A 72,089-nucleotide genomic window follows, 5' to 3' on the forward strand; every position below is an offset into this window, starting at 1 on the left:
TATATTGGATCATTTTGATGTTTCATGGATCGATTCTCCTTAACTGGAGACTAAATCAGGGTATTCATTCACCGATAAAACAGTTTATTTTATTACACCAATCGGGGATATTTTTAGAAGATGATTTTACCAGAGACCAAAATGTTAGTATAATGTGTGTGTGTGTGTGTGTGTGTGTGTGTGTTAATTTCATATCGCTTCAGACAGTAAATGAGAAACAAATGTTTTACCTCAATTTCTTTGTAAAGTTTATAATGCATAAAATTTGAAATAAGAATTAAGCCATAGAACAAGATAAAAATAATCTCATAAAATTAAACCTGGTTATAAAACACTACTCATTCTATACATGTTTATAAAAGCACTACTTTAAAAGTGATAGCACATGTGTTAAATGTGATAGACAGTGAGGTATGATAAACAGTATGTTAAACACAGCTTTCAGATGCTTACAAGAATAGCTATGCTATGGGCAAATAAGGCATAATAATTTTTGATATGTTGAAATATAAATTTTAGAATCCTAAAATATTAAAGTTGGCAAATGTCTCAAAGTCCTTTTCACCAAATCCCATTACCTGTAGAAATGTCTCCTAATATACCTGGCCACTCTTCATCTTACTTCTTAGAACACGCACTGTCGAGGAGTCCTACCTTAGCCTACTGCTGTCAAGAAAGAAAAGTGTTTTAGAGGTTTCCCTAAAACCTAACATCCTTCCCCTTCTATTAGTTTTATCTCTTGTTCTTGTTTTACTTTTGAAGCTAGAAAGATTACTTAATCCCTTTTCAGAAAGTAATAGAATTTAAACAACTTACACATCGGCAGGTCTCTTTGTAGTTCTCTCTGTTCAAAGTTATAACCTCCACTGTCTCATATTTTCACTCATGTAGTTAAATCTTTTATTATGTCTTACCTTCAAACATGCAAAGAACTGAAGAAATACTTTATCCATTTTTAAATAATCTTATTTATTTTAACTGAATCAAATATAACATACAAAAACTGCCCAAATGTTAAGTATTCAATTTGATGAATTTTGACTGGCGTGCATCAAGTAACTGTCAACTAAAACAAGAAGTAGAGTATTTGCTTTGCTTCAGGAAGTTTCTTCATACCACTTTCATTTGATTCCCATCCATTTGATGCAACCACTACTCCGCTTTCTGCACTATGAATAACTAAAGAGATAACAGGTTCCCATCTGCAGGAAGGGAGAAAACTTCAGAATTTCTGACAGTCTTTAGGGTAGATAAATAACGGAAAAACAATCCTATATAAGATATCAGAAAAGTAATTTAGAAAAAAAAGGAAGCAAACACAAATCACCTCCTCTGCATATTTTTACAATGAGAAAGAGATATCCATGCAACAAGTGATTTTTCCTAACAGAGATTTGTAATTGTAAATTACTGCATAGTCATTTAAAACAAAAGGGAGTTTGACAGGAGTGCCTGATTTAGCTTTCCTTTCAACACTAATCAGTCCTCCGAGTCACCTCTTCTTCATAAGGTGGTGGGTGCCTCTGTCACTGTTTTTAAGCAGTGTCTTTATTTATAACCATATATATATGAATGAATTTACCCTACTGAGTAACAAAATTTAGTGCAGCTTTCACTCTGTGCATTTCACTGCCAAGAGGAAATGCTTGTGATACCTTTTTAGATGGTTAAGTGGAGAGGCTCAATCATCATGACAGTACAAGGGCAATGGAATTGAGTCTTTTAATAAATGGTTGCCTCAAAACTGCATCTCTGGCAAACCAGAAAGTCTGGTTTATTTTAGTCCCTAAATATCTCTCTAATCTTCCTAACTTTAGTTCATCTGCCTGAACACCACACTCATTCAAACTTTCTCATTTGGAATATTACAATAGTTTCCTAGCAACCACTATCATTTGTGCATGCTGACCTCCTTCCTATCTAAAAATGTAACTTTTCTGGTAAACACCCTCTACTGGCATGCCAGATCCAAAATAGGGATCACTTTAGTAAACACAGTCTGTAAGACCCTGCACTCACTGATCCTGGCTATCTCTCACTGCACTGTCTCCAATTCTCTCTATGTCAACCACTGCATTAAATTTCAATTATCTTATTTATAGAGCCTTCCCACATGCCTGTTGTTCTTATGTCTTTGCCATTTCATCTAATTAATGCCTATGCTTTCCTTATATAAGTGTTTAATGATTAATAATTGCAAAGTATCTTTAAGTTAAATACCTTTATTTTAACCATGGTTTGTAGAACACTCATCATTGTAGCAGTTGCCATATCTGATATTGAATTGTTCTAATTTAATCATTTGATGAATTTATATGTCTCTCAACTGAAAGAACACATATGATTAAGTTATCTCTAAAAGCTGGCACTATATCTACCATGTAGTAGGCAGTAGGGGGTTAATACCTCTATACTGAATTAATTAGTAAATCTGTTTTTAATGAACAAGACACCACAAATAAGCCAGTGGTCACGAGTAGTTTCTGATAAATTGATAAAGAGAAGGTTGACTAGGTAATAAACTTATAAGATTTGATTGCACCAACTGAGAATTTATTTAAAATAGCCAAAGAGTAAAATGTCTTTACATTGCTTTATTTAGTAGTCAGTTTATTGACTATTATGGACACATTAACTTTCACCAACAATGGAAGTTTAAACATTTAATTTTTACTATGCCAAAGATTAATAAAATATAAATGATTGGATTTCATAACATGTACTATTATCTTTACTGAAATAATATATTCAATAAGTGAACCACACAAGGAAGGGTTTTTAAAGAATAATATAAAATGAGTATGGATGAATATTTAGAATCAAAATTATACTATATATATTAATCCCATAATATGTGTATTTCTAGGAAGGAAATGAAATTATATCCATGGTTTCCCTGTTAAGACATTCAAACATGTTGTTTTCCTGGAAAAGAATCCAATCTACATATATTTTCAGAATGTACAAATATTACATGCCCTGGTAAACAGTCCCAATATGGATAGAAAAAATATGTGGAGGAAAAGAGATACTTTAAAAATTGATTTGTAAGAGTCCTCACTGAAAGTTTGAATTTGGTGTTATTCCCAGTTATGTAGATATTGAAATAGACAGGCTAGACAGAGCAAAGATAAGACAGATGTCTTAAAAAGAACCAAGTCTTTCCCACGTACATTCTGCTGCCTCTTTCCTTTTCTCTGCAGCTCCTAAGGACATTCTTTCTCTGCAAACTAAGTTTAAGACAAGGCAAAAGATCTCAGCATTCAGATAATATAAACTAAAACATAAGATGCAACTGTTGGCCAAGAGCTGTATCTCATGACTGTAGTCCCAAAACTTTGGAAGGCAGAAGCGGGGAGGACTGCTTGAGCCCAAGAGTTCCAGACCAGCCTAGGCAACATGGCAAAACCCCACCTTTGCAAAAAAATTTAAAAAATTAGCTGATGTGATGGTGCACACCTGTAATTCCAGCTACTCAGGAGGCTGAGGCGGGAGGATCACTTCAGCCTGGCAGGTCGGGACTGCAAGGCGCCATGATGGTGTCACTGCACTCCAGGCTGAGTGACTGAGTGAGACCCTGTGTCAAAAAAAAAAAAAAAGTGCAACTGTTCTTCCAAGAAGGTGGGGACCTAGAGTACTAAAGCATCACTTTAAGGGGTTGCCATGTCAAATTTCTAAAAATTGGTAGCTCTACCAAAAAAAAAAAAATCAAAACACTTAAGAAAGATTCTGCAAAATCTCAGTCATTTGATGTAGATAACGAACCCTCAGCAGATAAGGGATCTGGTGGCGTAGAAGCTTTCTAGCCTCTTAGAGAATGCATTTAGTTTTGTTGTTGTCCAGAAGGTTCTATTATTTAAACATTTTTATATTGTTCTACCTCATATAGTGTATAGAGGGAATAGTAGTTTTGCCTGATTTTGTAGCGTACAAAGTGTGATCGTTAATTGCATGTGTTAAGTTGACTAGGTTATGGGATGCCCAGATAGATGACAAAATATTATTTCTGTGTATGTCTGTGGGTGTGTTTCCAAAAAAGATTAGCATTTAAAATAATAGACTGAGTTAAAAAATATCCACCCTCATCAGTGTGGGCAGGCATCATCCAATCTGTTGAAGGAGAAATAGAATAAAAAGGCAAAAAAGGACAGGTTATTTCTCACTTCTTGAGATAGAACATCTATCTTTTCCTGCCCTTAGACATCAGAGCTTCTATCTCCCACCTTTGGGTTCAAGTTCTGACATGTACAACATGATGACTACAGTTAATAATCCTGCATTGTTTACTTAAAATTTGCTAACAGAGTAAATCTTAAGTGCTCTTACCATCCCCCCCACACACATATATGCACCAGTGGTAATTACAGGTAGTGATGGATATGTTAATTAATTTGACAGTGGTAATCACTACACAATGTATACATATATCAAAAAATTACATTGTACACCTTGAGTGTATACATTTTTTAGCAATATATGATTTAAACTGAAATTTAAAAAATAATAGAGGAAGAAAATGGCATTGGGATGGGGTGAGGCAGAGGTGGAATAAACAGCTTCTTTTCCCACAAAAAAATTGCATTCAAAAATCATTGTTTATAATATAATATTAAAGTTTATTTCAGTTTATACAGCTCCTCTCCTTTTAGAAATTGCATGCTCCTTTTGCTCCACTGCTACACCTCATTTTCACTAACTTTATTATGCAAAGCATATCACTTTGTACTCCCTGCTTCCTCGTGGTTTTCCTTCCTTTCTTCACTATCCAAGACTAATTAATATGTTTTGCTATGAATCATCCACTCCAGCTTCTACCCTTCAGCTGTAAACAATTAGCAGTGACTTGGGAATTTCTAATTCTTCCTTCTCACGTACACTAATGCTCTGTACTGAAAGGGAAAAGCAATATAGTATTTCTTCCCACTGAGATGAATAATGCCATTCCCTACAACCACCCCCTCCCCAACCACCACCACCATCACATATACGGAAGGTAGAAGTAGCTACTATCAATTTAATGTCATGCAGCAGTTCCCTGTCCCTAACTTCTTCATTAAGGTTGACATTAAAAATGAAATAAACCTAAGAAGGGCTTAAGAGATGGACCTATCCATCAGAGAGATATAAAAATAGATATATTTGTGTAAAATATAGCAACACTTTAGCAGTATGCAGTCTTTAATATCTGTATTGTTTATTTAGGAATAAAAGTATTTATGTGAAATTACATGCCTGCTATATATATATATAGATAATCAGCTGGACAAAAACGTTTCATCTCCCCTCTTGATAAAACTCTTACTAGTTGAAGTCAAATAAGCAAACGTTCCTTCTTTTAGCTTAGTGAAGGTCAGAGAAACAAATAATAATACTAGATTATTTTCCAGCCAATAAACACTTTACTTAGTAAAGACAGTGAAAAGCAGGAACATAGAAATGTGAAGCTGCAGAGAAACTGGTTTTAAAAGGGCTACAGTAAGTAATACGTTGTGTACGTTTTCTGGACTTCATATCACTATTTCCTTATGGCGTTGGTTTGGGTAATGTGAACTGCTAGACAAAATAGATCCAACCACCTATAATGTTCAAACACGAAAAAAATGTATTTTTCACTCACCTGTCTAAATCTTGTTTTCCTGGTTTACAGTGAATTACCTCCACAATCCAGGTAACTAGATTTTTTTCTATCTTCTAATTTTCTATTATTAAGACTCCACTGCCTTTTTTCTTCTATTAGCGTTTTGCTAGTGGAAATAATGAGAAAGGCTTTTCAATGGCAATTGCAAACATAACAGTGATAAAAAATTTCGCCCTACTAGGTGGAGCTCAACCACCACTGTGCCCTTGGTACTCCACTATGGAACACATCTATTTCTTAAAAATCATCACATAATAATAACACATATGACTTCTATCCACATTCCATTGTCTAGAACTAGTCATATAGCCCAACCTAACATCAAGAGAGACTGGGGAAATAAAGGCTAGATATATGCCCAACAAGAGAAAATTGATGTTTACTCAATATCCTTTGTAAACATGTATTTGCAATTTTTGTTTTTCAGATTGAAGTTGGCAGTCGGGCGCGGTGGCTCACGCCTGTAATCCCAGCAGTTTGGGAGGCCAAGGCGGGCGGATCACGAGGTCAGGAGATCGAGACCATCCTGGCTAACATAGTGAAACCCGGTCTCTACTAAAAATACAAAAGAATTAGCCAGGCGTAGTGGCGGGTGCCTGTAGTCCCAGCTACTCGGGAGTCTGAGGCAGGAGAATGGCGTGAACCCGGGAGGCGGAGCTTGCAGTGAGCCGAGATCGCACCACTGCACTCCAGCCTGGGCGACAGAGCGAGACTCCGTCTCACAAAAAAAAAAAAAAAGAAAGAAAGAAAGAAAAAAAAGAAAGAAAGAAAGAAAAAAAAAAGATTGAAGTTTCCTCTGGAGTTAAGACTAAAAGGGTGAGTTCTCATTTTTACATGTGATGATTTCAAATACACATGTTTAATCAGTGTAAATTGGATTCAAGTAACTTGTCTTAAGTTTGTAAATACGGACAATCTCACAGGGACAAAACTTTTTTCCTTGTTTTATTTTCAGACATAATCATCTATTTTGTGTAATACTGTTGAGCTGTAATTACAAAAATGAGTAAGATAACATCTACCTCTTAGGATTCCTTGTTATTGTTATTATTCATAAACTGCTTCTAAGAGCTTCATTTTAACAGTAATGGCTTCTTTGAAAGCCATTTAAAGCAAATACACAATCGATTTAAGTTCTGTTTGTTTTAATACTTATGCAACTTTTTTTTCTGGTTAAATATTTGCTAGATTGATAAATTTTATTAGGAAAATTAGAAATTCCAGTTTATGTAAAGTTTTTCAGATGATGTAATAATGTAGTTTTTAGTTGTACTGGCTCTTGGAAGAAACTGCTGGCTTATTAACTTACCATGTGCATTTGTTAATTTTTAATTTTTTTACAAATACAAATTACAAATATTAATGATGTACAATAGGATGTTTTTATATGATGTTGAACATTGCAGAATGACTAAATCAGCCTAAATAATATATCTATTATCTCACATACTTATCATATTTTTGTGATGACAATGTATATAATTTACTCTTTTAGCAGTGTTTAAGTGTGAAGTTAAATGCATTGTTATGAACAATAATCACCATGTTGTACAGTAGATATCGAACTTATTCCTTCCGTCTAACTGAAATTTTGTATCCCTTGATCAAGATTTTCTTAATTCCTTCAACTCCATCCCTGGCCCCATTCTACTGTCTCCTTTAAGTTCTACTTTTTCAGACATCACATGTGAGATCATACGGTATTTGTCTTTCTGTGCCTAGCTTCATTTACTTAGCATACTGTCCTCCAGGTTCATCTCTGTCGTCCCAAAGGACAGGATGTCCTCCTTTTTAAAGGTTGAATAGTATTCTGTTGTCTATATACTCTATATTTTCTTTAACTATTCATCTGATGATGGACACTTAGGTTGAATCCATAGTTTTGCTATTGTGAATAGTGTTACAATGAACACGACAGTGCACATATATTTTTGACATACAGATTTCATTCCCTTATACTTTATACCCAGAAGTGGAATGGCTGGATCATGTGGTGGTTCTACTTTTAATTTTTTTCCAAAACTCCATACTGTTTTCCGTAATGGCTGTACTAATTTACCTTCCCACCAACAGTATACAAGGATTCCTTTTATTTCCACACCCTCTTCAACACTTGTTCTCTCTTGTCTTTTTGATAGTAGCCATCATAACAACTCCTTAAGTGCAGTTTCCATATGTCTACCGAATGTCAAACATTGTGCTAAATGTTGATAATATTGTGATAAAACACAAAAATTTGTCTTTGCCCCACACAAAGTTTATATTATAGTATGGTAAAACAATAGCTATCAGTTGAACTCTTATTATGTTTTTACTTAATCAGAAAAGAAAATAAGTATTTATTACCTCCATTTTGATTCCAAGAAAAATAACTTGTCTAAGGTCTCATTAATCATAAAAGCAAAGATGGGACACAAACTCCAAAGAGAGATTGCTGGCACCACGCCAGTCTCTTTATATCACCTATGACGGTGATTTTTTTCTTTTTTTCTTTTTTTTATGAATAAATGTAATAATATATTTTAATACACAAAAAGTGGCAAAAGTAAAGGGAGAAAGAGACAAAACAGTCATAGAGATTTTAATCTTAGTGAATAAGAGAACAAGTAGGTAAAAATCAGTAAAAATAAAAAAGATTTGATCAAACAATTTTACCTAATTGACATTAAACAATTTATACCACACTGCAAAATACAAATTCTTATCAAGTATTCATTACATTCATCAATATAAACAATATGCTGAACCATAAAACAAGTCTCAATAAATTAAAAGTATTTGAAATTTTGTTCTATATTTTCTGAAAAAAATAGACTTAAATTAGAAATAAAGTGTGCAAAATCTCCCAAAATGTGAAATCAAGCAGCACATATCTAAATGGTCCATAAGTTAAAGAAGAAATAATAATAGAGATTACTATAATTTACATTTGAATGTTAATGGAAACACAGCATATCAAAATTTGTGGGATATAGCAAAAGAAGTGTTTCTTATATAACAAATATTGCATTATTTTTCTATAATTTCATTGGAAAGTAAGTATATTATTACTGTTTAGTTTTCCATGCTTAATTTTAAATTACTTTCTATCCCAGTATTCAAGTAAATTATGCCTTATGCCATGTAGTCTTACCTCCATTTTCTAATAAACCTGTGTGTTTCCCTTGCAGGTAGCTTTTAAAATTTTATTTTTCACTTAAAGTGGAGAAATTACTTGCTGATATGTACTTTTTTAAACAATGAAGAAATAGTGCCATCTTCTGTCTATGTTTTATTCAACAACTGGGAATAAAGAAACATTGGGTTATTATACATAAGCAAAAAGAAGCAAAGAATTTGGAGACATTATGATTTTAGTATAATATGCTACATCTTTGAACACTTGCAAAGGGGCTAATTATTTGAAAGGCCTCTCAGGACAAAGGCATGTTTAAAACAGTTCTGTGTGATTAATTATTCAAAACCTTTGAATATGCATTCAAACATTGGAGAAAAAAGGAAGGAGGCAGGGGAGACAGCTGAGAGTAACAGAAACAGGTGGCAAGTGTTTTTAACTATTTGGTGTTTACAGTGTTGAAGGATTAAAAAGCATTTTTTCTGTTTTTATAACATCTATGAATTCCCCATTCATTGATATCTTCACAAAACTATGCTTGATACTGAAAAATTCTCCAATCACTTATTTGACAAGTGAAAAGTCGGAAAAATAGGAATACATTTTTAAATGAGCTTTTTAATTTCTACATTAATAAATATACTTTTATCTGCATGTGGTTCATAGATTTCAAACTAAAGTCAGAATAAGTAGCTAACATAAATGAAAATATTTTTAGATTTATGAAGTAGCTCAGAAAACCAATTTCTTAAAAATCATATTTGGAAAAATACATTATTAGGCCGAACTTACTTTCATCCATTGCTGCCCTCTCTAAGGTAAAACACAAAAACAAATAAAATCTATCAAATAATTGTATAACTTTTACTAGTATTGAAAAAGGGTATTTGAGTTGCTTTAAATTTTATTTTTATAATGTATCTTGAGAAGATTGCAGTTTTACCACTAGTCAAACTTTTATAAACACATCAGAAATTACATTTAAAAACCAGATCAGGAATTATTTTTCTAAGAAACTAGAAGAAATCAAAGACAAATTAATAATAACTAATAGTTTGAAGCCCGCTTATCTACAAGACTCTAAAGATATAAAAACAAGAACATAAGTTAAAGGCAGCTTCATTTCACGCTTCAGAAAGCTGGTCTTTGGCACACAAGTTTGCTTGCCTTGTATGATCATTTTGCATATTCAGAGGTGAATCCCTGGCGGGGACAGGAAAACATGTGTGGGTGAAGCTCAGAGTAGCAGCACGTCATCAGCAGCTTGACATTCTTCAAAGAAAAAAAAGGTCCTTGCATTTTGGCTATATCACTTACAGTTCACTTTTTTGTGTAATTCTCTATCGGTAAGATTTATTCTAATGGTTTAAAGTGGATTTGTTACCCATTCTTTCCCATTCTGGTGTGGAATCTCCCCGATGAATCTCCAAATAGCTAAACATATTTAAATTCACGTAAATTGATGATTTTTGTCTGATATCAAAGAAGTCAATGCTAGACAGAGTTTACAGCCACATGAAATTAATGGGGCAACTGAGTATCATAACTTCAAGAATGCTGGTTATCTGAGATCTGAAAGGTCACTGGATTTGAGGGAAAAAATCTCTCATCCATTTCTAAATGCTCAATGTGAGGGGCTGCTGCCTGCTTCTAATGTGTGCTAATATCTATGTCCTATTTACATTATATTGGGGTATTACATGTTGATTACAAATATGAAACACACTATAGAAAACTATGCACTGCATATTTATTTAGTCTATCCAGCTCGAAAACCTTTTGTGTGAATTAATTTCAGATTTTCTGGATTCACATTACTCTCCAAATGCATTAATGTCAGCATTTCTTTATTTTGTTCTCCACATTTTCATTATATAGCATTATATGAATGGTGGGCTAGTAAGTGGACCACTTACACTGATCTGAAAGGTTATGTGTGTATATATATACTCCTTTGAACATATATAAATATAGCTTACATTTCCATTTTATGTGACTAAAATTTGCATAATTACCTTTTAACTGAAGACATTTTCCAAGAATATGTCAATGTAGATATAAATCATTGTGAATAGTTTAACTTTTTTGATTTCTCATGAAACCCATCACTACCATTATTTCTTAAGGGATAGACACAGATGTCAAGCTACTTTCTCAATGTCACAAAATCATAACCAGACATAAGCGTTGAGTCCAGTTTTTTTAGACTGTAACCATTAAGCTATTTTATCTCCATATGATCAATAAGATATTAGTTTGCCTGCCTCATGTCTTTATTCTATGACCTACGTTTCTTTGAAGTACATTTCTCTGAATCAGAATATTTCATCTATGGACATTTACCAACCTTCTACAGAAATCAGTAGTTTGTCCTTGCCATTATTTCCAATATACTAAACAGCCCATGAACTCTATGCTCAGTGGGGTAAATATCTCATTATTTTACACTCTTTTAATTGATCTTTTCATAATTCATTTATACCATTCATAGAATTCTGATATTTGATTTAGTGGAAAGAGTTCATTGGTTCATATATCTCAGTAATGTCCAGATTCGACCTCTTCCCTGTTTTATTTCTACCTTTTCCCTATATTTTAATCTAGTCAGTTGACTGTATGTAATTTTAATTATGTTTTATGTGTTCATGATATATATTAGCAAATACATTTGTCCTATGTACGAGGATGTAATTACAGCACTGTACTATTTCTATTGGTATAAAACGGAGAAGATACCATGTAAATCTCAGTAAATGTAAACCTTAGAAAACAGAAATAAAACATAATTTCCACTTTCAAAGGTTTTTATGACTTGAGTAGACAAAGAGAGGTTGACTTGTGATTTTCTCACGTTGGTGATGAGTTTTTGAGTACATAGGTAATATAAGTGAAACTTTGGTTTTACAATAGTGTACAAAAAGGGTGTGAAAACTAAGAAATTGGGGAGATTGGCAAATAGGCATCTGCAATTGTAGGTGCATGAAGTTATTAAACTTAATGGTATATTCAACTCCATAAAATAGAAAACTTTATCAATCAAAAATATTTAAATATTGGCAATTGCAAATGATTTAAGTAAATTAATGGAAGGAGAAATGACTCTTCTTTTTACCTGAAACAGTTCAATGTATTATAGGTATATTTGTGAAATACAGCCTAAATTAATAAAATAAAACATGATAATTTATAGGAGCCAAGAGTAATCATTTAAAAAGAAAACATTGAACTGAATTAAGATATTTGTTGAGGTCAGTGTTGGGGGATACTTCTAGAGCACTAAAAGGACATTATAATCATCTTCTGCAGGTTGTTCATGTATTTCATTTCCAGTAAAGTGTGGTCAAGACTTTTTTAGTCCTATGATGGTTTTATTGGATCTATACTGGTGAAAAAAAAATCCTTGTCTACAGAAAAAATTCGTAAGCTTAGAATGATTAATATACTGTCTCATTAACATAGATTATGGAGGTTGAAATTTAACTAGTGTTTTCTTTTTTTTTTTTTTGAGGTGGAATCTTGCTCTGTTGCCCAGGCTGGAGTGCAGTGGAGAGACCTCAGCTCACTGCCAGCTCTGCCTCCTGGGTGCACACCATTATCCTGCTCAGCCTCCCAAGTAGCTGGGACTACAGGCGCCCACCACCACGCCTGGCTAAGTTTTTGTGTTTTTAGTACAGACGGGGTTTCACCGTGGTAGCCAGGATGGTCTCAATCTCCTGACTTCATGATCCACCTGCCTCGGCCTCCCTAATAATATTTTTAAACACAGTTAACCAGTTTCACAGTGATATTTGACTAGAAGCATTTGGTGTCATGTTACTGACTAACAGTATGCAGATAATTTTTCTATTTGGGGAAAAGAATCAGTAAGGAAAGGCTGTAGATTTAGTGAGGCTAATGTTTAGGAGTTATTCTTTGAATTTTAAGAAACACATGAATAAAACATAGAAATTTTTTTTCTACACTGGGTATGAAATGATAGTCATCTTAACTAGGATGAAAAAAATGGGAAATAAAAATTATATATATAAAAAAACAGAATGGTGAAAAACATTCAGATTACTTGATAAGTAAAGAGAAACACTCCATTTCAAGTTGCAAAAATAAGATTTACAGGAATGAGCATTTAGGTATCCAAAAGGTTCTCAGAGATTTGAACAATTTTTAGGCAGTATAAGAAATTTTATTATACTTATGGTAAACAAATTTATTTAAAAGCTATATTTGTTGTTAGTTTGTGACCCAGGGACATGCTCTGATCACATTTTAAAACTTTAGAAAATAGCATTGACATTAGCTTGACAGATGGAGTGAGCTATGATCCCAGAAATGACTGCAACAGCCCAGTCAAGGAATGATAAATGATTACACTAATAATGTTGTAGTTAATGGAGTGCAAGTAATGGATACAAGTGATAGGAAAGAATATCCTTTGGATTTGTCCATATGTTATACAAGGTATGTGGGAAAGAAAAGACTTGGAGATGATGCTGAGGTTTGTAACTGGCATGGATAAACAGGTGGTGATACTGTTAACGTAGAAGAAGACAAATAAATAAAAAGCTGTGTGTTTTCTGTTACCGTGAAATTACCACATAATAAGTGTCCTAAAAACAACATGACTTATTATTTTATAGTTGTGGAAGTAAGATGTCCAAAATGAGTCTCACTGGTCTAAAATCAAGGTGTTAGCAGGATTACATTCCTTCTGGACATTCTAAAAATTCTGTTTCCTTGCATTTTCCAAATTCTAGACTCTGTTCATATTCCTTAGCTGAAGTGGCCTAGCTCTGTGTCCCCACCCAAATCGCATCTCGAATTTTAATCCAAATTGTAATTCCCACATTTTGGGGGAGGGAACCTCATGAAAGGAGATTAGATCATTGGGGCTGTCTTCCCATGCTGTTCTCATGACAGTGAGTGCATTCTCAGGAGATCTGACGGTTTTATAAGGGGCCTTTTCCCCACTGCACTTCACTCTCCTGCGGCTGTGTGAAGAAGAACGTATTTGCTTCCCTTTCTGCCATGACTGTAAGTCTCCTGAGGCCTCACCATACATGCATAACTGTGAGTCAATTAAACCTCTTTCCTTTATAAATTACCCAGTCTTGGGCATTTCTTCATTGCAACATGACAATGAACTAATATAGTAAATTGGTACCAGGAGTGGGATGCTGCTATAAAGAGATCCAAAAATGTGGAAGCAACTGTGGAACTGAGTAATAGGCAGAGATTAGAGCAGTTTGGAAGGCTCAGAAGGAGACAGGAAAATGTGGGAAAGTTTGGAACTTCCTAGAGACTTTGTTGAATGTCTTTGACCAAAATGCTGATAGTGATATGGGCAATAAAGTCCAGACTGAACTGGTCTCAGATGGAGATGAAGAACTTGTTGGAAGCTGGAATAAATGTGCCTCTTGTTTTGCTTTAGCAAAGAGACTGGAGGCATTTTGCTCCTGCCCTAGAGATCCACGGAAATTTGAACTTGAGAGATATGATTTAGGGTATTTGGCAGAAGAAATTTCTAAGCAGTAAAGCATTCAAAGGGTGACAGGGCTTAAAAGTTTGGAAAATTTGCAGCCTGATAATGCAGTAGAAAAGAAAAAATATATTCCTTGGGAGAAATTCAAGCTGGCTACAGAAATTTGCATAAGCAACTAGGAGCCAAATGCTAATCACCATGACAATGGGAAAATGTCTCCAGGCATGTCAGATATCTTCAGGGCAGCCCCTCCCATCACAGGCCAGGGGTCTAAGAGGGAAAAATGGTTTTCTGGGCTTGGTGCAGGGCCCCTCTGCTGTGTGCAGCCTCAGGACTTAGTGCCCTGCATCCCAGCCACTCCATCCATGGCTAAAAATGGCCAAGGTACAGCTAAGGCCATTGCTTCAGGGGGTGAAAGCCCCAAGCCTTGGTAGCTTCCACATAGTGTTGGGCCTGCAGTTGCAAAGAAGACAAGAATTGAGATCTGTTACCTCCATCTAGATTTCAGAAGATGTATAGGAATGCTGGATGTCCAGACAGAATTTTGCTACAGAGGCAGAGCCCTCAGGGAGAACCTCTGCTAGGGAAGTGTGAAAGGGAAATGTGGAGTTGGAGCCCCTACACAGAGTTCCCACCAGGGCACTGCCTAATGGGACTGTGAGAAGAAGGCTACCATCCTCCAGACCACAGAATGATAGATCCACTGACAGCTTGCATTGTGTGCCTAAAAATGCCCCAGGCACTCAACACCAGCCTATGAAAGCAGCCAGAACAGGGGCTGTACCCTGCAAAGTAACATCGGCAGAGCTATCCATGGCTGTGGGAGCCCACTTCTTGCATCAGCATGACTTTTATGTGAGGCATGAAGTCAAAGGAGATCATTTTGGAATTTTAAAGTTAATGAATTCCCTATTGGATGTTAGACTTGCATGGGGCCTCTAGCCCCTTTGTTTTGGCCAATTTCTCCCATTTGGAATGGGCATATTTACCCAATGCCTGTACCTCCATTGTATCTAGGAAGTAACTTACTTGCTTTCAATTTTACAGGCTCATAGTTAGAAGGGACTTGCCTTGTCTCAGATAAGACTATGGACTTAGACTTTGAGTTAATGCTGAAATGAGTTAAGACTTTGGGGATCTGTTAGGAAGGCATAAGTGTGTTTTGAAATGTGAGGAAGATGAGATTTGGGAGGGGCAAGGGACAGAATGATATGGTCTGGCTCTGAGTCTCCACCCAAATCTCATCTTGAATTTTAATCCTAATTGTAATTCCCATGTGTCGGGGGAGAGACCGAGTGGGAGGTGATTACATAATGGGGACAGTTCCCCCATGCTGTTCTCATGATAGTGAGTGAGTTCTCACAAGATCTAATGGTTCTATAAGGGACTTTTTCCCCTTCGATCTGCACTTCTCTCTCTCCTGCCTAAGACCTCCGCAGCCATGCAAAACTATGAGTCAATGAAACTCTTTCCTTTATAAATTACCCAATCTTGGATATTTCTTCAAAGCAGCATGAAAACAAACTAATGCATTGGCCCATAACACCCTTCCATCTTCAAAGTCAGAAATGGCAGGTGGCATCTTTCTCACAATGCCATCTCTCTGGTTGGACTCTTATGTGCCCCTCTTCCTCTTTTACAAGTATCACTGGAGTAACACTGCAATGGCATTTCCCTTTAAGATAAATGGGTTAGTAATCTTAATCCCTTTGCAATATTAATTCCCCTTTGCCATAGAACATGACACATCCAGGGGTTCCAGGGCTAAGGATATGAATATCTTTGGGGTCTGTTTTTCTGCCAAAGAGGCACATTATAGTGTAGCCAATAAGGGACAGCAAAAGAATGAAAGTAGCTTTCAAACACACTGATTTTAAGATTCTGGCTCTATAGCCACATAAAAATTTCTAGGAAGGACTTAAAGAGTTAGATACACTCCATAATAGAATTTGCTTTCAACTTTTTAAATCGTGCCATCCTACCTTTGCACAGACACTGCTGCAACTACATAAAAGCCTACTTTTGAGAGTTGGCCATTTTCACTCTCTGGTTTATGTATATTGGTTTTCTATTGCTGCAAAAAATTACCTCAAACTTAGCACCTTAAAAAAATAGCCATTATACCTCATACTTCCAGGTCAGAATTCCAGCACAGTTTGGCTTGTGTGTTCACAGTATCATAAAACTGAAATCAAAGTGTCAGTCCGGCTGAATTCTCATTGTTAGGCTACATGGAAATGTGTGTTGCCAAGCTCGTTCTTGTAGGTAGAATCTAGCTCCTTGCAATTATGAGACCATTCCTCATCCCCATGTTTGCTGTCAATCAAGTGCTGCTCTCAGTCTCTAGAGGTTACCTACATTTCTTGTCCGTGGTCTTGCGGTCTCCATAATCTCCAAGCCAGCAAGAACACATAAATATGTCTGCTTTCGGTCTCCAATTTCCCTTCTGCAATCAGCAGGAGGAAACTCTATGCTTTAAAAGGGCATGTGATTAGGCCTGGATCATCTCCCTATCTCATGGTCAACCTTGCCCTATAGTACAGGCTAAATCAGATTACTCATGCAAGTAAAATCTATTACTTTCAGAGTTCAGAGAATTAAACAAGATGTGTACACCTGAGGAGTGGAAGTCGTGAGGCAATCTTAGAATTCTGCCTATCATACTCAGCATTACTGCTTCCTCATTTCCCATGATACAACTACTTCTAATCTTTGCACCTGAAATCTTGACTTTTGTGTCTACCTTGACCATGGCTCTCTTGCCTGATAATATCAATATCTTTAATCCAACTTTATCAACCATATCTGTGAGCAAGTCATTCTCCTGCCTTCTATCATCCCCCTCCCACTCCATAGCATAGAGAGCTTGGCCAGTCTTCTTTTTTTTTTTCCTGAACATAAGAAAACTGCACATTATTGATGGAATCTTGAGTTATAGCCCTAAGTTTGGAATTGTCAGTGTAGTGTTGACAGAAGATGGAATTAAAAACAAGGGATGCAAAAGATCTGAGATTTTCTCTGGAGCAAGTGTAGAGGTAAAAAGAGAAAAATGTGAAGAGAAAGAAGAGGAGGAGGAGCACGTGTAAAGAAGGGAAAGGCAATAGCTGAGAAAGGAACTTGGAAGAACCCATCACTCACTGGTCAGTAGCTAAAGACGTTGTGCAGACAATGTGCAGATATAACAACCTCAAAATACTTTTAGGTTGAAAGAACTTAAACATTGTTTACAAGTTTGCTTCTTTGAAACTAAAAAATATTTTTAATTAAAAATTGGAACACATATAGATGTAGTCGTTCGTTAGAAAGCATATTCTCAACTTTTCAGACTTAGATTGGTTGGAGAGGTTTCCCTGGGAGCCTCTTCCTAAAAGGTGACAAGGAGGCGTGGGGAAGGGAATAGACATTTGTTCTGAGTACGACGGGAAACATTGCTGTGCAAATGTTTAGAGCTGAATGAAAAACCAAGTCACATACAGGCAAAATGCAGAGGAAAGAGATAATAAATAAATGATTGAGGGTTAGAAACAAATGAATGAGAATTAAAAGTCAGCTTTCTATTCCTCATGCCAGTGACTAGCTAAGATATGAGCATTTTTTGTTTGTTTTTATAGGAATCCAGACAACACATTTTCTTGCTTAACGAGGTTTGTCAGAGTCGGGCTGAATAAGAGTTTTAATTAGCTAGTAGGGTTAATTTTATCTTATGCTTCTTGAAGTGGAAACAAGTAACAAGGAAATGTAAAGAACTTAGATACTGGCCGGGCACCGTGGCTCACGCCTGTAATCTCAGCACTTTGGGAAGTCAAGGCAGATGGATTGCTTGAGGCCAGGAGTTCGAGACAAGCCTGGGCAACATATTGAAACCCCATCTCTACTAAAAATACAAAAATTAGCCTTCTGTGGTGGTGCACACCTGTAGTTCCAGCTACTCTGGAGGCTGAGGCATGAGAATCGCTTGAACTAAGAGGCGGAGTTTCCACTGAGCTGAGATTGTGCCATTGCACTCCAGCCTGGTCAACAAAGAGAGACTCTGTCGCACAAAAAAAAAATAAAGAAAGAAAGAAAAGAGAAAATAATTTAGATACTTAGTATCCTGTTGAGGCAAAAGGGAAGCTTATTTTAACAGTACATTTTTATGTCACAGCTGAACAGCTCTGTCTATAGCTTGGCTGGGCAGCTTCATTATTTAACAGAATTGTGGGAGTGGGGGTAGCGCCTGGGTGGCTTCAGCCTGGGATACGCGAATATGAGGTCATGATGAGAAAGAGAGATTTGATTATGTGGGTCATAAAAGTGGTCATTACCAACCTCCCACATTTGTGGAAATGTATCTCTCTTTCCACAGGGACTGCCTGAAATGAAAAGTGGCTCTTTAGAAACAAGGAGGATTTTATCGCTCAGGCAGAAGCCTCATAAAGGCTGCCATGAGATTTGCCTCGAACAGTTAGGAAGGCACCTTCATCACAGAAGGCCTGCAAAGCTCAGAGTAAAGTGCCCATGAGAAACCGCGGAGACAATTAACCCCTTATAATATTTCTGAAAGGAAATATCCAGAATCCTGGAAGAAGAAAATTATCTTGTTTAAATAGCTTTTAATTAACTGCAAGGAACCATGAAACCGTTTTGAGTGGAGTCAAAAGGGGCCATTTGAGCCGCAGAGGTACTTGGCTGTACACGGCAGCCTCCTGGGGAGATTGCTTTGCTGTCCTATTAGAATTCTTTTCCAGGGTTAAGGGTCATTTTAAAGATCCCCATATGGTATTTCCATACTCACCAAGAAATGACACTAGTTAAAATTACAGGAACTTATTTTGTCCTGTTTATTTGCTATCAAGTGTGTTCAAAATATATATTCGATGCTTTGTGAAGTGTGGCTTGACCAAGCTTCACAGGTCTTTACATTTGCAGCAGTATTTCGAGTAGACAAAAGAGATGAAGACCAGTCATCTTGCCCCATTATATATTATTTCATAGCCTCTAAACCTGATTAAGTTGCTCTCAACTGTAGTAAAGAAAAGGACTGTAACTGCCTACCTCAAAAAGGAAAATGTGTAGCTTTTGATAGATGGGATAAAGAGACATGTACAACCAATAGATATGGTTTTATTGTTAGTATAAGAAACTTGTGACTTCAGCTAATATTGGCTAAAGTCATTAATACTGTTTTTTTTTCTTTCTCAGACACTATCCCAACAACCAAAACATTGAACTTTCGTGGCAAGCTTTGGTAGCACACAGGCCTTCAGCTATTTTACTGTAGTGCATATGTTATGTGTCCACAAAGCTACGAACAATTTTTGCTTAAGGAAATTGACTTTTCATTGTGATGAAAATCCACGAGGACAGGAGAAAAAAAGGAGAAAAGGCCAAGAAGAAGAAAAGAAATGTGTTTCTTACATTCTGAGGAAAATCAGCAGAATATGTGAAGTTTTTTGTTTAGTGTGTAAATTTCATCACACCATTCTGATTGAACATGTCTATGAGGCTAAAATTACAGTGTATGGATGAATGTCAAGTGTTACCAGTTTAAAAAGATAATGTCAATTCTTTATGAACTGCTGCATTCTCATATGAATTACATTTAAGCATATGGCTTTTTAACTTATATATTTATAATGCTTGCTTTAGTCTTAATTGTAAAATTTTCTATAAGTTACAAAAATTCACAGCTGTCAAATCTTTAATAACGAAAGTGTTTTGAAATGCTGGCATTAAGTGTAGACAAAATTTTTGCCAGCATAAGTGCTAACGTGTCTGTAAAACAAAATTAGAACACATGCACTTTTAGTTTTTTAAGGAAAGAAATATACATCCTGACATTCATATTATGAAAAGTAGAGTGATAAATTAGTCTTTAGGTATTAGAACATATAAAATAATGTATTTTGCTTCAAAATAAGGAACAAAACACAATTCACCAAGAATATTAAAGATTAGAAGCCATAATCAAAAAATAAATGACTCTTACTTCAATACTCCAAAACTAAATACATGATGAGGTCTACCCTGTCATTTTTGATCATGGTAAAATCAGGAGCAAATATTTGCTGGGCACCCACTGTATGCATCTATGTTAATCCAGGTTCTCTTAGAAGCAGATGCTAATATGGGATTAAATGTGTGTGGATGGCCAGGGGTATGGTGATTCACTCTGGTAACTCCAGCACTTTGGGAGGCCAAGGCTGGCAGATCACCTGAGGTCAGGAGTTCGAGACCAGCCTGGCCACCATGGCAAAAAACCCTCTCTACTAAAAATACAAAATTAGCCAGGGGCAGTGGCACATACCTGTAGTCTCAGCTACATAGGAGTCTGAGGCAAGAGAATCACTTGAGCCAGGGTGGCAGAGTTTGCAGTGAGCCGAGGTCATGACTCTGTACTTCACCCTGGGTGACAGAGGGAGACTCTGTCTCAAAAAATAAGTAAATAAATAAATGTGTTTGGGTTTTATTAGGGAAATAACTATGGGAAAAATAAATAGGGGGAACCTGGAAGAGCCATAAGAGCCCAAAGCAAATTTGACCCAAAGTGAAAAAGAGAAAATTGGCTGGACCCATCCTGGACTGCCATGCAGCCTAAGAACTATTCATTTGAAATGCCAAAGATTTTTTTGAGCACAAGTCAGCTGACAAAGGGATCCCATGTTTCCTAGGATCTTAGTCTCTCTGTCACACTCAGTCATCCACAGGGATCAGCCTGTCGGGGAAAATGCTTTGGCACAGATGCTGAAATGAATTTAAAAGCAAAGCAGCCAGGGCTCTATGTCAAGAATACTTTCTGTAGCAGAAAGTCTGAGGAGCTTAATCTCAGGGCTTCCAGAAGAATATTCTTGATGTGAGATGGAAAAGTACATGAGAGTCAATGGCAGAATATGTTCCGTTACTACAGGAACCTATAATCAATTTTAAAACCTGCTGAGATGGTTAATTTTATGTGTCAACTTGCCTTGGCTAAGGGATGCTCAGATAGCTGGTAAAAAAAAAAAATGTATCTCTGAGTGTATCTGTGAAGGTGCCTCCATAAGAGAGTCACATTTGAATCTGAAGGCTGAAAAAGGAGATCACCCTCACCAACTCTAGTGGGTATCATCCAATCCTTTGAGGGCAAGCATAGAACAAAAAGGCCAAGAAAGTGCAAATTTGCTCGTTTGAGCTGGGACATCCATGCTCTCCTGTGCTTAGACATCAGTGCTCCTGCTTCTCAGGCCCTCAGACTGAGCTAGGGACTTTTACAGCATTTGATCCCCTGCTTCTCAGGCCCTTGGGTTTGAACTGAAATTACACTGCTGGCTTTTCTGGGCCTCTACCTCTAGAGAACACATGTTGAAACTTCTCAGGTTCCATAATTGCCTGAGCAAATCCCTCAAAAAAGTCACTTCCTATATGTCTTTCTATGTGTCTTATTAGTTTGTTTTTTTGGGGTGAAACATGACTAAAACACCTACTTTGATATTTTCCACTGGAAACTAAGTTAATAAAAAAGCTTTGGGGCATTTTGTTTGCATCCCATTCTCATTCTATTTCTCTGCGCACCTTCCATCATCCTTTCTATGTTTCAATCTTTGATGCCAAGAAATACATCTTCCTCTTTGTGTTATCCGTGAAAGTAAAACATTCTCTAAATTTTGATTTTTGAAGCAGCAGAAAATAAAAACAGATGAGGTAGATACGTTCAGACTCCATTCATCTTGGAAGAACCTATGTCTTCTGAAAAGAAGCTGTTTTTTGGTTATTTTTAATTAAATTTTTAAATTTATTAACAAAGTGCCCTAGGCTCTATGTTGAAAGAACAAGGCTTCATATGAGGATATAACTCTCTATACAATTCCACTGTTTTTAAACTTGTTCAATACCTGTAAATCAAGTGTAAGTTGCACACACAGGATGCCTTATGTTGGCATGAGCTTGCCATTGGTAGGTCTGCATTTTCACCATCCTCTTAGTTCATTCTCGCTTTCTACAGCAGAGGTGATTCTACATAGAACAATGTGTGTGTATGTGTGGGGCAAGTTGTGAAGGGAGGTTGGGGAACATAACAGAATCATGAGTCTTTCCATTGCTGAACAACCAGCATATCAGTGAAAGAGGAGTGGCCTAGAGTTTGAAAAAATTCAGAATAGAAAAGGGGTGACTGAAAGGAAAGGGATATTTAGTATCAAGGAAGAGTCCTAAAACAGGAATTAGGACATCTGAGTTCAAGTCCAACTTCAATATTTATTAGCTGTGTGATTGTTAAAAGATAACTAAATTAGTTAATGTTTGTGTTTAAAAACCCAAATAATAATTATTAAAGAAAATAAAAAATTACCATAAAATTTCTAAGAATATTAAATTTCTGAAAATATTAATTCTGAAATTGCACGTTATGCAAATTAAACAAGTGTATTATAAAGTATCTTAATAAGTATTTACATATACTGTAAACATATCTTAATTATCTATAAATTTACATTCCTACAAATGCTACAGCTTAATTATTTGATTAACAATATAGATGCTTTGGTTTGGGTTAACTCATTCACACATATGCACTACAGAAGCCCAATTCAAACTTAACTCAAAAACACAAAGTAATTATTAGTTCATGTAACAAAGATGTTTGTCTCAGGGAGCAGTAGAATCAAAATGAAAATAATATCATCTTGGCTCTGCCTTTATCAGTTTTGCTTATCTGTGCTTCTCTTTTCTTCCAGGTTTTTTTTTAATTCCTGTTGCAGATAACTTTTTTGCCTCATTGAGAAAGATGACTTCTGTAAATCATAACCCTGTATGCTAACAGCTAGTGATCCAAAATGAAGACAGTTTTCCCCACCATTTCCAGCAGGAGAGTCCATTGGATGATTCTCACCATGTCTGGGTCCTTGTGCCCAGGTTTCAGTCAATTGCTCCTCCCAAAGGGTTGCGGTGTGATCACTGGCCTAGCACAGCTTAAATGCTCGGGCTTGTTGTCATGGAGAACAAAATACAAAGAATGATGATTCCAGCAAGACCACAGGTGAAATATATTCCGACGAAGAATGAGAAATCTATAGCATAATTTGAATTGTTGAAAACAAGGAAAGAAATATCAAAGGATGCCATTTATAGGATAAGAATAGGAGGTAATTGAAAATTCGATTTTATTAGGGCAAAAGCTAACAGTTTGAAACCAGTATAAAGCACTGGGTGTCTGGGAGAAAAGGAAAAGGAAAGGAAGTTGGGAAGGACCTCAGGCCTAAGAATGCACAAATGTCATTTATGTGGAAATTGCACCTTCAATTTTAATACCAACTGATATCTGATGTTTCACAGATATATTATTATTAATTAGAGATGTTACAAAATTCTGCCTAAGCAAACCCATCTCTCCAGATCAGGTGTATATTTCTAGCCAAATTCTACTCCTATGTGAAAGGATACAAAGCAAAATAAAATAAAATCAAGAAATACGAATACCCATGTCAAGTCTCATATTCTTTATCTTTGGCCATTTCGTCTACATTTTCCACAATTTTTTAACCTCTCTGTTCATGATCTATTTTTAAAAGTATAAAATTCTTCAATGCCCAGTTTGTTGACACATGTAAACTGATAAAAATAATAAAAATAAGAAGCAGCTGCTTAAAAAAGAGATCACTCTTTCGTGCTTTCCAAAGTGTGGTGGTGGCTGGAACTGCTTTCTTTTGACAGCCTCTTATATTTTGTCCCCTTGTTCCCCTACGTCGTTCAGTGTTCACTTCTATAGTGATGAATGTATTATGGACTTCAAGGTAGTTTAACTCTAATCAAAGGAATGGGAGTGATCTTAGTAAGAAACTGCAGTAAACCTTAAGTGCATGTTGTTTCTTGCAGCTCATTCACTCACCTATTAAGAGAACTAACTGCTCATTTGTTGTATTTTCCAAATTTGCCCTTTTAAAGCAACTAAATTATAATAATTTTATATACATTTCCTTTCTAATATACTCATTACCTTAGCTGGAAATGAAATACTTATAGGCACCCATATAAGGAGAGTTATACCTTTTAAATGTAAGTAACTATCAAAGTTCAAAATAGAAATACCTCACCTATATACCACTTTGTTTGCTGATTAATTACTGTAGACTTTGAGTTCTGTCAGCCTATAAAGGAAAGTTGCATTTTCTAAACAAAAGAAAATTTTTTTCAGCTTTCAACTTTTTTCTGAGAGCCTGGGTTTTTCCTTGAATTGAAAGTAGTGTTTAATCTTAAGGTGGAGTGGCAGGAGAGTCATTATCTGAATTTATTGTCAAAAACAATCTAAATCCCTAACAAAGGGGAAAATACATTAAGTGGTTTCAGTGAGATGTATGTTGAAGAATAAATGGATGAGTGAATCAATAGATTAATGAGATAAGTGGTCTCTCTTGCTGCCCAGAATCCTTTGGGGTATTCCACAGGATGCTGCCTTTGCCCTGCTAATCAAAAGGGAGACTATGGAGACCCTCTCACTTCAGACCCTTTGTCTCTCAACCACAGGCCCAATTCCAATCCTCCCCAACGTGTGATCTCTGGACATCAATCCCCACCCCTGTCTTAGGAGAATAAAAATAGATGGTGGAGGTTTTCAGTTGGGAGTTTGACAGTCCTTAAGCCCTAGTAACATTTACCTAAAGAAGGTGCAAGATCCATTGGATTCATTTTTGAAATTGTATTGAGCCACTGATGATCAAAGCAAGCTAATGAATCATGATGATATCTGGTTTAACTACCATGGTAGGCATATAAATCTCAGTTGTTTGTCCTATGTGTATGAAACAGCGGTATAATCCAAACAGTCAGTAAAACTAAAATTCTAACTATTTTACAATCTGGTCATTCTCCAGGAGATATACCTGTATTATAGCCTTCCTGGGCTAATTTTCCACATAAAAAGATTCATTTTAATCTGATTTTAAGGAGATGGATGTATTTTGACCCAAAGTGGTATCAGCTAATGAGAGCAAAATAGTCTTTAGCTGTTATTTAATGCTCAGTACACCTTGCATCTAAATTAAAGTGTATAAAGGGCAGTTTTAACTATTTTCAATAAAAATGTTGTAAAATTGTTAAGGGATATGTACTTAAGCATAGACTTACTATTAAAGCCAGTTTAGGCTGAGTGGGGTGGCTCACACCTATAATCCCAGCACCTTGGGAGGCCAAGGATGGAGGATCACTTGAGCCCAGGAGTTCAAGACCAGCCTAAGCAACATAGTAAGATTCTGTCTATAAAATAAAATAAAATAAAATAAAATAAAATAAAATAAAATAAAATACAATAAAATAAAATAAAATAAAATAAAATAAAATAAAATAAAATAAAATAAAATAAAATAAAATGGCTGGGTGTGTTGGTCTGTGCCTGTAGTCCCAGCTACTTGAAAGGCTGAGGTGGGAGGATCACAGGAACCAGGGAGGTTGTGGCTTCATTGAGCCATGATTGCACCACTGCACTGCAGCCTAGGCAACAAAATGAGAGGTATCTAATTTTAAAAAAACAAAACTAAAACCAGAAAACACCATAGTTTATGTTCTATAAATAAAAAAAAAGTAGTCTACAAATATGTCTGATGCCAGAAGAAAGTTACATCAACAGTTGTTATGGATAATGTAAAAAACATCAAACCTAAATAGCTTGACAGCATGTAACTGTTCCTCAGGAATCATCATTATCATCATCACAATTGTCATTATGAGCAGCAGTAACACATCACAGTTATTATGCCCTTACTCAGTATATTTAATTCTATATTTTCTATAACCTTTTGACTTAGGTTTAATAAATCCCATTTAAAAAATAAGAAAACAGGGCTGGGCATGGTGGCTTATACCTGTAATCCCAGCACTTTGGGAGGCCGAGGCAGGCGGGTCATGAGGTCAGGAGATTGAGACCATCCTGGCTAACATGGTGAAACCCCATCTCTACTAAAAATACAAAAAATTAGCCAGGAGTGGTGGTGGGCACCTGTAGTCCCAGCCACTCGGGAGGCTGAGGCAGGAGAATGGCGTGAATCCGGGAGGCCGAGCTTGCAGTGAGCCGAGATCGCACCACTGCACTCCAGCCCAGGCAACAGAGCGAGACTCCATCTCAAAAAACAAAAAATTAATAAAAAATAAATAAAAATAAAAATAAGAAAACAGGAATCATAGAGACTGGGTAACTTTTCTCAGGCCACACAGAAAATAGCAAGAGCCAGATGTGAATCACACATCTTTCTTGTTCTAAATTTCCTGTCGTCAACCACTACCCTGCCTCCCACAGTGTCTCTTAGGCACTCACTTGACATTGTTTTTCCTGATATATCTCACAGGTCCCTGTAGTTTTATTGCATTGATATCCTCCACGGAAATTCTCCAATTTCCCTACTCTACAGTCTGCATTTTTTTTTCAGTTACATATGAAATGCAGCTTTGGAATTCCTCACTCTGTCTACTTAGCTAAAGCTTATGGCAGATTCTTGGCACATATGTTTTACTTTATCAGTTTTCTTCAGAGTGTTGTTCTTGCCACATCACAAATGTTTTTGCTTCCTTACATAATGCAAATTTTCATCACCCAAGCCCATGTATTGGAAAATGTAGAAATAAAATACTGCTTGAGAATTTGAGATATTATAATGAGTTAAATTTGCCCCACATAGAGCCCATTCTCTAGGGACCACACCACTTAGATCTTGTTACTAAAATATATGAACCGAAAGAGAAGCCAAATCAGGAAAAAGCTGGTTCAAGATGTGCAAAGGGCCAACCTCGTTAGAAGGATTTACAACCCAATTACATAAGGTCTAAGAGACTGGGCAAATTATTGAGGCTATTCATATTATTTTACTAGAGCAGAAATTAACTATGTTCAATAATGGAGTTATTAGCTAGACCTTGAAAGGACAATTAGAGATCTTTGTTCCAATACAATTTGATTTGTTTATAAAGCATTTCTTAGTTATAGCTGCCCTGTCTTATTATAAGAATTTTTCTTTTGTTACAAGAATTTAAATTCTTATGTTTAAATTTTGTTATAAGAATTTAAATTCAAATACTAGATATTTTAATAAATATCACTAGCATTAATATTAATATTTTTGCTAAGTGAGAATAACATTCATTTTTAATTTTTTTAATGATAAACATTATCTGAAAAAATGTAACCCTACAGATTATTTTACAGCTAGACATTTTACAAAGTTAAGTACTAAATAATAATGCTTTCAAATTATAGCACTTTTTTTGCACATCATCAACAAACTAAGCTTTTTTTTTTTTATTGCTGTTCTTATAAAACCTGTCTAATTTCGTGTGATAATTAATTTTATGTGTCAACTTGACTGGGTCATGAGGTGCCCAGATATCTGGCCAAGTCTTATTGTGGTGTGTCTCTCAAGATGTTCTTGGATGAGATTAACATTTAAATGGGTAAACTGAAGAAAGCAGTTGTCCTTCCTAATGTGGGTCAGCTTCATGCAATCAGGTGAAAGGCTGAATAGATCAAAAAGCCCAAGTTAAGAGATAATTTCTCCTGCCTCATTACCTCTGAACTGGAACATCAGTTTTTCCCTGCCTCCAGAGACTCTACCTAAAATATTGGCTCTTCCAGTGTCTTGAGCCTGGATCTTGAGCCTGGAAGTACATCATCAGCTCTCCTGGTTCTCAGATCTTTGGACATGGACTGGAACTAAACCTTTGGCTATCTCAAGCCCTAAATTGCTGACTTATCTTGCAAATCTTCAGGAATTGTCAACTTCCACAATCACACGAGCTAATTTCTTATGACAAATCTGATGTGAGTGTGTGTGTAATTATGTATAAGAATTTATATATAAATATATGTAGATTATACATAAGAATATATGTAGATTATATATAAGAACATATATAAGAATATAGGTAGATTATATATAAGAATATATACATATAATCCTATATACATATAATCACATGAGCCAATTTATTATAATAAATCTGATATCTGAAATACATAAATTCACAGATATATGTTTATTTAAAGAATCCTGACTGCCAGAGAGAAATTAAAATAGAAAAAATAGCTTTGGTGATTGGAGATAGTGATTTTAATTTTGTACTTCAGTTTCTCTTGCATCTATACTAATAGATCTTTGGTTTAGCAAAAATAAAGGGGGTGGAGATATTAATGAGGAAGGATAGTTAAGTCTTTTAAGAACCTGTTTAGACATGTCTCCTGAAAAATTAGTGCATATTATGTATGGAAATACTTGACTGCTAATTAGAACTGCTGCATAGTTCTTAAATAAAGACTGGATAAGTAGTCTGGTACTCCAGTTTCTATCCTTCATCAACTTCTAACTCAGTTTGCAAATTTTGAGATTCTCCTTAAAGTTTTCTTGTGCTTCCTATCTCTAATTTTGTTGACATGGAAGAATAAGCTCTTTTGATTATATTTTTTCAGTAGTCATGATGATTAGTTTTGAAATGGGAGAGTTCCCTGATCAGCCTCACAGGACAGGTGATGGGCTGTGTTTCATCTATTTGGTCACTACCATTGCTCAAACCTCTGACAGGAGTGGGGACATGCAGACAGGCAGGTGCAGGAGCCAGCGCACTGGGCTCTGGCCCCACAGCAGTGTGCAGGGGTGGGAGCTTGTGACTCCCATGTTACAATACTCTTTTAGCTCTGCCATCCACAGACCACCTAAGTGGTCTCAGGTGTGTCTTTGTTAGCAGTGTGAAAACAGACTAACGGCCCCTCTGCCTTTCTGCAAGGGCAGAGGGCCAGTGTGACAGCTTTCTATATCCTGAGCTTTTGTCCAGCACCCCGGAAGAATCAGGTCACACACAGATTTGAAGGATAAATACAGAGGTTTTCTTTAGTGGTGGAGGTGGCTTTCAACAGGATGGATGGGGAGCTGGAAGGGGGATTGAGTGGGCAAGTGATCTTCTGCTGGATAGCCAAACTCCTCTCTGACTGCCCCCAGCCAAACGCCTCTCAGCGTTCAGACATTCCTTCTCTTCTCTCTTTCTCTGCCATGCCATTCCCCTGTTCAACTGCTTGTCTTCTCACCTCCTCATCTTCTCATCTGTTTATCTGCTTCTGGAGCCTTTTTATGGGTACAAGATTGCGGGATGTGGAGGGCTAAAGGCAACATTTTGGGCACAAAAACAGGAATGCCTCTCCCAATTTAGGGCCACAGGTCTCCAGGCTTGAGGGTGTGGTCTTTGCTGGGGAACCACCCTCTTCTATCCAGTATTTCCCTGTCTCCTGTCTGTATTAGTTTCATATGCACATTGATTGATTCATTCATTCAAAACAATTTTAACTAAGGGCCCAAGAAACTTCAGTCTTTCTTCTGAGCACTAACACAGGGCAGTGAGAATGAGAGTCAAGACTTCCATTCTCAGGAAGCTTAGAGGGAGTCAAGGAGAAAAACAATAAATGAGTGAAAAAACAAATGTATATGATAATTTCAAATTGTGATAAAATCTGGAAATAAATAAGGGTTATGAAAGAAAATGGGAGTTGTTCTATTTCATTGTTAGGAAAGTTCTTTCTAAGAAGTTCACAATTTAGATGAAACATGAATTGTATAAAGAAACCAGTGAAGTCCTGAATTGAAGACAAAGCCAAACGAACAAGTAAATTAGAGGTGAATTTAGAATGCTGAAGAAACAGATCTCTTCCTCATCAGGCCTGATCAGCAAGAATTCCCATTCATGATCCTCCATGCTCTGTCTACATTCAAGCAATGGCAACCTTGAAAGTTATCTGTGGAAGCTGATGGAGGCTTTACTTAAAATGTCTAGACTACTGATTTACCTTTTGAGGAGGGTTACAAAATAATAAGAAAATAATACTTACTGTATGTGAGCAAGAAATAATCATTTACTGTATTGTATCACTGCAATTCTGAGATGTATCTTTTACATTAGCCAGAATTGCCTATATTAATACAGTCAAAAATTTGGGTTTTTATTAAGTGTCATGAGAATATGTTAACAGACCTCAAGCAGGGTAAGTAATATGATTTGGTCTTTGTTGTTATGCTACCACTCTGCTGAGTGGCAACGGTTTGTAGAGGAACAAGGGCAAGAGATTAATTAGGAATAAGATAATCAAAAGCTGACAATAGCATGGACTAGGGTAGTTGCTACAGAGATAGAAGGAAATACACATGTTCTGTGTTTTTTTCAAGGTAAGTATAAAAGACCTGAAAGATAGACAGGATGTGGAGGTAACTTACAGAGAGTGATAAAGGATGATGTTTTTCTCTAAGTTTCATGTTTTGAGCAATGAGATGAATGTCGGTATTAATTTTTCAATGGGAAGACAGAAGAATACAGTAAAAGTGTATTTTTTGATGGGTTTTTGTGACATCCAGGGTCAATATTAGTGTATCTTTGTGTTGTGACCCATCCATAGACATTTCTGTTAATGCTGGGATTTGGAGGAAGGTGTTAAGGAGAAAATCATTGATAAAGAAACTTCTCAAGTTTAAGTGAAATAAGACCTATTACTTTTCTTACTTCAGTCAATATAATTGAACCTAAAAATACCTGCAAAAAATGTCCTTAATAAAGGCAATAGAAAATTAGCAAGTGTAATTATTAAGGAAATGACTGAAGTAGGCACTAATCAGGACTTAAAGTCAAGACTCGTTGCAAACTTTGCCTATGATCTTCACCAGTTTTCTCACCTTGATTAAGTCTCTTGCCACGTCTGATTAAGTCTCTTTAACAATAAATAGAGCAGACTTATTTCTCTGAATAAGCTTCTTATAATCATTAAAAATAAAAAGTCATGAGAAAACATCTCACAAATTACAAAACACTATAAAATATAAGTAAAAGTTTCTATTACTTTTAAAATAAATACTAGAATTCAAAGTAACTTCCAGTTTTTTAAATTAACATGTTGTGTTTTTTTGTTGCTAAAATGACATTTTTACCATGAATAATTGTGTAGCAAACAGAATACATGAATAATGGGTGGAAAGCATCAATGTAATTTCAGAAAAACAAACAAGCAAACAAATTAACTATAGCATTTCCCAGAAGAATTTCCATGGACATAGTGATTTTCAGAGTTAATATCTTTTGGAAGGGTGGGAAAAGCTTCAAGGTGTAATTAATTCTATACCTAAGTCTCAATTTTGCCAAAGAACAATTCATGAATTAACATGAAGAATGTACATAACTGATATTTTAAAAAAATAGGTAGAAATGCATACAATCTATTTTATAACTACTGGGGAAAAATACCTTTGATTTAATTTTCAAAAATGGCCTAATACTACAGACATAACAAAGCATTGTGAAGAGATCATACAGTGCATGCTTGGTGTGATCAATGCAAGTACTAATGTTGCTTCCTGTCTGATAAAGACAGAGGATACACATAGTAAGTAAATGAATGAATCAATGCAAGTACTAGTGTTGCTTCCTGTCTGATAAAGACAGAGGATACACAGAGTAAGTAAATGAATGTGGTAATTGTGACAATACAACGGCAGTTCAGAATCCAAAATACATTTCAAAATATCAGAAGTTTACAGTTCAATTTTGAGGCATATTTTATATATCTCAAAGTTGAATTGTGGATTTGTGGATTATATACCTAGCAGAGAGTGAAAGAAAACCAACAAAAACAAACATGCAAAACAATGGACCTGTCTTAACATCCAAAATAGCTCCCCAAACCCTTTTCTGGTGTTCACACCCTTGACTATGGACTGAACTTCATGGTGACTCACTGCTAGCAAATAAAGTGATGAATTCAAAAGTAATAAGATGTCACTTCTGAGACTAAGTTACAAAAATAATTGTGTCTTCTATCTTCCTAGCTATTTCTTCCCTCCCCTTGGAACCCTGCCTCTGGAAGAAGCCAGCAATTATTTATGAGTGATTCTATGGAGAAACCAGGCAACAGCCACACGAGTGAGCTCAAAGGGGATCTCACTGGAAATGGTTGCCATCAATACTGGAAATGGCTACCATCTCCACCTATGTACTGATAGCATCCTCAGGACAGATCTTGAATTCGAGCCACCCTGTTAAGCTACACCTGAGTTTTTGACCTATAGATGCTGAGATAAAGAATAATTGGTGTTTTAAGCCACTATGTGTTAGGGTAACAATTTATTACTTACGATAAATAACAAATAATGGCCTTTTTAGCTAAAACCATCTAATTTACTGTAAAATTTTGATTTTAAATTATCTTCACAAAATGCTTAAGAAAGCTATATATATGTGTGTGTGTGTTTATATATGTGTTTATATATTCATATATCTTTATGTATGTATAAACCAATGTTTATATCTTAAGCTTTTTGTGTTCCTCAAAATCTGAAAACAAAATTAACTGTTTTATGAAAGAGAAAAAAGGCATACTTATTATACAGAAGAAAAATTGGTAGGCAACTGTTGACACTATTATGTGAACAACAGTCATCTTTTTAAGACTTTTAAAATTATTTTGAAGAAGATATTTTCCCCTAAACCTTTCAGTTTCAAAAGGTTTTGAATATAAAACAACTGCTGAAATAAAGCATTGACATTTAAACATTAACAGAGCTTCAAAACTCTGTTAATGGGGGAAAAGTTGTGCATATAGGCTAATGTCAGGAGTGCAATATTCTTGCTAAATTCTAAAAGCAGCTTTCTGGTCTAAATTTAGGGCTACTGGCAGTGGATCCAACGTTAGATGGGGATTTGAGAAAACAGTTGTTTCAGCCACACATATAAGCCAGGAGAGTGTTGGCAAGAGTAACTTCCACACAAAACCATGACAGAGAAGGAAACAAAAAGATTCCTGACATTTAGACCAGTTGGAGATAATGTGTCACAAACAAGTAACTACAAATACATGTTTCTAAACAAGGCAGTGATAATTTCTCAACCAGTTGGCTGTTAAAACAAACTCTGCTGTTCCTTTCTATTTTCCTTCACATTCTTTGCGTATTGGTCCTTCCATCTGGCTTACTTTTTTGGACCCAGATCCAGGAGGGCATTTTCCCATAAAGCTTGATAGAGGATAAGCTGCAAAAGCAATCTCTGTACATGGTAATTCCAGTAGTCCAATGTGAAACACGGAAGAACAATTATTCAGCCCACATTTGTTTCCCTGGCAGCTCTCTGAGACCTCTTTTTATAAGGTCACTAATTCCATTCATGAGGGCTCCACCCTCATGATCTAACCAACAACCAAAAGCCCACTTTCAACATGTTGTCACGTTATTGATTAGATTTTAACATATGAATTTTGAAGAGACACGAACATTTGGATCACAGAAGGAAGCTTTATATGGCAGTTCAAATTCAAATTCTGGACTTGGACAACCCAAACACGGCCCCAGCATGACTTGGCAATCACTTTCTTTACAAATTGAGGTGTTCTGATTTTTCAGAACATTCTGATTATTCAGAAATAATGAATGTGCATTACTGACAGCATCAGAAAGTAGTAATTATAAATGTTAAACTGCATATATTTGGAACTTATATCTCTGTAAATAATATGTAACCATGGAACATGATAGCAGTTCCTAAAGTTTAACTAAACTAGCTTACGATTTATAAAAAAACATCACCCTATCGAATATTTTTTATTTAGAGATTGAGCTTTTGAGTAGCACCCCCTTACCTCAGCTTTATAAACATGTTCCTGAATATGTTTTGAAAAGTCTTTCTTTAGGTTTTGTCAATACCTACATTTATTATTCTAATTTATCTACTGGTTCCAGCTCCCAAAATGGACTGAGTTAGTAGTTTGAATTTAAAATTTTAACTTTATCATGATTAAATTATTTAAAATGCAACAATTTCAAGTTTTGGTATGTGCAAAATACAGTAATAGAGGTTCAGTGCAAATCCATACAGAGGAAATGAGGATGTTAGCCAGCTTTGTTAAATCTGTAAATGTGTTTAAGAGCTTTCTTTATGCTATTGTTCCCCCATGCTGTGGAAGTCCATAAGCATTTCATAAACCTTTATCTGGACAAAATAAAAAAGCAGGCCAGTAGTCAGGATCTTGATGTCATGCTCAATAAGGCAAAGTGTGAGGAAAAAGAAAGAAACTAAAAGCTGCAAGAGATTGTGCTGAGTGGGAAAATACGGCTTTTCTTGTTTTGTTACTCTTCATTTCAACAAGGCATACTGTGATATAATTTAAAGTGGAAAATCGATGTGGGTAAATAAAACTTTTTAACTTTTATGTTTGGATTTTATATTTGAGATTTTTCATTTATTTACTCAGTAAAAATAGTTGAATGTCAACTATACAGTCAATCCAATGCAAAGCCCCTGAAGGATAGTGAATTTCTTTTACTTTTAGGTTATAGACAAAAGGGTTGCTTGACTGCAGAGTGTTTTATTCCCCCTAAGAGTACAAGAATTAGAATATGTGTTTTGGAATGTGAACCATGGTGAAGCTAAGATGTGTCTTCAATAAGGAGAATATATGGACCTGGTTTTGTGAACAGAATGATGGGTTGGTTTCTGGGTCTTGAGAGTAAAGAGGAAAGAGAAAAAAACAGTGGTGATATTTCAGGAAACAAGCTACATTCTACTAAAGGCAGAAACTGACTTCCCAGTAATTGCAAGAGCACAGCTTGAGATTCAGAGAGCTTGAACCAAAGTATTAATCTGAGCACCTGGAAGACCATAGAGCCAATTGAGTTGATACCAAAACCTGCAAACAAGAGTACTGTATAGTCCTTCGGTTAGCATATTCAACACAAATTCTTATCCCTATGCCAACTCTTAACCATGGAGGTAGCTATTTAAAATATTTTCCGCCAGGATTTGCAGTTTTAATATCTAATGTACAATTAAATACTTATTAATTTTACTCTAAGTTTCAGTTGAGAGTTTACACAGGTAAGGAGCATTTGGATATTCGATGTATATTTTCTGAGATGTGATTATTGTTACTCTAGCTAAGGAGAGTGTTTCTCCACAACTTACTGGTGTACTAACAAAGCCATGTTTGGTGCTTCCATTCTTAGTGGTGATAATGACTTTGCAGGGTTTCTCCCTCTTTTTCGGTTTCTCCCTCTTTTTCAATTTCTCTGAAATCTGGCTCACTTAAAGTTTCATTATAATTATTAGATAAAAAGCAAGGTAGTCACTTTTCAGGAAATGAAAGATTTCTGGTATTCATAAAATTTAAGTGTCTTGGCAGATATTAAGGTAACATTTCCCTAATTATTATTAAATTGAATTTTTCTAAGCCAAAATGACCTTAAAATAAGGAAAACATTTATTTGCTCCAAGTAAACTTTCTATGCCTTATCACAACACTCTTCTCCCTTTAATTATCTCTTGACATGCCCAGTAAGGTCAAGTTTGTCAGAAAACTTGCACGGATCTTTTTTACATTTACTGATGAAGGCATTGCAAACATTATCCTAGCAGGAATAACAGAAACTCAGGATATTTTTATTTACAGGGCCCCCTGTCTTGAATTCCTCCTTCTACGCTGTGCTAAACTGCTAATTTCTCACTTCATTCCATGACTTTATCAAGCCTTAAACTGAGTAAATTGTGTTCATTGTTTTAGATTCACCTTGATGTGCACAGTTATTCGTGCTGGCTCTGGATCCAATAGACCAGCAACTGTGCTCATTTAATCTTGGCTTAACCATTTCTGGCATCTCGCTTCTGTCACTGGCCAGTATCTCTTACTGGAAAGTCTCCCAGCTAGACATGATCTGCCGACCAGTCTAAAGCTATCATCTGATATGTTTCCCAAGTCCTGAAATTTTTGCCTTCTGACTCTGTTGGGCTTTCTTTCAATACTATGCTATGCTTTACTTGTAACAGCCTTTGCTATGAGCAAATCAAATTATCCTGTTTCTATTTCTCTGTGGTCCTGATGTTACCTAAGAGGTAAAATTTGTAAAGTGCTAATTACTTCATACAGGATCAGAGAGTTAGAGAGTCCTATGGGAATTTAGAATTCCCCAAGTTCCGTTGTTTCCAGAAAACTGGAGCTATTACTTGTTCCCAGTCACATAATTTATTATGACTAAAGGTATGTCTCAAAAACAGGATGCAAGGTTTCAGTCTATTTTTTTCTATAATACTACACTGAAGTAATATAATCACATTAATAGTCATGCCTGTAATCCCAGCACTTTAGGAGACCAAGGTGGGCGATCACAAGGTCAAGAGATTGAGACCATTCTGGCCAACATGGTGAATCCCCGTCTCTACTAAAAATACAAAAATTAGCTGGGTGTGGTGGCACGCACCTATAGTCCCAGATACTCGGGAGGCTGAGGCAGGAGAATAACTTTAACCCAGGAGGCAGAGGTTGCAGTGAGCCTAGATCGCACCACTGCACTCCAACCTGGCAACAGAGCAAGACTCCATCTCAAAAAAAAAAAAAAAAAAAAAAAAAAAGAAAGAAAGAAAAGAAAAGAAAAGACTATCCAGTATATTTTAGTCTACATACGGAAATTGAGCCACTATTAGAAGGGGTTTCCTGGAGGAGGTTCAGGAAAAGCCAAGAATCTCTTGACAACTTATTTGGTGTCATTTATTCAACTGTCAGTAAGCTTGGAAAAATAAAACAAGTATTGCAAAAGAAAAAAAAAGATAATATTGAGAAATGATAAGAAATGCCAAAAACAAGTTGCTAAATTAATGTACAAATAAATGTCAAGTATGACATTTGTTTTACTTCTTTCTTCAATAAGTACTACTGTAAGTTGCTGCAATGTCTTCATCCTTCTCAGTAGAGCTGCCAAAAGTCTGATAGGTCTCCACTCACTTTTACTTATTTCAAGACAGCAGTCATTTGTTTGCTAATTCCTTAATCCCATTGTGATTGAGTATCTCTGAAATGTACAGGCAATCTTTATTTTGTTTAGTTGCCTCAGAATTAAATTGCCCCAGGTATGAAAATCCATGACACAAATAATCAAAAGTAAGAGAGCAGAGTGTCCTCAGATGTCACCAATGCAAAAATAGGCAAGTAAAATCTGTGATGGGATTTTAACATTCACAAAGCACTAGAAAACTATATATCAGAATTTGTGTAACTATCTCAATGACCTGTCACTAGCTTTTTTTCTGGAGATTTCATTATTCATTCATCCAATTATGGCAAAGGAAGATATTCTACTCTCTCTTAATTAAAACTGAAAATGATACATTATATGCAAATATCATTCTACACACAAATATACACATAGACACTCATATATACTCATGCTCACACATACAGTCATCACAAATATTGTGCTTACAGATGGTGAGAGTACGATTATAAACTAATTGCTTTAGAAAGGAAAAGAAGAATATCAAAGTGTGTGCTGGAGGTTGTGTGATCCAAGAGAGAAGAGAAATGGAAAGGAAGCTGGGGTGGTAGGAACGTATTTAATGAGTTCTGATGGGGTGGTGGGGATGGGTGATATTGTGCTTGTCACTATATATGAGTTATTTCATTCAATTATCAAACGTGTTTATTAAGTAGATGTTATTATTTTTGCTTTAAAAGCTAAATATCAAAGATGTTAAGCAACACAGAGCCAAGGTACCACAAATACAAATTACCTGATTCCCAAAAATATTTTTTGTCACCATGTTGGTTCTAAAGCCTACTAGAGTTATATGCTACCTAACTGCCTGAACTTTAACTTTACATTTTCTTTATTTCTTTTCTTTTCCTTTTTTTTTTTTCTTTCTGAGACAGAATCTCGCTCTGTCACCCAGGCTGAAGTGCAGTGGCATGATCTCGGCTCACTACAACCTCTGCCTCCCAGGTTCAAGCTATTCTCCTGCCTCAGCCTCCCAAGTAGCTGGGACTACAGGCACCCGCCACCACGCCCAGCTAATTTTTCTATTTTTAGTAGAGACCGGGTTTCACCATGTTGGCCAGGCTGTTTTCGAACTCCTGACCTTGTGATCCGCTCGCCTCGGCCTCCCAAAGTGCTGGATTACTGGCATGAGCCACTGCGCCTGGCCTAATTTTAAATTTTCAAATTTGCAGTTTGTTAAAAGATCTATTGATAGTATCTCACCCCTACATTAGCTCAATTTCGTCTTCTTATGTGTGGCAACTTTCTCTGACCTTCCCTTAAAAACCTTCCCTAGAAGTTTTGACTGTAACCCTCTTCTATTTGCTTTTATTCACTCTCCTTCAAAGCGTTCATATCCATGTAGCTAGTTGTCTCTTAAATCATGAATTCAAATTCTTTCAAAATTATTACTCTGAGTTACTGTCTAACATGTTTCTTGCAAATAACTCAAATTTTATTTGTCCAGGTTTTGCTCACAAACACTCCAATGAAGCCTAATTATATCTTTAGACAGTTGATCTTAAAAATGCATTTAAAATATTATTTAGATTTTTCCCTTTATTTTCATTTCTGCAAGCATCATCAAGGTCAAGCCGTTATCATAGCTTGAGTTGATTGAAATAAATCTCTTTTTTCTAGTCATTCTTTAGCTAATTTCTTCTACTCAACATGATTCAGTTGGTCTGTCAAAATATATCACACATAAGTACAATATTTCTTTTCCAAACTTTCTGGGATTCCTTCTTGCTTAATGTTAATTCCAAATCTCCTATCCTGGCATTAAAGGCCTTCTAGTCTTATTCACAGTATTTCTTCACCCAGAATACTGTGCCTCTTTCATTATAAATCAATGTTTTCCATTTGTACATGTCCAACTGAAACCCCATCTCCTCCCTGTCTCGCCCAGCCAAAACCAATTTGCTCCTCTGCTCTCACACAGAACTTTGTTTATACCTGTCTTATGTAGTCATTAAATGCTTTCTTAGCGAATGGATGTTGGATTCTCTCTCAGTTTGTTTGGGTTGTCATAACAAAATATCATAAACCAAGTGACTTATAAAGAATAGAAATTTATTTTTCACAGTTCTGAAAGATAGGAGGCTCAAGATCAAGGAACTGGCAGATTTGGTGTCTGGGGAAGACCTGCTTCCTGCTTCAAAAATGGCAGTCTGCTCTGTGTCCTCACATGGTAGAGAGAGTAACCAAGTTCTGTGGGGATTTTTATAAAGACATTAACCCATACATGACGCTTCTGTCTCATGACCTCAGTGAACCCTGATTATCTCCCAAAGACCCCACGCCTTAATACCATCACATTAGGTGGCAGGGTTTCAACATATGAACTTCGGAAGAACTCAGCATTTGTAATGCAAGAGCTTCTACTCTGCAACATACTTAAGGGAAGCCTCTCTCAGATGGATTTTCCCTACATCTTGTCATTAACATTAATTGCCCTGTTTAGGTTGGGTTCACCAGACAGCCTGAGAAAAGTGATGTACTGAGGGAGTACTTTCAGGTAAAGGATGTGTGATCAAGGGGATACAATACTAAGCACACATGTTGTTTTAACTGAAGATTAGATTCTATTTGATCCCACGAAGAGCTCTGGAGTACAAATCACACTATCAAGTTCCTGACCAGGGGTCCCCTCCTACTCTTGGAGGCAGGGGTATAACCTCTTCCAGAATGAGGCAGTTCCCTTTGGGCTGTAGGTAGGCTCCAAAGAAGATGGCAGCTATGTGTTATTAGCGTAGCTAAAGGGTGTATGCATAAACCTGGCAAGGTGATCTGGCCAGGACACCAATAATATCTATAACAATGTATCTTTTGCACATTCAGATCAACTTCCTTTTATTAATTTCAACTTATTTATTTCATTAAGTTTACTTCATAAAGACACTATTTTTTCTGGATTTTAGTTAATTACAGTTTCTAGGAAAACTCGCAAAAGTAGAGTTCATGGGTCAAAGAAAGTTCCCTGCTGCCACATTTGATCTTGAGGTTAAAAATATCATCTCCCTCCTCCATGTCTCATTCTAGGTTCCCCTTCTCTTGGCTAATGTTTCTGGTCTTCTGGTGTTCTGGCATGAGGGCTTCTACCATAGCTTTAAGTTTAACGGAAATCTTACTATGCCCCCTGATGGAAGGGTTGCTTTATGACAACCAAGACCTGGAGCTGTACAGAGCTTAAAATTCCTGGGACTGGATGCTCAGACAGGTGAAATGGATCATTGAGATCACTGAGAGTGACGCTGAATCAAACACTTCCACTCCTACCCCTTGGTTTCCAGAGCTGTGTATTCTTCCTCTTGGGGAAAGATCATGACACAACGATTGCTTCGAAGGTGTTAGCTTCAAGTGAGCAGCACGTATGTTCCTTTAAGATGTCATTTCACTTTTATGGCAGGCTAGCAGCTTTTAGGTAAATACAGGAAAGGTAAGTCTATGCTTCCAGTAGCTCAGGCCAAATACAAACCATAATCTTTGACTCCTGAATTTCTTTCACATACTCTACCACATTCTATTGGTTATGCATTCAAAATATATGTAGAGTCTGATTTTCTCAGTGACTCCATTGTTAACACTATATTTTAAACCATAGTAATCTCCTACTTCTAGGCCATTAAACTGGATCTTGTTTATTTTGTCTTTGCCCCACCACAAAACTACACTCCCGTGAATAGGTTTTATTAAGAATGACTCTTTTTAAAACATGCCTGTCTATATCACTCTTCCGCTCACACCCTGCCAATGACTTTTCCATCTTTCTCAGAAAAAAATCTAAATATTTTCATAAAAGTTTGCAAGGCATACCTGCAATCAAACATCTTATATTTAAATCCACCTCTTACTATTTGTGTGAAACAGACAGGCTAATGGAATTATTTGTGTCTCAGTACAGTATTGAGAGAATTATGTGAGTTGGTGTATAGCAATATACTTATAATAGTTCCTGGCACTGAAACAACACTACATAAATGTTAGCTAATATTTTCATTGTTTCAGTTCTTATTATTGCAGGTGTATTTTGTGCTTGTATTTTTATGAATTACTTAAACATAAATATTTTTCATGTCACATGATAATTCTCAGATACATGATATCTAATGGCTATGTAATATTCTATCCTATATTATGCCATTTTTATTTCTTTCATCTATTCATTCATTTATTCATTGAATCATGCTTTCTAATCGAGGTATTACAGAAACTGCTTGAACTCACTTTGAGGAAAGTAAGTCTATATGAGATAGAAAGCAATAACGCAAGCCAACACATGCATAAAATGTATGATTGAATATGTTCATTATTTTATTTGGCAATTCCACCAAAGGATATACTTTTTCTTCCTCACATGTTTAAATATTTAATGCTATAGCAAAAACATTATCTCAAGAAACTTTCTGTGCATATAGGGAAGAACACAGAGGGATCCTTATCCATCCCTTTCTTCTATGGAAAATGCTGGGCATAAAGAGAGAATAGAGTCCAAGTAGAGGTTAAATTTGAGTTCTGTCTATGTAACCTTTACTTGTGTCAAGGGTGCAATGTGTAGAAATAATGCTGCCATTTGTAGAGTCCAGTCACTTCTCAACTACCAGTAGTCATGACTAAACAGTAAATTGCATAAACCTCAAAAGACATCAGAGACTAATATATATGAAGGATATCAGTACCGTATGTTCCACTGGTCACTTGGTAACATGGAAACAGAAAGAGTAAATATTTCACAGATGGAACATTCAGCAAATCCTATGAAAAAAATTCATATTTATTTTTAATCCTCAAATATACGGTCATTTTAAACAATTTTATTTCTTATTTTAATGGCTACCTAATTTCCTTTAATATCAGAGAAAAATTAAATTAAATTCTATTTTCATCGCCACCCTCTCACCCCTGCTGTGGTTTACCTCTTTGGCATTTTATTATTGAAAAATGCCTACCCACCATATGAAATTATTTATCCAGGACTATAGCCGAAGAACAATAATTTTAAAAGCTACAAAACATTATAATACTAAAAACACACGAAATAGATTGTCCTCCTTTTTAATCTCATAGTGTTATCAAAAAAGTATTAATTTTCACTGAGACTCAGGCAAAAAATATTTTTTACTTTTGCAAGAGCATATTGTATTTATTGTCCATATAATACTGTCTTAAACACGTTAGATTTGTTTACTATTTATTCCCGTAAAAGCAGGGAATTGGAAACCAAAGGAAATCAGACCTTTAAATCCTCTCACCTAATGTGAGCCATTTTTTTTTCTGAGCTGAGGGAAAGAACCATCATATAATAAATCGAATCAGCTGAAAGATCTCTCTTCAGCAAGTAAGCTGTATATAGTTGGAGTGTGAAAGACAAGTGGCCACAGAACAGTCCCTACGCCTGGAAACTTAATTAACTTATATTTTACCATCATAAGAAACAAGGTTAGGGTCTCTACCAAGCTCTGCTATACACACACAACCCCTTTTACCAAAACCTCTGAGACTTGATCTCTGGCAAACCTGGTTTCAGAGTAACACCTCCCGTCGTATCTTTACCAACATGCATATAAAACATTTTCTCATTATATTTTACTCTCATAATGCAATAAAATCTTTTATTAACCTTTACTTAGGATATAAGATTATTTGAGCACCCACCGACAACAAACTGAGTGTAGCATCTCTATTTTATTACCACCTAACCACTCGTCATTGTGGAGAAGACCAAGGTTTTCAAAACCCCTCCCAACTCACCATCATGGTTTGTGGAAAGTAAATCTCTTTCCACTCAGGTGTTGTGATATGAAAAGGAATTAAAGAGAGAGAAATACAGCGCTGGGATAAACAGCAAAAATGAGAACAATTTTAATCTGTTGTGTGTGAAATTAAATATCATGTATCATTTCCCCATTAGACAAACTATGTCCAGAGTAACTAAATATAGTTTTCCTGATTGTTTCTGCTTGGAATCTTACCCATTCAGCGCTTTTTTCTTTTACATTTGAGGAATTAATTTCAAACTTTAAGTTTCAGCTTACCAACATGGCACATGTATACATATGTAACAAACCTGCACGTTGCGCATATGTCCCTAAAACTTCAAGTATAATAAAAAAAAGTTTCAGCTGATATATTGTGTAATAAGTTATTTTAATAGACTTTAAAAAGCTCAATTTTCATTCAGGGGAAAAATTGCATAAGAGTACTGAAGATATCTTGAATGCCAAGAAGCTCTTGGAAAACTAACTTTTTTTAAGTAAAATGCAGAAAAACAGAGAAAACTCAAAGCCAATAAATTGGGCACGGATTTTAAAATTAGAAGCCACCACACTTGCAGAAGCAGTATAAAGTTTTTAAAATCTGGGATGTATTTAATAGACTCAATTATTTTCCATTTAAAATTTTAATATTTTAATAAAGCTAAATTCATAGGTAGAGAAATATTATTGGCATTGGTATATGGAAAAAATTATTGTATGTACTTGTATGTTGCAGCCAAGTACATTGGTATATATCACAACTTTAAAGGAGTGGAGGGAGCTCAGAAAATACCCCTGTTTTGTCATCCAAATTAAAAGTGCCAATAATAAGCACAGAAACTCACATCCCCTTACTAATTTGTTGGCAGTTTTCCCAGAAACATATTTTATGTAGATAAGTCTTCACTTTGCTCATACATTTCATTATATAAATTATTTTTACAAATTAATTTTTCATTAGGCAGAAGAATATGGTTCACTAAGTATGCTGAAATTTACTACATTATTTGCATCTGAGGAATATATGACATGCCACTGACTTTTACTAAGACGGTCTAAGCATTAGAGTGTGTTATGGTCCCCCGTGTGAATACATTTCTGAAATGTTTCCAACACTTATAGCCTGGCATTCAGCCCCCATGATGATCTAGCTCAAAGACATTTGTAGTCTTATCCTGTGCTATTCCTCTTTACATAGTAGATCCTGCAAACCAGTGGAACCATTGCTATTCACTAACATGCCTTTTGCACTTTCTATTCTTCTTTTATTTGCATCTGTCATTTTCAATAATTTTGACCTCATGACCAAAAATTATCTTTAAATTATTGAGGAGGATCCCCCCAAAAAATTTATGTAGGCTGAATCTGTTAATACCAGGCTAAAAGTTAAATGTTTTACAAAATAGTATTTTAATTAATACTTCAAAACATAATCATGATAGATCTATTAAAGTTTTACATAATATATATATATGTGTAGTTTCTAAAACAAAATAAAATAGTGAGCAGAAGAGAATTATTTTACATTTTAGCTACTTTTATTTTTTTATTTTTTATTTTTTATTTTTTTTTTTCAGACGGAGTCTCACACAGTTGCCAGGCTGGAATGAAATGGCATGATCTCGGCTCACTGCAACCTCCGCCTCCCAGGTTGCTCCCAAAGTGCTGGGATTACAGGTGTGAGACACCACACCCAGCCTTTTTTTTTTTTTTTTTTTTGCAGGTTTCTTTACAATCTGGTTTAATAGTTTGGTTTAACAGAAGACAGTTAAATACTAATAACTGCTTTTGCATTCAGTCTGTTGTAATATATTGTTTTGGTAGAAGTGTATGCTGAACATTGAGCATCACACAGAGAAGTATTAGAAAAGGCAAAAGTATTTTAAATGTCTTTTCAGGTAATTGTGCATATTTTTCTTCAACATTACACCAAACTCTACAATATACAATGTGAATTTTTTTCCCTCTGGCACATTAAAATCCTCTGGTTTGTGTTGTACTTTGAATAGGTTTATATCCATTCATGATTTTGTGCCATAAGGAATTAATTATTTGGAAAATATTGCTTTATTAAACTATGCTGATCTGACAAATGTTGGAATATTTCATTATAAACATCTTTTAAAATCATCTTATTAATGACCTCACCAATTTTGTCAAAATTATCTTTAAGTATTTGGAAGCTGTAAACCTCCTGGTAGCAGATACAAGTTTCATAAAATTCTATTTTTTTAAATATGAGTTTTATTATTGTCAACATATTTGGCTAGTTTTCTTTGAAGTGACAGTAAGTATTCAATTTTTAAAAGTCTCCGAATTGATCGTGCCACTGCACCCCAGCCTGGACAACAGAGCGAGACTCTGTCTCAAAAAATAAAAAAAAAATTATTCGAATTTAGTTTTTGACTCCTTTTCTTCTGTATCCATTCGCACTCTTGAAAAGACATTACTCTTACAGTTTTAAAAATCATCTATATGCTTATAACTTTATTTATTTATTTATTTATTGACACGGAGTTTTGCTCTTATTGCCCAGGCTGGAGTACAGTAGCAAGATCTCGGCTCACTGCAAGCTCCTCCTCCCAGGTTCACGCCATTCTCCTGCCTCAGCCTCCCGAGTAGCTGGGACTACAGGCACCTGCCACCACACCCAGCTAATTTTTGTATTTTTTGAAGAGATGGCATTTCACCATGTTGGCCAGGCTGGTCTCAAACTCCTGACCTCAGCTGATCTGCCCACCTCAGCCTCCCAAAATGCTAGGATTACAGGCGAGAGACACCACACCCGGCCTGCTTATAACTTTAAAATGCATATTTTTAGCTCATCTTATTCATTTTCAAGGAAATGCATGATATTTTCTTGGGCCAAAATTTATGTACCGATGATTATTTTAAACAAAAATTGTTTCTTGAAAAAAAAATGTCTAGTTCAGCTCACACTCAAACCAACATACAAGTGCTTTGATTCGAAGAACAACAAAAAAATGTATTTTGATAGGTAGCAGGACTTTCTGTTTTGTCACAAAATATTAAAAAGACATACACTCAAGTGTAGAGATTTAATGGTATGGATAATTTTATTTTTTACTGTTTTATTCAGATGATCTTAAGCTCTTGTCTTGTTTTAACTTTGGTGGTGAAGAATAAAACATCAATGAGTACATCTTGATACCACTGTCTATTTGACTGTAGCATGAGCTGCTTTATTCACCATTGTTTTTGCATGATCATGTCAAATGCCAACACATTAAAAAGGGCACAAAACCATTTAGTATTATTGTGAATTAATTCTTACTTTGCAAACTCCCTGAAAGAATCTTGTCGACCACTGGTGTCCATGGTACATACTTTAAGAACCACCGACTTAACTATTTTCTGTCCCTAGAATACACATCATGACAGTTTTTTGAGGGGAACTGTCATGGAAAATAAATCTGTGAACTTGAGGGCATATCACATCGGGTTAGTTAATTAAAGCTTAGCCACTTGAGGGACAGAGGAACTGCCATTATTGGTTTAAGTAAACTCATATTGCAAGTGATCATTTAATAAAACAATATTAGTGAGTGTATTCAGTTTTGGAAAAGAAATAGATGCGTAACGCATGAAGTAGCCACTTTCAAGAGTGCAATCTAAATTCCCCTCAACAATACTTGCTCTTTCATTATTTTTAAGACAAATTGCAACATTCAGTTTACTGAAACTTCATCATTTTGTTCATAATTTAATTCAGGAAACATTTATAAGCAGTAAGTAGTTTCACCAGACACTTTGCTAGGACCTCAGGACACAGAGTTTATGCACTGTTCATTTTTATCAACGTTATAAAGCTGGTCTTAGGTTGCTCTATGTGATGACACTCCCATTGCAGTGAATCTGTCATCTTCTGCCAAAATCAGTTTTTGCTGAAAGACTCACTGTATAGTATAGTAGCCAAGTAGAAGATTTATACATATATTTCATTTATCAAAAAGTAGTGAATATATTCAATATATGTAGACACAGTCTAGGAGAAAAAAAGTCTGTAGTGTATATGTCTTCCTTTTTTATTTTATTTCCAAGTAAGTAGTATATTCATAAAGATGCCAATTTGACATTCCAAATTTGACATTTACTACAGACTTCACATAGCTTTTCTCTTTTCTGCATGATTCCAGTATATATCAGATCTATCAGAATGAACATTTCTAAACTCAGAGCACAGTATCATCAGTATTTTCCCAGTTCTCAGGTGCACAGCTGGATAAATCACTCATTTTTCTGTTTCAAAAATCACTTCTTTTAACCTGGTTGTTTCAATGTATCAACATCAGTCATCCTTAATCCCCCAAAGATAACATTAGGAAGAATGAAATAAAAAGGAGACTGTAATCCCTCTCTTTCATATCTCTATTTTGAGAATAGGGAAATCACTCGATACCACAAGTTCTATTTGGAATGTCACAAAGTAGATGTAGCACAAAAATATATACTTCTGATCTGTAAACAGTACCAGCTAAATCCATATTCCCATTAATCTCCTGCCACAGCACTGCATGTTCTCTTCATCATGCAGCCAGGTTATTCTAAGTCTCTTAGCATAGCTTCCAAGAATGTACATCTGTCATTTGGAGCTGAGCAACATGTAGATTCACCATCATTCTGGGCAATTGGATCTTGGTAACATTACTGCATTTCTTGAGTTGGATGCCAATAAATTATCTTTAAATGACTTTCAATTATCTGATTAGGTTTAGTTCCCTTAAAGGTATGCCTTTCTGCTATGAGTGAGTACTGCCCTTAAGCTTTAAGTGACCAGCCTGAGTACATGCATTTGGTACGGATAATGCACTTGATCTTTAGAGTTGGCTTTGTGGCTTTTGGCAATATTTCACTATTATGCCTAAGTGTAAGCAGAATAACATTAGATAGATTTATTCATTTTTGAAATTGCTATATTCTTTGGTAGGTAAAGAAATAATCCTCTTCCATATTCATTCATTCATTCATATACATAACCTGATTGTGTTCCAAGTAAGAAAATTTCACTTAATGCTATCATTTCAGTCTAATTATATCAGTCTGAATTCTGTATATACAGATGTCTACTGTATCAGTTCATTTCACTGGCCAAGTATCTTTGAAAGATAAATGTTTCATTATCACATCCAAATTAGGAAAATTATTCCTTTACATACTTGAATTCATACATGCAGTATAAAATATTTATCAATCATTGTTCTATATCAGAAACTGTGCTTCTTATCTACTAGGTATTCAAAGATGAATCAAATGACTTTCCAGTCATCCAGCAAGTTGCAGTTTATTGGACAAGATAGATATATAAACCAATACACCTAAGGAATATGCTATAAAATAGAAGAATGAATTAAGAGTACTGTGAAATACTAAAGGAAAGTACTCCTTCTACTTAGAAGACATGAAGTCTTTCCCAGGGGAGGTGCCACAAGCTCCTAATCTCATTATTTATTTATTCATTCATTTGTATTGAATAAATAGCTTCAGTTTCCTCTTTAATTATATTTCATATATAATAGTACAATTATATTTTATATATAATTGTACAATTATATATTATATATAATTGTACAATTATATATATAATTTTACAATTATATTTTATATATAATTTTATAATTATGTTTTATATATAATTTTATGTCTTCTTTAATTATATTTATGGGGATGCCCCATATTCAAAGCTGAAGGTTGAGGTTTATTTATCCTCAGGTGAGAGGCCAAAAGTCAGACTTAAAAATTATCTGTCATTCTTCAGTTTTGAATTTCAAAGAATACAACTGACCATGTTAGCAAGATTGCAGTAATAAAAATCAAGACTAGTGGAAGAAGGGGTGTTACTTAAGGTGATAATGCAAACTCAAGATCTAAGTAATGACGTCACTACATATCCAGACTAGAAAGAGAAAGAAGAACAATGATAGAAAGAAGGTGAAACAGCATGAGACCCCTCCACTCAGCACACCTGGAGTCGAGTTTCAAGAGGGGAGTCATGGCCCGGCGCGTGGCTCACGCCTGTAATCCCAGCACTTTGGGAGGCCGAGGCGGGCGGAGCAGGAAGTCAGGAGATTAAGGCCGTCCTGGCTAACACGGTGAAATCCCTTCTCTACTAAAAATACAAAAAATTAGCCGGGCGTGGTGGCGGGCGCCTGTAGTGCCAGCTACTCCAGAGGCTGAGGCAGGAGAATGGTGTGAACCCAGGAGGCAGAGCTTGCAGTGAGCTGAGATCGCACCACTGCACCCCAGCCTGGGCGAAAGAGCAAGACTCCGTCTCAAAAAGAAAGAAAAAAAAAAGAGGGGGGTCATTTGAAACATTCAGTTAGGTATGTGTGAAGGGTTGGGTACAAGATATTAGAGATGGAATAGCCGGAGTCATTCCTCATGGAGATTAAAAGAAAATGCTGCCAGACGCTTACATGCCAATAAGGCACAATATAATGGTAGAGCAGAAGTTGTTGGAGGCAGATAGATAGATGAACCTCAGAAGTACCCTGGATTCCTTAGGATTTTCAGAAAACCTAACGGAATCTGAATATCTAACTGAAGGGATGCAGGTTTCCAGGAAGTCTGGTAGATTCTCAAAGACTGGGGTCGTGACAAAGAGAACATCATCAGCAGGGTGTTTGCAACCAAGAATAAATAGCTGAGACCACAGGCTCCTGCCATGGGTGCAAGCATATCAGCTCCTAAGGCTATTTAGGACAAACCCTGGGTCAGCCCACATAGGAAAAGCATCAGATTAACCACCCCCCTGAGACCAATGAGAATGAGAGGTCCCTTTATGGACTAGAAGACCACTTTTTCCCAAATGCCAATCAGGACTCAAATTCTTTACACGCATAGCCACCGTTATGGGGAGGAGATGATAAAATGTGATGTGCATGGCATAAAGACAATTAGTTATTTGAAGATGGTATTAAAGCCAGCCCTGGTAGGGCACTAAGCAGACTGAGGAATTATACTTAAAAATGAATGAGGAATTCTTAAAATGCAGGCTTAAATCTGGCTATTAACCACTGGAATGACAACTCTTAAGAAAGATCAAATTAGTCATAAAGAATAAAGAAGCTGCACTTTATTTTATTGATCTGAAGGTAGAAATGAATCTGTGATATCACTTTGCTTTTATTGAACACACAGTTTGAGCAGCTGGAGATACAATCAATGGGCAAGATATTTCTTGTGGATCGCAGATTGAAGTGGGAAATGTAGACAAAACAAATACAATAAGGAAATAAGCCTGAGACTTCAGGGTATCTTATGTGAGCATATATGAGGCATCTAATCAAATTTTATTATTTTATTTTTTGAGACGGCCTCTCACTCTGGCCCCCAGGCTGGAGTGCAGTGGCACAATCTTGGCTCACTGCAGCCTACTCCTCCTGGGTTCAAGTGATTCTCCTGCCTCAGCCTCCTGAGTAGCTGGGGTGATAGGTGCCCATCATCACGCCCAGCTAATTTTTGCACTTTTAGTAGAGACAGGGTTTCACCATGTTTGCCAGGCTGGTACCGAACTCCTGACCTCATGATCCGCCTTCCTTGGCCTCCCAAACTGCTAGGAATAGAGGCATGAGCCACTGCGCCCAGCCCTAATCAAATATTATGAGTAGGAGGTGGCCAGGAGATACTTTTAGAAAGTTATTTCTGAGAGGAGACATGCAGGAGACATGAGAGTAGACGTGGAGACCTGGCGCCATCAGACTGGTCTCAGAACTGTGAGTACGTAGACTGCTCTGTCTCGTGTGTAGTCACTTCATTAACCCCATCTAGAAACTCACTAGAATGCATCAGTTCTTGAGCCAGCTCTCAAGATTATCCAGTTTTCCTCATTTATCTAAACAGTGTCAACATGAAAGCAAATCAGACATATTGATTGAACTGTCTAATTTATTATTCTATCACAGAGAAAGATGTCAACCAGCTGGAGGTCTTGCCTGTGAGGACACAGCGTTCTCTCCTTGGACCTGCCCAGTTCAACATGTTCATCAATAATCACAATGAAGATACAAAGGGCGTGATACTCGACTCATGACAAGCACAAGGTGGAGGGATAGTGAATACAATAAAAGACAGACACAAGATCCAAGGACTTGTAACAACCTGGAGCCATTTCACAGCCAGAAATAATTCCTCAACTTTGATTCTAAAACACACAACTATACAAGTCAAAATATCACAAGATAAATCTTAGCAGGATCATATGAAGGATAAGAATAATAACAAAAATATGTTAAGGATGTATTCAATAGTATATGCAATGAAAGCCGACAGTGTGACTCCTGTCAGATTCATTTCATGTAAACTTGTGACTATAAGTGTGATATCAGCAAGGAAGAAACCAAGCCCTTTTATCCATTCTGTTTCTTATGTTACATTTGGATGTTATGCACTTCTGGGCTCTAAAGTTACAGAAATTGTAATATCTATTCTGTTAATAAATGTTTCATAGGTGCTTTCTATGTATAAGTAATTGTGTCATTAATTTGGGATAAACAGTTTCTTGGTCTTCAGGAGACGGAGTTAATAGTCTTTATCAGTATGTATCCAGGGGAAGTTAACTATACTGGACAGGTAGAGGAAGAAGAGTTCAGTACAGTTCAAATGCCTGTGAAATACCCGAGTTAAGATGGGAGTTAGTGGCAATTTGGAAATAAGTTTGCAGGTGAAGTTAAATAACCAAAGATCACTATAGTGCTGAAGGGCTTAAACACTGAACTAGTATAATATTATTTTAAAAAATTATTCTGTTTATAGCTGTAATATTTTTCTTTCATTTATGTACAAAGTTATTTTAATAGAACCATGTTATTTGACAATGGAAAATCGATTCATAATATCAGTAAACATACTTTTAAGATTTGCTCTCAGTTTCCCATCAGTTAGTGGGTTATGATTTTAATGCTGTGCAGTGGGGGAACAAAGCAAATCTATTAACGAAGACAATTTGTGAATTACAAGAAGTATAAAAACCTGACAAATTTCTCCGTTTCAGTCTACTTCCATCAATCACCATTAAGTCAGGAAAATATACTCAAAGACTTTTACATCCTGGGTGAAATTTCCCCAGTACCACTTAGTAAAGCAAAACTTCACAATTTAAAAGATGCTATATTGTTTTCCTCTAATATAGGAGCTTCTTTTGAACATTTGTGATATTATTATTGTAACATTATTTTAACAAATACGCATTCAGCATTGTTAAATGCTAGTAACTTTGTGAGTTACTGTGGATACAAAAAAAAATCAATCTGCCCTTGAAGAGATCACATCTTGGTGTCAAAAAAACCCTTATGATCTCAAATGATTGCAATATAACATAATAAACTTTATCGATTTATTTACATTCCTAACACTGTATCTCAAATGTGGTAAGCAATAAATAATTGATTGTTTAATTGGACTGAATATAAAGTCCCTTTGATTGGAATTCAAAGTGTGTGCTATGGATCCTGGATTGAAAACCTGCTGTAGACATGCTCTTGGTGTCTTTCCAGAGGCTTTCTCTTCTCATATTTATCTGTGAACCTCTCCCTTCTTTGTGACGCCTCCCCAAATCTTTTATGCAGAATGAGTAATTGATCATTTCTTGTATAGTTATGCGCTTTAGAATCGATTGCTACTATCAACTAAACATGTTCTAGGCACTTCACATGTATGACACATTTAATCTCTACAGGAATGGATTGAAAATGGAGACTTTCTTCAGCTGATGGACCATGGAGTCTATTGATGGAAGGAAGGCATTTAAAAAGATAAGTCAAATAAAAAATCTTTGAAGCAGAAGAAATATAGCATAGTGATCCCTGATTAACCTCCCTCAGATCTTTCCATGCCCTTCTTCAGGAGTCATGTGGCCAGAGAAACACAAGCTCAGAGGGACCTTAAAATTCGGGAGGGTGTTGTCTATTCCCCATAGTCCTTTACTAAACCTGCAGGGAATTTCATCAACTATGTATTTATTATTTCAGCAAATATCTGTAAGTTTCTCTGATGTGCTAATACTTACCAAGGTATGGATTCAACAAGGAAGAGTTAAATGGCGTTTGCCTTTAAATATTTCACAGACTGCTATTCAGGCAACTAAATAATTATTCTTTAAATTCCATACCACAGGGATGTTCAGGAGGATAGGAGATAAAACATTTTAGAAGGAAACCTAACTCATTCTGAAAGACAATTGAAGACTATTTCCTAGAGGATCTGACAAGATCTGAATATTGAAACATAGATGGTATCTACAAAGAACTAGCGAAGGAAGTCACTAAACAAACAAACACAAAAACAGAATTTGCAGTCACAGATGGATATGAGGTGGCTGAATACTCAGTCTCAGAGTAATGTCTCTGGATTAACACAATTCACCTCAAATCAAATCATGACTGAATGTAGACAATAAAATATGACTGATGGTACATGTGAAATGCAAATGGCAGAGTTGTAAGAACAGGAAGGATGCAGATATTGGAGACTAGGCAGAGACTGAAGTTGTCACTTCTACCATCATTGGTGGATTTTTTGCTTTTTTAAATATTTTTACATAATTTTAATACTCCAGAGCAGATTTTCAAAATGGTAGGGATTAGTGAAAGAAGGGTGATCTACATGCTTTATATAAAACTGCTAAAAATTTCCATAATGCAAAATAATTGAACATAATGAAGGAATTTACTCCCCCATAAAAGAGCAGTATTGCACTTAACCAATTTCCCATTTTTCAACTACCAGGGTTGTTTCTGCCTTTTCCCATTTATTTATGTAAAAAGAAATGCAAAGTCTGCAGAAGAAGAGTAAGAAAACCTTGTTAAACTTTTTCAATAATCCCTGTTACAATGTTCAAAGCAATTACTTTTGCTGTCAACAGGAATAAAATGTACTACCATCAGAGAGTGCAAAGAGTCAAATGTATTACTAAAAATTACAACATAAGCTGCATGCAAATAACCCCACTAGCTCTAAGGGCTTGTCATCCCGTATTTGTAGAGCTGAGGCTTCAGTCATGTGTTATTAAGGCTTTTTAAAAAAAAAAAATTCCTAGACACTGCCCTTCAATTTCAGTGAAAGCCAAAAATGTACAAATGCTTGCTCTCTTGAGGAGCACTATTATTAGTGTGCTTTTAAAAAATAAGTACTTCTTTATAAACAAACCATATAATATGAACATTATGCAATGAAAAGTAATGAAAGCTACATAAACAATATTTTTTCAGATAAATATTTGAACTTTGCTCACACAGGCAGACTTTTGCATAATGATAATTATCTATTGTACTCGAAGGACACATAAGCCTTTCCGTATACATTGTATACATTTCACTTCTCTATGAGAGTATTATATAATGCTGAAAACATAGGCTTGCCTTCCTGACATTACCATTTTCTCAACTGTAACCACTTCATCCCCCAAACCCCAAAATCTTACCAAAGTCAGAGCTCAGCCAGTCTTTAAGGTCAATACTGGTAAAAAAAAAAAAATAATAACACGTGCACATAGCATAAGAAGCAAAGTAATTATTCGATAGTTATTAAACAAAATACAGCAATCCTTTATTTTGTCTTTCTCCTCCTATCAGTTTCATCTATATTTATGTTTGCATTTTGTATTTCATATATCTTGCATTTGTCACATGATCAGGAAAACAAAATCCGTCTACAGCCCACATGTTCCACATGAATAGATTAATACAGGGAATTAGAGGCTTGCATAATCGTTAGCTTAGGGAATAATTCGGGAAGTGGCCCCAAATATCTTACCCTGCAACATAGAAGTGAGTGGTTTTTCAAGGGTTCTCCCTAAAGCCACTGGAATTCTCAAACACCTCTGGAAAACTCCCATCAGACAGCCTCAGTCTACAGTACTAGGACAGAGGATTCTCTCATATTTCACTGGAAAGCTAGTAATCTTCAATTGTGTCCTGGTAATGAGGCCTGGTAAGGAGATTCTAGAAACTATAAATTTAGACCTTTCTGCAAAATGGATCTTAGAAATCATTTACAGGTACATATAAGTAAACTGCTTATGAATACATTTTTATTTTTTATAACTTTTTTCCAAAGTTAATAAGTGCTTCTTTTTTGCCCCAGAAGCTTAAGTTTCTATAGTGATCACATCTGGAGTTCTGAAACACTTTGCAATACTGTTTTGTACATATTCAATTGCATCAGATAACATCACTTCCACCCCTTATTCCTGGAAAGATATACCGGCGCCCTCTTTCTTCAAGCTGGAATAATGGCTCTCCCGGTCACTGTCAAGCTTTCCTGTTCTCTTCTCCCATCCTGGATTCCTGTTTCCTTTTAGGGCTTGACTTTTATCTTTCTTCTTTGCTCTCTCATTTTGACGAAGCAGATTCTCTAGTAGCTTCCTAAGCAAGCGTGCAGGAGAGGTTAGCTTTCTACTACTTCCCTATCTGAAAATACTTTTAATCTCCATGATCTTTGATTAATATGTGGCTTCATATAGACTTCTAGGCTGGACATAATTTCCCTCAGCATTCAGAACACATTATTTAATTTCAGCGGTAAACATTCATCTTTAGAAGTCATAGAAATTTTTTTCTTGATTATTTTGTTTGATCTTTTAGTCATTATTGTTATTGTGTTTAATTTTTTTCCTCTATGTAAGAATTTGGGGTTTCCTCCCTATCGCTGGTGTTTTATAATTTCACAGAGGCACACGTTGTTGTCTGTGTATTTATCAATGTTTGGCAAAAAGTGGTGATGAGGGTAAACTGCTTTTCCTGACTACCTGCTCAACCATTGCAATCTGGAGACCGTGTCCTTTTTGTTCAAGGCAATGTTCTTGCTCAACTTGATGATTTTCTCTACTTCAGGTTTATTTCCTTCTGGAACTCGCTATTTTCTAATGGTAATTTTGCGAATTAGTTACATTGTTTTAGCCTTTTCTTCCTTTTGTTTTCTTTTTCTTTTTTCTTTTTTTTTTTTTTTTGACAGAGTCTCCCTCTGTCGCCTAGGCTGGTGTGTGCAGTGGCGCGATCTCGACTCACTGCAAACTCCGCCTCCCGAGTTCAAGTTATTCTCCTGCCTCGGCCTCCCGAGTAGCTGAGATTTTAGGCACACACCACCACGTTCGACTAATTTTTGTATTTTTAGTAGAGATAGGGTTTTGCCATGTTGTCCAGGCTGGTCTCAAACTCCTGACTTCAAGTAATCCTCCCGCCTTGGCTTCCCAAAGTGCTGAAATTACAGGCGTGAGCTAGCGCTCCTGGCCAGCCTTTTCTTTTTTAAACCTGCCTTTTCACATTTTATAAATATATTTTACAAATATTTTAATTTAATTTAATTTAATTTAATTTATTTATTTTTTGAGACGGAGTCTTGCTCTGTTGCCCAGGCTGGAGCGCAGTGGTGCGATCTCGGCTCACTGCAAGCTCCGCCTCCCGGGTTCACGCCATTCTCCTGCCTCAGCCTCCCGAGTAGCTGGGACTACAGGCGCCTGCCACCACGCCTGGCTAATTTTTTGTATTTTTAGTAGAGACAGGGTTTTACCGTGTTAGCCAGGAAGTTCTCGATCTCCTGACCTCGTGATCCGCCTGCCTCGGCCTCCCAAAGTGCTGGGATTACAAATATTTTATTGTTAACTAAAATAAAATTATTAACTATTATGATACGGGTATATATTATATTTATACATATTTTATATATTATGTTAAATATAAATATTTACATATTATAATATTTATATGTGTATGTTATAGTATATTTGTTCTTATTTCTGGTAGATTTTTATAGTGACAGGAGACAGATGAATTCCTAGCAGACAGGGACAGGTCCTGGTGAAACTTAACCTTCAGGCCAAGGAGAGTCTGAAGCCTGAAAACCGAGCTGCCAGTTCCAGATAGAGTCCAGGACCAGAGTGAGAACTTCCATTGCCATCCTACCCTCTCTCTGACAACTGGTTCCTTCTGAATGATGCCATTTAACCAATCGAATGGTGCCTTTCCCAAGCCCACCCATGGACCGATTTGCATGTATTCCGTTATTCTAAGCCCTTAAAAATCCTGGACTTAGCCTCGCAGACGGCAACCTGCTTTCAGGACCTCTCTTGCTGCTGAGACCTTTCTGCCACTCAATACAATTCTACTCTGTCTTACTCACTCTCCTGTGTACACGTACCTTATTCCTCTTGGTTGCAGAACAAGAACCTGGAACGTGCTGAATTGAGGAAGCAAAAGAACTGTAATGCTCCTGCTCGCCAAGCTGCAGGCGGCTGGAGTAAAAGAGCTGTAATAACACTCCTTCCTGCTTGCCAGTCTAAAGGAGTGAAAAGGCCGCTGGGTGCTACTCCCTCCTGCTCGCCAAACTACTGGACTAAAAAAAGCTACAACAATTTCAGCAATAATATCAATTAATTTATTATATTTTAGTGTTAAAAGTATTATATTCTATTATATATTTTTTAGATTATGCTGTTTTGTTTTTCATGTGTGCAATAGCAATCTGCTTTTAGTGGAGAATATTAATTTCTTTTATTGATTTGAATCTTTTTCTGTTCCCTGCATTATCTCTACTGTCTCCAGTTTTGTCACTGTATTTGTGTGCTGTTTGTGTTTCTATTTTATGTGTTAATTGGTTATTTCATATCTGGAGAACCCAGGCTGTATATTCATGGAGAATGAACTGATTGGAAACTTTCTGGACATTGATAGAAAATGTCAGTAGTGTATTTAGATGAATGGGAATCAGAATCAAATGTGTTTCACTCATGAACTCCCAAATGCTGGTATCGTGTATATATTGTTACTAAGACCAGTTTTTGTACTAAAAAATCCTCTAATTTCCTTCTAGAAGTGATGTAAGTGGGGCCGGGAACGGTGGCGTATGCCTGTAATCCCAGCACTTTGGTCGGCCAAGGTGGGCGGATCACGAGGTGAAGAGATCGAGGCCATCTTGGCCAACATGGTGAAACCCCATCTCTACTAAAAATACAGAAAATTAGCCGGGCATGGTGGTGGGTGCCTGTAGTCCCAGCTACTCAGGATGCTGAGGCAGGAGAATTGCTTGAACCTGGGAGGCGGAGGTGGCAGTGAGCCGAGATCATGCCACTGCACTCCAGCCTGGTGACAGAGCAAGACTCCGCCAAAAAAAAAAAAAAAAAAAAAGTGATGTAAGTGGGTATAGGAGACACATGCCCTGGTGAGATGACCTATAGGAGCAAGTGGAGGTAGGCTAGGAGGCTAAGGGCTTTCTCTCCAGTGGAAAGGCTTTTAGTTGAATGTTTTAGTTTTTCAGTTCTCAGTCACATCTTCTGTTTTTATGGTATCTGAGCTCACCACTGGAATCACTGCTTCAGTTTCCGCTGAACAGTGGCCTTTGGTCTGAAGGTAGAGGAAAGCATACAAGAAGGAACAGTGGTTTTGCTGCATGGGATGGAGGAGGTCTAACTGCTTTGAATAGACTTTTACTATCTTTCTCCTTTAAGCTCCACAATTCAGTGCTCTCATATCCAACTTCTGTGTATTGTATTATCCCAGTCTTGAGCCTGTGCATTCTCTTGCAGCAAATTAAATTGTTCCTCCTGTTTCCCTTGGAGCCCCACCTTTTCTGCCAGTCTGTGTGTTGCATAATCCCTCCTGTGCTGGTTACTAGTTACATAACTCATGTGACTCAACTCGCAGCCAATTAGCATAAACCTAGGTCTTATGTTCAAATTGATAGTCAAATTCAAGGGACACATAAGCTTTATTTGGTATGACATTTGTTCAGCTTTAAGGAAAATATAATAGAAGCGATAGAACATAATGGAGACTTCATGACACCTAGGTGGAACTGCTAATTTCCAAAATTACTCTGAACTTTGATGTACAGTCAGCCCTCTATACCATGGGTTCCACATTCGTGGATTCAACTAACTGAAGATCAAAGTATTTGGAAAAAAAACAAAAAGCAGACTGGGTGGGGTGGCTCACGCCTGTAATTCCAGGCTTTGGGAGGCCGAGGCGGGTGGATTACGAGATCAAGAGATCAAAACAATCCTGGCCAACATGGTGAAATCCTGTCTCTACTAAAAATACAAAAATTAACTGGGCATGGTGGTGACGTGGTTTGTAGTCCCAACTACTCGGGAGGCTGAAGCAGGAGAATCGTTTGAACCTGGAAGGAGGAGGTTGCAGTGAGCCGAGATCGTGCCACTGCACTATAGCCTGGTGACAGAGCGAGACTCTGTCTCAAAAATATAAATAAAAAATAAAATTAAATTAAAAAAATTATGGTTGTGTCCAATCCCCCATGGATACTGACAGAAGATTTTGTGTGGTTACAAGAGTTGAGCGTGCTTGGAATAGACTAACTCAATTTAGGAAAACTATAAATTCTCGGGTCTCTTCAGCTTGTATTCCATATTTTCATGGTGTATCCATGTATCCCCTTCAGGCTTGTGTGAATTGTTATGATTTTCTGGTGCAACTACACTCATAAGTTATTCATCAATTACAGGTTACTCAGTTAAAAAAGTCAGCCAAATACAGATGCTTTGTTTCAAACATAACAACTGCAGCAGAACTCTCATTTATTTTGGTTTGCTACCCCTAAAATTCCTTAAATTAGAGTTTCTTTTGTTTGTTAGAGATGGAGTCTTGCTTTGTCGCCCAGGCTGGAGTTCTATGGGGTGATCTTGGCTCACTGCAACCTCCGCCTACTGGGTTCTAGCAATTCTCCTGCCTCAGCCTCCCGAATAGCTGGGACTACAGGTGCACACTGCCATGCCAGGCTAATTTCTTGTATTTTAGTAGAGACGGGGTTTCACCATGTTGCCCAGGCTGGTCTCGAACTCCTGAGCTCAGGCAATCCACCTGCCTCGGCCTCCCAAAGTGCTAGGATTACAGGCATAAGCCACAGCACCCAGCCAAATTAGAGTTTCTAACTTAGGCAACCAATCCTCCTCAGCCCTCTTTAAGGTAAGAAAAATAATATGGAGTGGCTAAAATGCTTTTATTGACATCCATCCATTTTCTTATCACAACAAAGTTTTTGACATATTTGCCTCCTTTTCTCTCTTGTCCTAGTGTATCAGTCTGTTCTCAAGCTGCTAAGAGATACCTGAGACCAAGTAATTTATAAAGGAAAGAGGTTTAATTGATACACAGTTCCACATGGCTGGGGAGACCTCACAATCATGACTGAAGGCAAATGAGGAGCAAAGTCATGTCTTACATGGTGGCAGACAAGACAATCTGTGCAGGAGAACTCCCATTTACAAAACCATCAGATCTCATGAGACTTATTCATTACCATGAGAGCAGTATGGGAGAAGCCACCCCCATGATTCAATTATTTCCACCTGTCCCTGCCATTGACACATGGTGATTATTACAATTCAAGGTGAGATTTGAGTAGGAACACAGTCAAACCATTTTATTCTGCCCCTGGCCCCTCCCAAATCTCATGTCATCACCTGTCAAAACTAATCATGCCTTCCCAACAGTTCTCCAACGTCTTAACTCATTTCATCATTAACTCAAAAGTCCACAGTCCAAAGTCTTATCTGAGACAAGCCAAGTCCTTTCCACCTATGAACCTGTAAAATAAAAGACAAGTTAGTTACTTCCTGGATACAATGGTGATATAGGCATTTTACGTCCATTCCAAATGGAAGACATTTGCCAAAATGTGGGGGCTACAGGCCCCATACAAGTCTGAAATCCAGTGGGGCAGTTAAATCTTAAAGCTCCAAAATGATATCCTTTGACTCCATGTCTCACATCCAAGTCACACTGTTGCAAGTGGTGTGTTTCTACATCCTTGAGTAGCTCCATCACTGTGGCCTTTCAGGGTACAGCCCCCACTCCTGGATGCTTTCATTTCATGGCGTTGAGTGTCTGCAGCTTTTTCAGGCACATGGTGCAAGCTGTCAGTGGACCTAACATTCTGCATTTTGAAGGACTGTGACTCTCTTCTCATAGCTCCACTAGGCAGTGTCTCTGTGGGGACTATGTGTGGGCACTCTCACTCCACATCTCTGTTCCACATTGCCCTAGCAGGGGTTCCCCATGAAGGATCTGCCCCTGCAGCACACCTCTGCCTGGACATCCAAGCAGTTGCATACAACCTATGAAATCTATACAGAGGTTCCCAAATCTCAATTCTTGACTTCTGTGCACCTGTAGGGTCAACACAATGTGGATGCCACCAAGGCTTAGGGCTTGCAGCCACCAAAGACATGGCCTGAGCTGTACCTTGGTCCCTTTAAGCCATGGCTGGACCAAGTCCCTAGGCTGCACACAGCACCAGGGCCCTGGGCCCAGCATAGAAAAGCATTTTTTCCTCCTAGGCCTCTGGGCCTGTGAAGGGAGGGGTTGCTGAAAAAGTTTCTGACATGCCCTGGAGACATTTTCCTCATTGCCTTGGTGGTTAACATTCTGCTCCTTGTTACTTAGGCAAATTTCTGCAGCCAGCTTGAATTTCTCCCCAGAAAAATGGGTTTTCATTTTCTATTGCATTGTCAGGATGCAAATTTTCCAAAGGTTGATGCTCTGCTACCTCTTGAACACTTTGCCACTTAGCGATTTCTTTTGACACATGCCCTATATCATCTCTCTCAAGTTCAAGGTTCCACAAATCTCAAGGGCAGGGGCAATATGCCACCAGTATCTTTGCTAAAACATAGTAAGAGTAATGTTTGCTTTGGTTCCCAACAAGTTCCTCATCTTCATCTGACACCACCTCAGCCTGAATTTATTATCCAAATCACTATCAGCATTTTGGTCAAAGGCATTCAACAAGTCTCTAAAAAGTTCTAAACTTCCCACATCATCTTGTTTTCTTCTGAGTCCTCCAAACTGTTCCAACCTCTGCCTGTTACTCAGTTCCAAAGTTGCTTCCACATTTTTGGGTATCTTTACAGCAGCACCTCACTCTGCCAGTACCAATTTACTGTATGAGTCTGTTTTCATGCTGGTAAGAAAGAGATACCCAAGACTGGGTAATTCATAAAGAAAAGAGATTTAATGGACTCACAGCTCCACATGGCAGGGGAGGCCTCACAATCATGGCTGAAGGTGAATGAAGAACAAAGTCATGTCTTACATGGCAGCACGTAGGAGAGCTTGTGCAGGGACCTCTCAACTATAAAACCATCATATTTCATGAGACTTCTTCACTACCACAAGAACCATATGGGGGAAATTTCACCATGATTCAATTATCTCCACCTGGCCCCACCCTTGACATGTGGGAATTATTACAATTCAAGGTGAGATGTGGGTGGGAATACAGCCAAACCTTATCACCTAGACTGTTTGATCTAAATTTATAGCTTTATTTTTTTCCCTTTCTTATTATTTGAACATATTTATTGAACTTGTACATGTGTTTAATTTACTCAGAAATTCCTAAGATTCAACAACCTTTGATTAATTTCATAGGCAGAAAAATAACATTAAAGAAAGGAAGGCTGTTCTCCCTGTAATCCCAGCACTTTGGGAGGCCAAGGTGGGAGGATTACGTGGTCAGGAGATCGAGACCATCCTGGCTAACACAGTGAAACGCTGTCTCTACTAAAAATACAAAATATTAGCTGGGCATGGTGGCATATGCCTGTAGTCCCTGCTACTTGGGAGGCTGAGGCAGGAGAATCACTTGAACCCAGGAGGTGGAGATTGCAGTGAGCTGAGATCGCGCTATTGCACTCTAGTCTGGACAACAGAGTGAGACTCCATCTCAAAAAAAAAAAAAAAAGGAAGACTATTCTGATATAACCTCTCAAGTTTAGAGGAAAAATAAGGAATCCAGGGATATTTATGATTTAACACCTGCTCAACTCTACTAAACAAATCATAAGTGGAAAGCCAACAATCCAATAAGAATTGTGTGTAAATCCATCCAATATCTCTGTGCCAACACTCACAATGAAGTGAATCAAATGGACCACAGAATTTCTGGTACTTAATGTTATTTTTCTTTTACAGACATCTTAAAAAGATATAGGACAATGGCAAGTTTTCTGTTCACAAATAAATGAAAAATAATACCCATAATAATTAAGACTTAATTAAGGACATTGCCACAAATTAAGTATTATCCTTGATTATTTTTCTAAAATATCCAGTTGCGTGTTACAGTTTTAAGAAAATTCTAAAGTTTCCATTTGCTAAAAATCATATTTCAAGGAACAGTGGTTTTGGAAAAAGATCACTAAAGCAGAATGAACAAAATTGCTTTTCTCTTTCATTTTGGATGCTGGGCAGAAGACATACAAAAGCCTTTGATAGCCAAAACACATTACTTAACAATTAACATTATGTTTTTAAAACTTGTAATATAAATGTAGAAAATAAATATTTCTAATGTTACAACTGGATCATAGCAAATGAAACTAATCGGTTGAAGTAATTGATCAAAATTTTCTGTTTAAGAAAAAGTAAAATTCTTGCCCAAGTATCAAAACTGGCAAGTTAATGAGTATGACATAAATGACCAATACTCAGTCTCCAAATGCGATTTGAACAGTCGAACTCTGTAGTCAAACTTTACCTTGAAGCAAAACACATTCTCACAAAAAGTCACATTTGGAGAGTCTGTATTTAACAAGAACATTAAAATTTAAATATCCCTGATGATGATTCAAATCATTAAGTTTTAGAAAACTCCAAGCCCCGTGATTGCAAATTTCTCAAGGCAATTTAGCAAAACACACCAGAAACCTGTTAAATAGATTATTTTATTGTGCCAATGTTTTATTAGCTTAACAGATCTATTTATTTAAGAGGACCCTGCAGCCTTATAAAATACATTTTATTTGGTATGCATGACGCAGCTATTTAAGAGAATTTGCATACTGGCGTCAACTTCCACCAGGCACCTTAGGAATTAGTATTTTCCTTCATATACAACTTCTGTGAATTATTTAGTATAGTACTAGGTAGGCAGGTAAAATTGAATTTGTGGACCATTAAATGGAATTAGCCAAACTATAAGGCTAAGGGAATAGTCTTCCAGGCTGCCAAGTGTGTCAGGAATGCTTAGATTTTAAAATTTTACTAAATACAGAATCTTTAAATGTGAATTATTGACAGAATGGTTTATGCTTTAAGGTAAAATTAGTTTTTTAATCCACATGCTATTTTTCCAAATTCCATTAGTTAGAATTCTCCCTACTAATTTGTATCAAAGCTTTTGGCACTTCTTATCAGAGTATATATATATACTTGATCATATATATATATGATCTTTATTGTCTATACATCTAGAGCTTATATTTTTTATTTTTATTTTTTATCTTATTTTCTTTCATATGGAGTCTCACTCTGTCACCCAGGCTGGAGTGCAGAAGTACAATCATAACTCAAGGCAGCCTTAAACTCCTGGACTCAGGAGATCTTCTCACCTAAGCCTCCAAAGTAGCTGAGACTACAGTTGTATGCCACCATGATGATTACTTGAGGAAGAGAATGAAATTGTGGGCGTTGGTCAAAGAAGAATTTACCTTAATTTTTAATGTTTTAATATGTAAAAGGCACTATGTTATTCTATTAACCTTAAGTGTTGAATTGTAGAAGTTAGAACAAAATCTGAATTTGAGTGGGGCCCTAAACAGAATTAAGATTGATAGATGTGTAGGTCAGCCCTGGGACATCACGACTCAGCTGATCAGATGATAATAGAAATATCTACAAAAGAGATAGGAACCTGATTTTTTGGCAGAAAGCAAATTTCATGACTCAGGAGGGCCTCTTGGGTTTTGAACCTAAAAACTCTTGAGGCAGCTGTCCATTAAAACCTATTTGAAAGACAACTTGCTCTGGCTAACACAGTGAAATCCCATCTCTACTAAAAAAATGCAAAAATTAACCAGGTGTGGTGGCACACACCTGTAGTCCCAGCTACTTGGGAGACTGAGGCAGGAGAATTGCTTGAACCCAGGAGGCAGAGGTTGCAGTGGGCCGAGATCTCGCCATTGCACTCCAGCCTGGGTGACAGAGCAAGACTCCACCTCAAAAAAAAAAAAAAAAAAAAAAAAGGCAACTTGCTACCTTGTTACTGGCAGTTCTTTTTTCAAAATTGTCCCAACTCCCAACTACCATAAGATAACAGAAGATTCTGAAGCCACTAATATTAATCACATCTTCTGTGTATGCCCAAAAAAAGACATTCAAAAGAAGGGGATGGCCAGACGCAGTGGCTCACACCTGTAATCCCATCACTTTGGGAGGCTGAGGCGGGTGGATCACGAGGTCAGGAGTTCAAGACCAGTCTGGCCAAGATGGTGAAACCTCGTCTCCACTAAAAATACAAAAATTAGCTGGGCGTGGTGGAAGGTGCCTGTAATCCCAGCTACTCAGGAGGCTGAGACAGAGAATTGCTTGAACCTGGGGGGCAGAGGTTGCAGTGAGCCGAGATCGTGCCACTGCACTCCAGCCTGGGTGACAAGAACGAGACTCCATCTCAAAAAAAAAAAAAAAAAAAGAAGGGGACAACAGAAACACGGTAGATTACTCATAAATTTGGAAAGGTTATCCCATGAGATAACAACATGGCTTCCATTGGTGTTATGTAAGCACTAGAATTCCCTCTCAGGAAAGGTTAAGCAGGTTGACTGGATTACTGATAGGAATGTAGGCCATGTTGCTATTTGGAAATCAACTGCAATTCACCTTGCAGACAGTAAAACCTTAAAGGAAGAAGGTAAGGACAAATTTACCTATAGGCAGTTAAAAACTATAAACTGGGCAGAAGAAGACATGAGTTCCAGACTTCATGAGGTGACATTTGGAAATTTACAGATTTTGGGGCTATCGCCAGGGTCTTTGCTCTATGGTCAAGAAAATAAACCTTCCAGGCACGGTTGCTCATGTCCGTTATCCCACCTCTTTGGGAGGCCAAAGTGGGATGATTTCTTGAGCCTAGGAGTTCAAGGACAGCCTGGCCAACATAGCAAGACCCTGTCTCTATAAAATAATAATAATAAATTAGCCAAGTATGGTGGCATACAACTGTAGTCTCAGCTACTTTGGAGGCTTAGGTGAGAAGATCTCTTGAGTCCAGGAGTTTAAGTCTGCCTTGAGTTATGAATGTACTTCTGCACTCCAGCCTGGGTGACAGAGTGAGACTCCATCTGAAAGAAAATAAGATAAAAAATAAAAAGAAAAAATTAAGCTCTAGATGTATAGACAATAAAGATCATCCCTGTATAAAGTAATCAGTTATGAAAATCTCTGTGGGAATTAAAGGAAGAATTAAAGTGGGCTATGTGGATCCACACCAAAAAAAATAAAACACAGTTCCCTGCTTAGTGGGTATAGCAGGTTGGAGTCTCTGTGAGTCAGATCCTGAGATACAATTGGATGTTCAAAAGGTTTATTGGGGAATAATATCAAATAATGAAAGTAGAAGAGGAGGAAAGCAGGACTGGCTGGGGAACCATCAGATCACAGTGGAGATCTGACAATGTTCCTGCCATTCCAATGGTTCTCTGAAGTGACACACCTTGTCATAGTCCCATGTTGAGTGGCAATGGTCATGCTCTGTCAGTGTGTGACAGGAATTGCCTTGAGAAAAACACGACCTTGGCTCAAAATCTGACAGGGGTGATGAAGGAACAAAAGCAGGAGACTGTCAGAGAGAAAGTAAATAGTTACTTAAAGGAAGATCTCAGTGACCTATTGTCATATCTACCACAATTTACTCCTTTTACTGAATGTAGCCACTTTTCCTTACACATGTGGGAGCAACTTTGCCAGGGTTCTAGAGAGCTTCTCTTCCTGCGAAGGAACATTGAAGAGAAAGATGAGATGAAATATAGCCCACCTTACTGCGGTTAGTCTCGAGGCTGCAGTGGGATTCATCTTCTTCCTTATGCACTATTCAATACAAACCCACTTCTCCTCAGCTACAACCTCCATTGCTCTGGGTGGCTTACTCCATGGTGAGTGGGGGAATGAGTGACTTAAAATCTCACTCCTGAGCTGACAGGTCATCCAATAACTAAGATCTTTTCAGGCTAGTTTTGTTGAACTTATACTTCACAGTCACCAAGAGACACTCAAGAAGATCACCTTACTTCCATATGTAGTCCTACTGCCCCCATTATATAATAGCAGCCCTAGTTTCTTCCCCCAATCAGGGTCAGTTGCCCATGAGAAGATTGAACAGTATTTTTTTTGCTTACTGATTCCTAGAAAAAGGAGCCCAAAGTGTCAGGCAGTAACTTGTAGTTCAATCACAATTTCCTGTTTTCATGGATGAGAATACACCCCTTTGAGTACTAGGAAGTCTCATCCTGAAGAATACATTAGTGAGAAACAGTAAGAGAAATACTCCAGTGGGCCTCTAGGAATGATGGTGCAAGGGGCAACTCCTGTTTCTTCTCTTTGTTCTTGGACCCACGCATTCTTCCACTTGGAGCACCATGTTGTGTTAAGGTCTTTGAATTAACGCTTACACTATAGCCTAGAGTTTGGTGCGTTTTGATGACAGAGTGTTGCAGAAGGAGCGCTGATGTTTTCCCATCAGTTTTCTCAGGTTCAGGAAAAAAATAGACAAGGGGAAAGATGGGGCTACACAGCTGTCAAACATCAAAAACAGGGTCAAATTCTTTATTACATTCACAAAGCAGATGGAACCCGGTTTACTGGACAGCAGCCTATAATTACCATCCTAATCATCGAGTTCTATGTAGAACATGAGGAAATGTAATTCCTTTCAGGATTTTAGTGTAATTTAAATTGATGTATGTTATACACACATTATTTTAATATTTTTAAAAGAGCTCTATGTACAACAAAGCATATGTCAGCTCCTTTACTGTAAGCAATAATTTTCCAGTATGAGAACAATTTGGAGATACTGAGTTGAAGTCTCCAAAACTAATTGGCCAGGGAAAAAATTGAATTTAGCCTTAGAAAAAAATTATGTATCTAATGAAATGTCTTTATCAAGACTAATAAAATAGTTCAAATAATTGTGGATGGTAAAGAAAAAGGAGCAATTGAGCCAGCAAAAATATATATATGTGTATAATTTTTTTTGAGACAGAGTCTCACTCTGTGGCCCAGGCTGAAGTACAGTGGCACAATCCCAGCTCACTGCAACCTCTGTCTCCCAGCTTCAAGTGATTCTCATGTCTCAGCTACCTCAGTAGCTGGGATTACAGGTGTGTGCCACCACACCCAGATAATTTTTGTATATTTAGTAGAGTTGCGGTTTCGCCCTGTTGGCCAGGCTTGTCTTGAACTCCTGGCCTCAAGCTAACCACCAGCCTCAGCCGCCCAAAGTGCTGGGATTACAGGCATGAGCCAACACACCCGGCTGAGCCACTAAAAGAATTTAGATAAGGGAAAAGATACAGTCATGGCCAAATGCTTTGTAGAGGGAATATCTCTTCCTCCAATGGATGTTTCGAAGACGGTGGTTGTTGGGGTATTCGGTGGCTAATTCTTCAGTGTGAATTATTGCAGAAAATGACCTAAGTCAAATGTTGAAAGAAAATATGGGCAACAAGTTACTGACAAATCTGAGAGAGTGAACTGAAAAGGAAGGAATTAAAACAACTGGGCTATAATTCATTTCTCCCCCAGTTACTATGGATTGGATGCTCTGGGCAAAGAAGGCAAGTTCTAGTCTTCTAGTCTTGCAAAAATGATAGCTGAACCTCTAGACAAGCAGTCTAACAAAGTTGGTTAGGAGAAAATTCCTCATCTGTTGAATGCTTTGAGCACTGATTTTCCTATTTTAGAATTGTCTGCGATAAACAAACTTATACTATGTGAATTTATGGGACATGGTTCCTTAAGGAATGTTACATAAGTAAACAACTATCTGGGGAAAAAAAAAAAGGAAAATATGAAATAACTTAAGAAGCCTGTCCTGTTGGGTGACCTATAATCCTCATTTAAAGATCTCTTTTATTTGAGTCTGATAGCATGTGTTCCAATGGGAACACAGCATGTGTCCAATGTGAGAAGGAACAGCTTGTGGAGTCAGGAGGATGTGCAAAGCCTCTCTCTGAATTTTGTTTGTTTGCATCCGTGTAATTGTCAGTAAAGCTCACTACTGTGAAAGTCTCTGATTTGTGTGTTTCCTATTAGACAATCAGATCTCTGTGTTAGATTAGTTTTCTGTTTTTTTATGCACTTAACTACAAATGATTTTTGTAATCTTTGAATGAAAACTTTTTCATCTCAATTCATTGTTAAATTGGTTTATAGTTTTAACTTCTACACCAGCTTTTAAAATTTGGCAATGAATTTGCATCATACTCATAAAAGGAATTGAGAAACACTTTCTATTTTTCTTTAGGTTTAAGTATGTTTAAAATAACATAAGTTAGATAAGAACTTTAGCATATATCCATTATGTTTTCTTATCACTCACTTAGTATGTAAAATAATACAAATAATTTGCAATTTTGGAACATCAATAACTATAGGTGCCCCAGGGATATTGATCTAGATTTCAGGTATACTCACCCCTGGGTATACTCAGGGGATTATTTCCCACAGTATCTCCTTAGGATACCAAAATCCACTGATATTTAGTTCTTGCTGTAAAATGGTGTAGCATTTGCATATAACCTATGCGCATCCTCTTTATATTTTAAATCATCTATAGATTACTTATAATACCTTGTATAATGTAAGTGTTATGTAAATGGTTGTTATATTGCATTGTTTAGGGAATAACGACAAGAACAAAGGTCTGTACATGTTCAGTACAGATGCAATCATTCATTATTTTTCTAAATATTTTCAATCTGCAGTTGGTTGAATCCACAGATGTGGAAACCACAGATGCAGAGGGCTGCCTCTATAACAGTGTTTTTTTTTTTTTTTTTTTTTTTGGTAGCACGTCAAGCCTACATGACAGTGTAGATTTGCTTCCATTTAAGTCCTGGAGCAAAGCCTAACATTTTACTATTTTTCAGGAATTCAGCAGACAGAGGCCTGAGAGTTTGCTTAATGAGGAGCTGTAACACCTGAGATCTATGACTGCTGAATTCCGTTCACCGTAGTGAACATAAAATCAAACTGGACTTGAAGGATAATGTGCTTCCACGGCTGTGCGACTGAGTGAGAACTGAACCCTTGGGTAGTCGAGGATAGGAGCATGAGCAGGTAACTGAGAACGAGGGGAGGAGAGGCTAGAGCATGGAATTTCGGTGTTTTGGGTTAACATTTCAACACAGAAATCAAGGTTTTGCTTCCTTTTACTCAAGTAGACCCCACTAGCTGAAACTAGTATTTTGTCACCTTTACTAGATTTTCCATTCTTTGGCAGTCCCACATTACTTGAAAACCACTGGGATGTACAATTATGAGCCGAAAAAGAAATTTACCACTCATTTGAGGAGACTCAGAAAACTGAAAGAAGAAGATTAAGCTAAATGCTTGGAACAGGTCACTTCCATCATTAGAAGAAACGACAAATGAAACAGACTTTAAATAATGCCAGTCTTGGTTAGATTGCTTATAGAGTTAAGATTGGGGTATGAAAAAGACTTTCTCACATTTTTAAACAATGATTTTAAAATTTAAAACTACAGTAGACTAATTGAAAACAGGATACTTACTTTTGTGAAATTTGAATCATATGATTAGATTAGTGGCCTTAAGTATTTTTTTTTTTTTTTTTTTTTTTTTTTTTTTTTTTTTTTTTGGACGCAGTTTCACTCTTCTTGCCCAGTATGGAATGCAATGCGCAGTCTCGGCTCACTGCAACCTCCACCTCCCGGGTCCAAGTGATTCTCTTGCCTCAGCCTCCTGAGTAGCTGGGATTACAGGCGCCTGACACAATGCCTGGCTATTTTTTTTTTTTTAATTTTTAGTAGAGACAGGATTTTACCATATTGGCCAGGCTGGTCTTGAACTCCTGAGCTCAAGTGATCTGTCTGCCTCAGCCTCCCAAAGTGCTGGGATTACAGGCATGAGCCACCGTACCCGGCCAAGATTTCATAATCACATATCCACATAAAATATTTTAAAGCTGTGTGCCTTCCTTCACATTTTTATGGTTTCTCTCTAAAATGAACTGTTCTAAGCTTAAGAAATTAAATATTGTACAATTTTCACATAATTGTAAATATTATAAAATAATATATTCATGTAATCATTAATATTAAAAATTTGCTATTGTATATCAAAACACCACAAAAATTAATTTTAATTTAAAAAGTATTTTTCTTTTTTTTAGTTGGAAATTTTATTTTATTTTATTATTTTGTTTTATTATTATTATACTTTAAGTTTTAGGGTACATGTGCACAATGTGCAGGTTAGTTACATATGTATACATGTGCCATGCTGGTGTGCTGCACCCATTAACTCGTCATTTAGCATTAGGTATATCTCCTAATGCTATCCCTCCCCCTCCCCCCACCCCACAACAGTCCCCAGAGTGTGATGTTCCCCTTCCTGTGTCCATGTGTTCTCATTGTTCAATTCCCACCTATGAGTGAGAACATGCGGTTCTTTAACAGTTAGAAATTTTATAATGACCCTTTTTCTTCTTGAGCTCACAATTTCATTCTACTTCTTTCAGAGAATTCTATACCACAGTAAAATATTAGATAATTGTAATTATTTTCGATGACAATTTTAAATATTTTTTGCTACCAGATACGTAAAATATGAATGTGAAGTGAAAAAAATTTTTTTTAAATTCTTGCCCCATAAGACATTTAGTATTATGAAACCAAACATTATTTTGGTTTGAGGTGTCATTTTAGTTATTAATGTAGACTGCTGATCATAACATAAATATATTACGTAACTTTATATATGATTATAGATTATCAATGCCTAAACATTTTAGAACTGCACACCACTTACAAAGGTAAATGAGCCTGGCGTGGTGGTTCACGCCTGTAATCCCAGCACTTTGGGAGGCCGAGGCGGGCGGATTACCTGAGGTTGGGAGTTCGAGACCAGGCTGACCAACATGGAGAAACCCCGTCTCTAATAAAAATACAAAATTAGCTAGCATGATGGCACATGCCTTTAATCCCAGCTACTCAGGAGGCTGAGGAACGGGAATTGCTTGAACCCGGGAGGCAGAGGTTGCAGTGAGCTGCGATTGCACTACTGCACTCCAGCCTGGACAACAAGAGTGAAACTAAAAAACAAACAACAACAAAAAAAAGGTAAATGAATCCTAATTGTCAATAGTTCATTTGGTCCTATATGGCTATCAATTCCTGTTAGCGTGACACAGGCTTCAGAACTAAGTATCTCCATAATTTCAGTTTTTACTAATGTAACATTGAGAAATTTTGTTTCATATACCTAAGCGCATATGAATGGGAGGTACCTCACTGTACAATGTCACTCAACAAAATGTCAAAGAGAATACAGTGCTCTATTATACGATTTGTCCAAAATGATTATTC

General features: G+C 36.7%; 1 long non-coding RNA gene across 1 annotated transcript; it reads left to right on the forward strand.

Annotated features, from left to right (window-relative positions):
* The first annotated feature begins 18,555 nt into the window (after positions 1–18,555).
* LOC105372749 (uncharacterized) lies at positions 18,556–23,658 on the forward strand. The gene is made up of 3 exons (XR_937611.4): positions 18,556–18,889; positions 19,411–19,668; positions 22,920–23,658. It is a non-coding gene; the product is annotated as an uncharacterized LOC105372749 (long non-coding RNA).
* Positions 23,659–72,089: the final 48,431 nt, after the last annotated feature.

Source organism: Homo sapiens, chromosome 21, assembly GCF_000001405.40.
Source record: "Homo sapiens chromosome 21, GRCh38.p14 Primary Assembly".
Lineage (NCBI taxonomy): Eukaryota > Metazoa > Chordata > Mammalia > Primates > Hominidae > Homo > Homo sapiens.